The sequence below is a fragment of the Phragmites australis genome, chromosome 13 (assembly GCF_958298935.1).
Source record: "Phragmites australis chromosome 13, lpPhrAust1.1, whole genome shotgun sequence".
Classification (NCBI taxonomy): Eukaryota; Viridiplantae; Streptophyta; class Magnoliopsida; order Poales; family Poaceae; genus Phragmites; species Phragmites australis.
The window spans coordinates 31,260,587-31,329,930 of NC_084933.1; the positions used below are offsets into that span (position 1 = coordinate 31,260,587).

A 69,344-nucleotide genomic window follows, 5' to 3' on the forward strand; every position below is an offset into this window, starting at 1 on the left:
AAGAACTCACTTTTCACCATATAATCTAATGCTGAAAATAATTCTAAAAATTATTTCATCACATAAGAATAATATTAGTGAATTTTTTCAAAGGTTTTCAAATTTATTTAATATGCTAACAATTGCTAGAAGTTATAAAAGTAGATTTTTTTTTAGAATTTTAGTTTATACAGTCTTTTTAGTGAATCTAATTAAAATAAGTTGCACATAAATTATGTAACACATAATTTTTTTTGGGTTTTTAAAGCATCAGAAGACCAATGTTTTAAATAGAGAAGGTAGGAGGGAAAATTGAACGTTAAGTACTGTTCATCGTGGGACACTGTTCATAACGGAGACTTAGCCTAACTCTGCAATGAGAGTGCGGTAAGTTCTGTCTGTACTAATGTGACATATTTACTGCTCTCTAAGAGAATTTAGAAGACGGTAAACGTTTATCATTGTAAATCTTTTCATCCAGAATCTATTTATTTAATTATTTAAATTAAAAAATATAAATAAATAAAAAACTCAGCGACGAGCACCACGGCCTCCCGGACATCGAGAGACCTTCCGCGACGCGCTCGACGGGCTCGCCCGACTGGAGCCACTTCGACGCCGAGCTCGGCCCACTCAATCGGTACACCACTCGTTACGTGCCCATCGCGTTATCTGCTGGTGTGAAGTTATTGGTGTGAAACGTACGTACGTACGTACGTTACGTGCAGGTGCAAATTGGGGCCGGACGGGAGGCTGAACGTGTGGGAGCGGCTCGTGTACCTACCTGTTCGCGATCCTTGACCGGCCGGTCGCCCAAGGACGGCGGCCAGCGTCAGCCTCACCGACCTGGAGGCGTGGCTGCACCACCAGGCGGAGGGAGATGGCGAAGCACGACAGTGACGGCCGGCGACCGCGCCGTACGTCACGCTGCGCGAGTACTTGGGCGTCCATCCCGACCAAGACATGCATGGGTATATCTCTTGACGTGTGCGGTCAGGGCCGGATCGGACTCACCTTCTCCCAAGATACCTACACCCAATATACTGCATTTCGTAAAAAGAATCCATATATAGTTTCATAGGTAAAATACATGTATATACTAACACTCGGGTCAGGTTTGAGTGTAAAATATGAAATTGCCTACGCTGTCCAAAACCGCATCCCTCCAATTTGTTTGCATCGATCTTTTAACATCGATAAAATTTGCTCAATTTTGTCCTAAGGACATCTCAAACATAGATTTGATGTATCTACTCTACCTACTTACAAACTTCATTGTTAATATACGTAGCAACGAAACGTGTTTGAGATACTTAACGGAAAAGTTCAAAAGTATACAATATATCACTAAAGTGTAAAGTTATGGCTATAATTTGCTACGGATGGGGAATAAACCCTCCGTCCCCTACTTTTGGGTAAAAACAAGATACACCCCTTCTTCTCCCTCTATATAAGAGCCTAGGATAGATTCAATTAATCTAAATATCGTAATATTTTTTGATATATTTTGTAGTCGCTAATTGAAAGGAGACATTTTCAAAATTTTCCGAAAGGGCTACGGAATCAACTATTAAACTATCCACTCTTTCTTTCATCCATTGTAGCAGTAAATCAACTTGTATCAATCAGTCTATCTTTTTTATATAATTAGACATAAACATCCTCTTAATAAAGAAGGCGAGACATCCCTTCTTCCATTTGTTTACTCAGTTTCTCTTACTACTCATGTCTTCTGGTCTCCCCTACTCTAGTTCACTCAGTATAAAAGGTATAACACCCGCTACCTATGTGTTGTTCTTTGGAACAACAAAATGTTCAGAAAAGTGAAACATATTGTCGTGCTTTCCGACATGCTGTTTTAAAACAAAGAAGCATCTAACATACACCCAAATTTTGTTCTTAGTTTAGTACCGCTAGTAGACTTTAAAATACGTATTCTGCTAATGTCCAGACGAGCCATAAATTGTTTTGTGTTTCTTCTTGCTGTATCCTATTCAGTGCACTTAGTCTAACTAATGTCCAGAGCCAGACATTGTCTGATTCGTGTTTCACTTCGCTATATCATACAGTGCACTGGTTGAAGGACCAGTACGCTCGTGCGCCTTCCAAAGCATGAAGGACCAGTATAAAGGAAACTGCATGTTCGATAAATATATGAAGTGCAAAAAAACCTGATGGAACATGTACGGTATGGAACTTCTTTCACTAAGAGACCATTGGTATTCAACACAAATCCACTAGTATAATTCTTCTGTGTAAAGCGATACAAGTATCTCTCAGCACTAACACTGCAATAACTTGAGCTCTGACAACTTTAAAGATGAGGTCGATAAAACAACTCATCTGATTTCCCAAGCTTCATACAAGACTCCAGATAAAAAACACGCGAGCAAGTGCGCTAAGAATTTAAGATACAGCAAATATAGTGCAGCGTGTTCTTGGGCAGCAGACGGTCAACAAATGTCCGGTGCATCCGTGTTGTCAGTTTGACTGGTTCATAAAAGACCAACTCGAAGGGCACAAGTCTTGGGGTGTGCTCCCATCCTCATCCTTGATCTGAAGATCAGCATGATGCTTGACAAGCAGTTCAGCAATGTCTTCTCTTTCACAAAGGACAGCATAGTGAAGTGCCGTTTGTCCTTCATTGTCCTGAACATGCCAGAAACAGACGTCCAGTTCAGTTCAATTCAGTAGGCTCATACACTTAAATACCTCAAAAGAGGTACTGTGCTCCACAGCTCTATGATGCTACGGCAGGCTGATCTAACTGACAGCAATCCAGGGTCAGAATGAACATAGTTTGATACCCAACATTTTTCCTATTTAGAGTCGTTTAAGATGCAAACCAGACAAAAACACTTAATTCAGCTATATGACTAGCTCCTATTGCTCCGTAATTACTCATCAAATATATCAGCCATGAATTCTAGAATGTAATAAGCATATAAATAGTTCCAAATTACCTTAGCATTCAGATCTGCATTTGCATTTGCAAGAATTTCAACAGCCTTTAGATGGCCACGGTCAGCAGCCCAGTGCAGCGGAGTTCTCCCTTCACTGTCTGAAACCATCATACACCAAACTAAGTTTGAATGAGTTATGCATATAAAGAGAGCATAAGCATGAGACAGTTCATAGTTTACAAACACAAACCTCTCATGTTGACATCCACACCAGCAACCAGATGCTTTACTATGTCATCAGTTGCTCCTTCCCTCGCTGAAACATGAATGTCACCAAGTTCTCTACATATACAATTAAGTTTGTTCTAATTTTAGATACAGTAGTCACAGGTAAACTATTAGATGGCTGGATAGCTGTACTGCACAAAACAATCAGCAAGCGATTTTACTTCCTACGACTTGTCAGTCAACAAAAGAAAGAGTACTTGAGTCCAAATCCACCAAGGTAAAGTTAACACATGACAACAACTGTAGAAGACATCCATGATGTAAACACACTTACGATTCATTTCCTTGGTCTTCCTCCTCATACATCAAACTGCTAAATACAGGTCCCATCGGCCCCTTAGAACCTGAAGCAGAAGCTATGCTATGTTCATCTTTCCTTTTCTGCAATTATGTCATAAATAAACCAACACAGTGATGAGGATTCCTGTACAAATTGCAGCAAACGTGTGGTCAATAAGGACATACAAAACTTACTGTGCTTGAACCGACAGCCCAGTTTGGGAATAGCTCGTTAACAATTGTGATGTACTCCAGCATGGCTTCTTCTGTAGGCATAGCACCCAACTTATGCCAAGCATTCCTGGGATATTCAGATCATACAAGGATAAATGTTAAACTGGATTGAACTTTCCAAATCAAAAAGCACATGCAGAGAGCAAAAGCTAACAAGAGTACAATGCTACTAATATAAGCTAGCTGCAAATAATAGAAATCTGCGTTCAACTGCTAACATTTGGGAACGGAAAATTTTGGTTAATAACACTACTTCAATTACGGTTTCGGTCCGTGCCACTGCTTATTGACTTATTCGGCTCATGGCACTGACGTCCAGAATTTGTTCCACTCAACCACTACATAGACTGAAATTTAAGCACAGCATAGCTATGCAGAATGATGACCGATCACACTCTTGGAAAAAACACTGAAGGATATCTTCAACATTAAAAATCTAAGAACTGCATAGCCATGCAGCATGATGACTTGTCACACTCTTGGGCACAGCACAAATATTGAATCAAAACTACTTTACCACTTATGTAACGCTAGCACAAATAAACAATGCTGAAACAGGCTCAAGGTAGCATCTGTAACAGAAAGATTAGAATCCATAACACAAATATTGAATCAAAAGTACTCAATCATGCAAGCAATTCACTTCATATGCACCATCAATTTAAGAATTTTAACACTAAAACTCTAGCTAAATAGACGCACCGAATGTACAAGAAATTTGAATCAAGTACCCACATATAGGCAACACTGGCACAAACAAACATAGCATAAACAAGCTCAACCGATAGCATCCATACCAACAGGGCTCAACTCATTTTAGGATACTTCTTAAACCGACGCTTACAATTCACAAGCACAGGCAGATAGCAAAAAAGCTAACAAGAGTAGTATGCTGTTAATACTAGTTGCAAACAGTAAACATATGAGTTCTAGTGCCAATATTTGAAAGAAGTACAAAGCTGAAGGACATGTGCGACATGAAAAATCTAAGCAGTGCATAGCCATGCAGCACGATGACCAGTGACACTCTTGGTCACACAGCACGAACACTGAATCGAAGTAATTTAGTGGTCAGGCAACATTGGCACGAATAAGCAGTGCAGAAACAGGCTCAATCCGTAACAAGTAGGACTAAATTGTGCATGGGATGGAAGCGTCACATGATATTTACTTCTATGTGCCACGAAATTTAAGTCTATCGAACCAAATTTAAGCTAAACAAGTCAACACAACGAATTTACAAGGAATTCGAACTAAAACCGCATAATTCAGCAATACAAGGGATGGAACCTACCACTTGGCACGGGCCTTGAGCTTGAGGGCGGACGGCTGCGGCGCGGTGCAGGGCCCCTCGGTGGCGATCTTGTAGAGCCCGTAGAGCCGCAGCTGCGCCTCTTCGGGGACGCTGGTATCGGAGGCGGCGGAGGCCGCGACGAAGGCGGAAGCGGCGCTGAACTCCTCGTCGAGCTCCGTGCTCTCCACGCCCTCCCAGTCGCTGTCGTCGCTGGACTCGTCGCTGTGGACGTCGCGTGAGGGAGGTTCAGGGGCTCCGGGGGCTGGGGTGGCCGGGCGCGCAGGGGAACGGGAGGAGGCGGCGGTGGGGGAAGCGGGAGGAGAGCGCGTGATGCGGAGGTTGTCCTCCTTGAAGGCGATGACGATAGATATGAGCTTGGCGACCAGGAAGGCGAAGAGGAGGCCGATGGCCGACGCTTGGGCGAGGTCCTGCCAGTCCCCGGCCATGGTGGACACCGGCGTGGTGGTAACCTAGATGCGGCGGTGACTTGGAGTTGGGGGTGGGGAAAGAGGAAGGAGGAGAAAGTTAAAAAAAGGAAAATGGTAAGGACCAAAATGCTAAATGGCTCGTACTTTGTGTTCCTGTACAGAACGTCGGGATTACTGGACTGTAAATAACAACAGTAGAGAACAACACTTAATCTGTTTTTTTTTCCATTACAAGTGACGCGCCTGCACACTCAGACACATCACTATGCGCGTGCACCTCACTCATAATATGTTAAAAACACTTACATATATATAATTGTAGTTATCAGAATTTAAATTTTAATGATGGATATAATCGTACTCTTACGTACATCTCTATCACCATAAGAGGTAGTTCCGTAGACTAACACTTACTAACAGTAGAAAAAATGGAAGATAAGATTTAATTGGACTGTATTTGGTGGTAACAAGTATGCGATACCAATTAAAAAAGATGAAATAAATTTTATAAAACTATAATTATTTATATCATTATAACACAGAATTGCAACTTTAAAGTTTATTTCATAAAACTATAACTATTTTTATCCTTAATAACAAGAAACTACAACTTTTTGATACATGTGTGGTTACTTGTGCGGTTGATGGCTAGAACCACGTCAAAAAATTCTAGCTTCTTAGTACCAAGAATTGAAATAGTTATAGTTTTATAAGATATATTGTAAAATTGTAGATCTGTATTATAATAATATAAATAGTTATAGTTTTATAAATTTACTCAAAAAGATTCGAAGAGGGAGAACCGGAGACAGAGCCAAGCAACTTGGAAGCTGATCGACGGATCAGAGGAGTCCACGTGACTACTCGAGGTACATGTATACCTTGGTCTATCTTTTTCTTAGTTTCTAGTCAACTAGCAGTAATTGCATCTTAGTTCGTCGGTACAGTTCCCCTCTATTTTGCAATTCGCACTGACAACTGTTCTTCTTCTTCTATATTCGTCACCTGGTCCTGGTCTCATTTGGGTGATTTTCTGCAGGCGAGGACTCCGGAGAACTTAGAAAAATCACCGCCTGCTTAAAAGGATTGTTCTTTATACTTACTACATTAAGCTTCACAGTCATCTCTCCTGCGCATGCCCTAGAAGGAAGCTTTGAAGAGACGAACAGGAGAGATATTCTAACTTCCTACAACAACAACAATGCTCATGAAACAAATGCATCTGGCGCTACAACTGCTGCTGCTACACGTGTTGGTTTTAGCCCAAAAACAATATTAGGAAAAGCATGTACCACGAGCCTGATTTCGTACAAGATAGCTTCAAGATTTTTAGGTTGCATTATCGTATTAATTCCGAAGAAAAAGGCATAATCATCTTGTGGAATAGTTTTTGTTTTGTGTGCATTAATTGTTGCTACAAAAAGGGCCTTCCACTGTATTCTATTAAGTTGTTCCAGTTAAGCTGAGGTGATGACGATTATTTATGGACTCAAGGCTGCAATTGAGCTGGGTACAGGAAATATTGTGGTGGAAACTAATGCTTTGATGGTTAAACAGGCGGTACTTGTTAGACTGATCTCTCACTAATTAAGCCCAACGGCTTAATTAGAACCTTGACCCGCGCCCTGATCGGGGGCGTCCAGTCCATTATGGCTGGTGGGCCCCCGTCGCCAGCGCTATAAAAAGAGGTGGGGGCCGGGGCGCTCGGTACGAGGTTCACCGCGCCGCTAGTCACCCCACCGACACCTAAACCCTAACCGATCTAGAGGAGGGGGCGCTGTGCCGACGGGAAGCTCCACCTGGCCCTCTGCGTCACGCCCTGGACTACGTGCGCCTACGTCACCATCGTCGGACGCCGGCGAGCCCTTCTGCCCCGACCGTCGCTGCCCTAGCGCAGAGCTCCACCGACGAAGCAGAGATGGCGGGTTCTAGCAACCTTACTCCAACCACTGGAGTCTCAGGTATGAACCAATCCATCTCCCCCCTCTCTCCCTTCTACTCTCGGTAGTGCGGTCATCAGATTGTTGAAGATGAACATCACATGTTCTAACAATGGCATCAGAGCCCACAACCAAACCCTAACCCTAACAGTTCATCTTCGACTCAGGGGGGGGATCTCTCACCTCTTCTGGCCGTAGATCACCGCCGTGGGCGGCAGAGAACTCGCACCGCCGCTCGACGGCGTGCGGCACAGAGCCGAGCCCCGAGCGCCTCCTCCGCGGGCTCAAGGGGTCAGGCACCACCGTGAAGCCACTCGACGGCGGCGCGCTCACCCCTAGGGGAGCGCGCACGCCGGCGAGGAGCCTCGCGGCGGCACCGTCTCTCCTCTCCGGCGCCGGTCGCCGCGGAGCGCCCCGGCCACCGTGTCGCCGCTCGGTCTCGCGAGAGAGAGAGAGGAGATTGAATAGGTTAGGGTTAGGGCGAGGGGCGCGGCGACGTCGGGTTTTGTTCGGCCGAGATCGCCGCTGCGCCGTCCGATCAAAATGAATGGTTGAGATCGACGCGGGCGGGCGGGGGGGCGCGCTGATGGGCCGAATTGGCGACCCAGGCCCAGGTTGCGGCCTGGGCGCGCGTCGGCCGTCGCGGGCGCGTCCGCCGCGGGCCGCTAGCGGGCCAAATCTCCGGCTGGGCCCAACAGTAACGGGCCGAAAGTGAAATGGATGGGCTGTCAAGGCCGAAATGGCGTTTTCAACAGTATAAAAGTATCTATACTGTTTAGCATTTTCCAGAAAGTATTTAAATTGAATTATTGGTGTGATTTTTATGCAAAAAAAAAAATTATCCAACGATAATTTTGCCCAGAAAATTATAAAGTCTAGAAATAATTCTGGAAAAATAGTATAAAGTATTTAAAATTGTTTTCCGCTGCGTATTTTCATTATTAAATTCAAACCAACGGGAGAATTTAATTCTGGAAATGAAAATGATGATTATTATAATTTTGTTATTATTCTGACCAACGTTGATTAATAGCAATATTATAATAATATTAATGTATAATCTCATGTATTAATTCTATTTTGCCCAACGGTGATATAGAATTAGTGCAGGGAACAGTTGTATGTTTTGATTTTAACCAACGTTGCAATCAAGGCATGCAATTGTGGTGTCATTTCATGTTCTCACATTATTTGAATTGTATTTTCAGGAGGGTACAACTTGATGGGTTGTATCAATGAGATTCCAACTCTGAAAGGTGACAACTATTCAGAGTGGAAAAAGAAGATCGACCTAGCCTTCATCTTGGCTGAGGTTGATTGGGTAGTCACCACACCGTGTCCTACAGATCCTGTGGCACCGGTGAGGGAGACAAACGAGGCTGATGCCGCTTGGGCAACCAGAGATAGGGATTATCAATCCCAAAAGATGGCCTATGACCTTGAGCATAGGAAGTGGGTCACTGCCAACAAGAAATGTTTGGCAGTGATAAAGAACACGATTGAGCCTGCTATTGTGGGTTCGATCTCAGAGTGTGACACTGTCACTGAGTACCTGAACAGAATAAAGAGTCAGTTTACTGGCTCTTCAAAGACTTATGCTACCCAGCTGATAAAGCAGCTGGTAACAGAAAGATACTCAGGTGGAGGCAGTGGCATAAGAGAGCACATACTGAGGATGAGCAACTTGGCATCCAAGCTCAAACCAATGGATCTGGCTCTAAAGGATGAGTTCCTTATCCATTTGATTTTTGCTTCTTTGCCAAAAGAGTTTGATACATTTGTTGTAAACTACAACATACAGCCCGAGAAGTGGGATTTAGAGAAGCTCATTGCTATGTGTGTGCAAGAAGAGGAAAGGATAAAAGCTTCACATGGTGGTTCATCAACTATGTGAAAGAGAATAACAAGAAAAAGAATTTCGATGCCAACTCTCCAAAGGGCAAGGGCAAAGGCCCCATGCAGCATCAACAAAAGAAATTCACAGTGGAGAAAGATCAGTGTCTTCATTGCAAGAAGACGGGGCATTACAAGAAAGACTGTCCCGAATTCTTGAAAATGATAATGGCAAAGAAAGGTGAGAACATTATTACGTTCATAAATGAAATCCTGTATGTGAGTTATTCGAAATCTACATGGTGGATTGACTCAGGAGCAACTGTTCATGTTGCAAACTCATTACAGGGATTCCGTTCGACGAGGACTACGTAAAGAAGCGAAAGACACGTTAAAGTCGCAAATGGAGTCCAAGCAGATGTTGAAGCCATTGGCGACCTTCCTCTGGAGCTTGCTGATGGATTCACATTAATTCTTAGAGATGTGCTTTATGTTCCCTCTTTACAGAGGAATTTGATTAGTGTTTCATGTTTGGACAATGATGGATATGATTGCCATTTTGGAAATGGCAAATGTAAGATAACATTCAATAATGCATGTGTTGGGATTGCTATCTTACAAAATGAGTTATATTTGTTATCACTACGTGATGAAGTAAATGTTATATGTGATAGTGAAAACGTATCCTCGTCTGCGGATGTAAACAGAAAACGAAAGCGAACTCAAGATGCGTCGTCGAAATTATGGCACTGTCGTTTAGGCCATATTTCGAGGGGGAGAATAGAGAGACTAGTAAAGAATGATATTCTTCCTCCATTAGAGTTCGCAGACTTAGAGCAATGCAGAGATTGCATAAAAGGAAAATATGTAAAGAAAATTAAGAAAAATGCCAAACGAAGCACAGGAATATTAGAAATAATCCACACAGACATATGTGGTCCATTTCCTGTGAAAAGTGTGGATGGTTTTGACTCGTTCATAACATTCACAGATGATTACTCCCGTTTTGGCTATATTTATCCAATTAAAGAAAGAACAGAAGCATTGGATAAATTTAAGATATTCAAAGCAGAAGTTGAGAACCAACACAGTTTAAAGATTAAGATAGTCAGATCTGACCGTGGAGGGGAGTACTACGGCCGTCATACCCCGTATGGACAGATTCCTGGACCTTTTGCAAGGTTCTTACAAGAAAATGGAATAGTAGCCCAGTATTCGACACCGGGCGAGCCTCAGCAAAATGGAGTAGCTGAAAGGCGTAACCGTACCCTGATGGATATGGTGCGTAGTATGATGAGTTACTCATCCCTACCATTGGGTCTATGGATAGAAGCATTAAAGACAGCAATCCATATTCTCAATAGAGTACCAAGTAAATCGGTGCCCAAGACACCGTATGAGTTGTGGACAGGGAGAGTACCCTCACTAAAGCATTTACGTGTGTGGGGGAGCCCAGCTGAGGCCAAGGTGTTTAACCCAAACATTGGGAAGCTAGATCCCAAAACAGTTAGTTGCCATTTCATTGGCTATCCTGAAAGATCGAAAGGTTATCGTTTCTACTGCCCTGATAGACATACAAAGTTTGTGGAAACGAGACACGCAATCTTCCTAGAAGATGAGATGATGAGGGGGAGCGTGGTAGCTCGAGAGTTTGACCTTGAGGAGAAGCGGGAATATGTGCCCACTCCGTTGACTCATGAGCCATTCTTCTCACTACCCGTTGTAGCTGCACCGACAGTGGAAGACACTGTGATGCAAGCACCTGTGGTTGTCCCTCCTGTGGCAACAACGAATGAAGATGTGGAACCTGTGCTTCAGGAACCCATGGAAGCTATTGCCACAGATCAAGGGGAGCAACAACAGCCTCAACTTGAAAATGTTCCAAATGTAGAGGCTCCTAGAAGGTCTCAAAGAGTGAGAAGATCAGCTATCCCTGACGATTATAAAGTGTATAACATTGAAGAGTTTCAAATGGAAGGTGATCCTACCTCGTTTGAAGAAGCCATGAGAAGCGAACACTCATCCAAGTGGCTTGAGGCCATGGAAGATGAGATAAGATCAATGAGTGCCAACGAGGTTTGGGACTTAGAGGTAATTCCTAAAGGAGCCAAAACAGTGGGCTGCAAATGGGTCTACAAAATAAAATATGACTCCCAAGGGAATATAGAAAAGTATAAAGCGCGACTTGTGGCAAAAGGCTTTACGCAAAGAGAAGGGATTGATTACAATGAGACCTTTTCTCCAGTCTCATGTAAAGATTCCTTCAGAATCATAATGGCGCTGGTAGCCCACTATGATTTAGACTTGCATCAAATGGATGTAAAGACAGCATTCCTTAACGGGGATTTAGACGAGAGTGTCTATATGGCACAACCGAAAGGCTTTGTCGTAAAAGGAAAAGAACGTCTGGGATGCCGCTTAAAGAAATCCATTTATGGGTTGAAACAGGCTTCAAGGCAGTGGTACTTGAAGTTTGATAAGACAATAAGACAGTTTGGGTTCAAAGAAAATGTAGAGGACAATTGTGTATATTCAAAGTTTAAAAGTGGAAAGTATATCTTTCTGATCTTATATGTGGATGACATCTTGCTTGCGAGTAGTGATGTCAGCCTAATGAAAGAAACAAAGAAGTTCTTGTCCTCGAACTTTGATATGAAAGATCTCGGTGAAGCTGCATATGTTCTGGGAATTGAGATACACCGAGATAGAAGCAAAGGGGTATTAGGACTGTCACAAAAGGCATACATAGAAAAGGTCTTGAAAAAGTTCAGTATGCATAAGTGTAGTGCCTCACCTGCACCCATAGTCAACGGCGATAGATATGGGGATTTTCAATGCCCAAAGAATCAATACGAGATCGATCAAATGAAAGTGGTACCATATGCTTCAGCTGTCGGGAGCTTACAGTATGCGCAAGTTTGTACACGCCCTGACATAGCTTTTGTCACCGGGTTACTTGGCAGATTTCAAAGTAATCCAGGACCAGAACACTGGAAATTGGTAAAGAAGGTCTTGCGTTATTTGCAAGGCACAAAAGGCCTCATGCTAACGTACAGAAAATCAGATTCCTTGCACATAGTAGGGTACTCGGATTCTGATTATGCGGGAGATGATAGAAAGTCCACGTCAGGGTACGTGTTTACTCTCGCAGGAGGAGCAATATCATGGAAAAGCTCCAAACAAACCGTCACTACATCGTCCACAATGTATGCCGAGTTTGTAGCATGTTACGAGGCAACGGGGCAGGTGAACTGGCTAAAGAAGTTCGTACCCGGTTTAAAGGTGGTTGACGACATCTATAGACCACTAAAGTTATACTGCGATAATTATCCGGCAGTACAGTACGCTCACAACAATAAGTCAAGTGGTGCTGCCAAACACATTGACATAAAGTATTACGTTGTGAAGGATAAAGTCCGGGATCAAATCATAAGTCTCGAGCATATAAGTACAGCAAGGATGCTCGCGGATCCGCTAACGAAAGGCTTACCACCCAACGTGTTCAAGGAACATGTAGCCGGCATGGGGTTAAGGGATAGCCTGTGATTCCTGGACTTCTAGGGCCCAAAAGTCAAAGAATCTGTTTCAAAACAGAGACGTGCTTGTAGCTACCAAATCTATCGGCGATTGACCGTGACGATGAAGTATGCTCTATGCAACTATCTGTGATGGAATGGGATAAAAGTAAAAGTTTAAAAGTAAAAGTGTAGAGTGAGATCAAGGGGGAGAATGTTAGACTGATCTCTCACTAATTAAGCCCAACGGCTTAATTAGAACCTTGACCCGCGCCCTGATCAGGGGCGTCCAGCCCATTATGGCTGGTGGGCCCCCGTCGCCAGCGCTATAAAAAGAGGTGGGGGCCGGGGCGCTCGGTACGAGGTTCACCGCGCCGCTAGTCACCCCACCGACACCTAAACCCTAACCGATCTAGAGGAGGGGGCGCTGTGCCGACGGGAAGCTCCACCTGGCCCTCTGCGTCACGCCCTGGACTACGTGCGCCTACGTCACCATCGTCGGACGCCGGCGAGCCCTTCTGCCCCGACCGTCGCTGCCCTAGCGCAGAGCTCCACCGACGAAGCAGAGATGGCGGGTTCTAGCAACCTTACTCCAACCACTGGAGTCTCAGGTATGAACCAATCCATCTCCCCCCTCTCTCCCTTCTACTCTCGGTAGTGCGGTCATCAGATTGTTGAAGATGAACATCACATGTTCTAACAGTACTTTCATCAACATTTGATCGCTCGTCGTCAGGAGGTGTGGTGTGTGAAGTTGAGAGCTTATAGCAAGGACACTTTCTTAATTCTTGTTTTCAATATAATTCTAGAGATTGTAATAAGGAAGCACATGAGTTAGCAGCCTCGGGTGTGTGTCCTGCATAAGCTGAGCCTATTTTGGTCAGTTTACCTGATTGTATTCAGGACTTGTTGCTAGCGATTTAACAATATCGTCGTTAATGGAATTACTGTTCCATCTAAAAAAATTGCTCTAGTATTCCTCTCGTATATAGCTTTGTCTATACTATACTAAGGACAAACGGAACATTCTGCGACCTTTTTGAAATTTTGCTGACATTAACAAAAAATTAAGCTTCTTACGTGATCGGTCCATTTAAAGATGAATTTGCAGCCTCCATAACCTGCCATAAAAAATGCCACGTGTGAAGATATATCTAGTTGCTCATGCATATGTGGCAACAGTTAGTTTAAAAAATATTTCATCTGAAGATCATATGATCTATTAAGCTTAGATAAAAAATAAAAAATCTTACTCGGATCGGCAGTAGTAACAACTCCGGTCTGGCCAAAGTCGCAATCGAATGTATGCTGGCCATTGGATTGAAAGAAAGGTTCATGGCGTACGCCGCGTGGCCATGCACGGTGTCCGGCTCGTAGCAGATGCCGCCTGGCCGAATCGCTCCGCAGCCGATGCCCTCTTGCCCGCACACAAAGTCTATGTTCTCCTGCAGCACCATGTCGTCCGCCGCCACCGGAGCAGTGATGATGCCGACGTGGCGACGTCGTAGACCGGCGTCATGTCGGCGCGAAACAGGCCGAAGTTCCTCTGACACCGGCCCGGGTTTGAGGTACACCTCGAAGAGGGAGAAGATAGACACCTCGAAGTTGCCCACGCCAGACCCGACTACCCGAGGTGCCGGATGGCGTTCTTGTTGTAGCCCCGGTGAGGTCCGCGCCCACGCCGACCTCCCAGTCCTCCCCAGCCGACGGCCACCCGGTCTCAGCCACGACGATGTCAACGTCCCCGATGTCAACGGCCGGCGTCGTGGACGACGGCTCCGGGCTGGTGTACAGAAACATGCTGGACGAGCAGCTCGACGTTGTGCACTCGGAACGTTGCTTCTACTTGTTAGTGGAGCCAGCGGAGTGATGTTTCGAGATGCCGAGAGAGTGACGTGCAGCTCCCAGTTTTAAACAGGGGAAGTTGGACAGCGCACCGATGCTGCGGCCACCATATCAATTCAGGCCATATTGCGTGATGTCTGATGAGCAAGATGACTGTTCTTTTGCTCTTTCAGTTGACATGGATGCTTTTCTTTGGCTTCGGGTTACTTCCTGACTTCCTGCTCTACTGTGTCCATGAACTTGGGTTCTTTTCGTAACCCTTTTTGTTCTTGCTTGCGAACTTTGTCCCTTTCTTCACAAACACTTCCGAGACAAAACTGGCGACTGTAAAAGCTTCAGATTTTTTTTTTACAGTGGGGAGCTGTTTGCACTGCAAATGTAGCATCCCCACACCACACACATTTGGCAGGTAGAATTCTCCAGCCAGCAATTCATAATTTTCAGATGTATGGGGGAAGTCATTAGCGAGCATGGCGGTGTGAAATTATATTATAATACAGAATAAATACATTTAATTATAATGAACATAAGGGCATGTATGTTACAAAGGGATTTCCATCCGTCACATTTTGAACTCCTATGGGACATTGGCATCCGATGACACCCTGAAATCGCTAATAATCACCTGTATTCACACACAAATGAGGGAATTCAGACAACGTGTTGGATGCAAGGTTTACAACTCGACATGCCATCGATTCCCCCCCCCCCCCCCGCCCCCTCATTTAAAGGATCTGCCACTCCTCTTCTCCTGCTTCGCCAGAGCCATCAAGGTTGTCATTGTTGGCCATGCTATCGCCAGAACAACCCAACCCATCATCCTCGTTATACATTTGTTTCGATGGCTGAATTGACTGTACAACAGTAAAGAGTGGTGCTCCATTGGCCTTCTCTACCAACTCAGAGGCTCGAGAACAGAAATCATCAAAGTCATCTGCACAAAAGATGTAAACAGAACATCAAGATTAGAGTAAGCTCAAACAATAACCTAACGAGTGTCTGAGAAACAACGGTTCACCTTTGTCACGGCAGTAAAAACCAATAGCCAGTGATGGATCTATCTGGTCTAGAGCCAAATCTCGGACAATACTGTGCAAGTGCAGATACATAGATAAGGGTTCATCATTTGGACATGCAAAGGAGAAAGGGTACGATGTTCCATTCATCAGACTTTGTTCACAACAGTGCACTCACCTGCAGTGGTATGAGGAAGTGTCCGCCTCCAAGTTATCCGGTGCAATGTTAACTGCCTGACACATAGAGAACATTCCAGTATTATTCCCACTACTATAGCTAAGAAATCGTGCTTCCCAGTCAATGCACTGGTCCATTATCTATGTGCTTTGGTAGTAATAAAAAGCGGCATTCCAAGCAAACAAAAGACTGCAGAAATAAAAGGATGATAAATATACACAAGTACAGTTCTAGTTTCACAAATGGCTCTTGCAGCAGGGCATGCACAAAACAGGTTCACGGGCTTACATGGCTCATGCTAAACAAGATCGATGGAAAGCTTGTCCAATTACATATGACAACTTCGTTTTTTGCAATCCAAATTCCAAACATCGATTGTTTGCTGATTTCACATGATAATCACAAAGTTAAGAGTGCTTTAAAATGCCATGTCATCGGTAATTACCAATTAAGTATAGTTTGGACATGCTTGACCCGAATGTGCAGTTGTCAAGTTCAGGGACCCAATAGACACAACCTTACAATTATAGGGTCCCATAATGCACTTCACTCCAATAGAAATAACCAAATGTTAGTGGCCAATGAATGGCTGCATAATATACATGCCACTATTTTCTTTGAATGGAAGCATGGAGCTCAGTTGTAACATGAAAGATGGCAATTGTATCGGTGTTTTTAGATAAAGATCTAATGGCATTTACATATATGAAAGATCATACTGTGTTCAAATTTTATACTTCTTATGGAGCATATTGCTTACTCACTGAAGTCTGAAGGTAGACAAGTACAGCATTTGTAGAAAACATGTTTGTACATGCTAAACAAATATAAATAAGTATGCAGTATTACCATCTGAACATCATGGGGATCTAGGTAGAGCGCCCTATCATCCTGTACCCCAGCAATGTAAGTTGATGTTCCAGGTTTTCCACCTAAAATTCCCAAGCTTTGAGGAAATGTAAATGTCTCCTTTAGTAATGGGATGTACCTGATAGCAAGTTCCATAACAGGCAACAGTTAGAATAGTACTGGATCACATATCAATCCATCAACAGAAACATCAAGTATTCAAAGGGTGTCTCTATTCACCGCCAAGTCTAGTTGATGGCTGCCATGGATTTTAGATTGGTTTGCCACTTTCAGATAAACATCAGTAGAACTACCCACAAAGTCAGATTATGATCTCACAGTATTTGTTGTGTTTACAAAATAATAGAAAGTGAGTTGCATTGGTCTGCAGGCCCCACTTCACTGTCCTTATAGGTTTTGCAGCACAGGAGTAGTTAAAAGTAACTTCGGATGACCCTTAAGTTCAGATAGCCAAGCATAGATCTGTATGAAGTCCCCCAAAGCATGGAAATTAGTGACTTGCTGATTACCTTGGATTAATTTTGTCAAGGCCAAGAACCAGAGGAACTAACAAAAGAATAGGTGACCATGTTGACTGTCCTTGGTTGAAATCACAGCAAAGCTGAGCAGCAACATCAATGCAAACAACTGGAGCTCCACCTCTTTCACCATCTTCATCACCCGAAACTATATAAAGAGCCATGGGAAAAATCTCCTTCCCATTTACAACTTCAGCTTGCTCTCTATTTGTGCGGATAAGGGTCTGCCATGCCCGGCACATAGCATATGGACCCACCCATGATCCAGCAGCCAGACCATAACTCCTTCCAGCTTGAAGTAAATTGTGAATAGAGAAAGCACAAGCTTCAGAATCACCAAATAGGTGTAAGACCCCTATATATTCTGGGTTGTATGGCTGCATATGAACATTTTGTCATTATAAGCAACACTACATTAAGAATTAAAATAGCTCCATCACCTACTATAACTGAACAGAAATTCCTCATTGTTCTTTGTATAAGGAAACCTCTAAAAAATCAGAATAGTCAAGTCATGTATCTCACCTTCTGTGAGGGCTTTCTCCAAGACCTTCCAAGATGGTGAAAAATGAGCGCCTGCGAAATTTTGTCAGAAGGCCAATACTGTTAGTCTGTTACAACTTACAGTTGCAGCGATCAATAAAGCAATAATTTCAAATATATAAAGGTCACCTGAGCAACCAGCATCTGGCTGCTTCTAACCATGCAGCCCCAATTCACATCACTAGTTAGCTTGGAGTTAGATATTGCATCAAAGCCTGAGACAAAAGAAATCATATCAATATCTCACCATCTGTGTACATGAGATTAGTTTCTACTAAACAAATGGTTCTGCAGAACCCAACCTTTTCGATAAGTGATCCAGATCCTGGAGGAAAAATCTTCTAAAAACGCAGCATGCCCACTGTCGGAATCTGAGTCGCTGGATGACTCCTCAGGCGACACCGTGTAGCATTTGCCAAGGAACCAAACATCACTTGAGGTCAGAACCTTGTTACAGCCCAGAAGACGCCACATCGAGCCGCTGCACACGATTCTCCTCAAAATCCTCGACCAAACATAGGATCCCGAGGTAGTCTTTGGCGACTTCTTCTCGCACGGTAGCGATGAATTCTGCTGCCCTTCAAAGATAGTGAAAGGGGGTGTGAAAACACTAGATAGGATCGAGGTGTTGGACTGTTTCGAGATGCTATCTTCCTTCTGCTCCGAGGTAGAAGAAGAGGCAACAGCAGCTACAGTGTCCCCCTGGCACGAAGAATCAGATGGCGGTGCTGCACCCCTCTCAGGCAAGCTCGTCATCACCTAAGGCCTCATGTGTGCGTAGGGCAACCCAAGATCCTATCAAAGCAACAAATCAGCTCTGAAAATTGCAAGCTTTCACACTGAATTTGAACAGAGATAGTCTAGAAACCACACAGCTCAGATTAACTTTAGCACATCAGCACGTCACGCATCATTCTGAGACATGGCACGCAGGCTATACAAGGCATTATCTACACGTTAACAGGTGCGTAGCTTACAATTGGGGCAATACAGATTACAAGTAACCCAGGGGAGGGGGGGGGGGAGGGAAGCGTCGTGCTTGAGTATATTGGCAAATAGAGCAAAATCGAAGCAATCCAGGTTCCATATCTGTGGAGTAGGGAGTTGGGGCAAGGCACGGTGGGCGATTCTAGGATGAATAAAAAATAGACGCGCATGGGACGATAGAGAAGGAGGGGTTAGCTTACCCGCCGGCGATCCGGGGCACGGAGAGAGGAAGGCGCCGAGGCAGACGGCACAGGGATCGGGCGGCGGTGGCGGGGGACGCGACGGAGATAGTGATGGGTGGGGGGAGGAGGTGGCGTGGCGGAGAGGAGGGGCGAGGAGGGGAGGGGAAGGGCGATGGAGACGTACGGGCGGATCGAGCCGGGGTTGGGGAGGAGGAAGGCAAGTGGTGGGCTCTGTCGTATGGGCCCACGTGTCATGGGCTCATGGAAAAACGTGGGAATTGCCGAGGAATCTTTTTTTGAAGGAAATTTCTGAGGAATCATGAGTCGTGACACTGTTTTACGTGAAATCATTTCAAATCATGCAGCGACAGGAGAAGAGAAAAAGTCGTTGGTGGCTTGCCGATTTTCCTCCTCACCTCGGCAGTATGGGCCTGGGCCGCGCAACTCGTTGGAGAAAAAGCGCAAGCATCGTATCGCATCGAGGACACGCAAAATCAAATGCACAAGCGAACGAATGATTTCTTTCATTTTTTTCTTTTTTCTTTTTGAGGATATATAGAATGGAATGAACAGTGAGTTGCTCACCAGACGATGCTAGTAATCGAGGTTTCCTCGCGTTATTCCCGCCATCTGATCTATACATGCGTTTATATATATAGATGTTGCATCGATCGGGTGCATGCATGAGCATCAGGGCATGTTAAGTCCAGCTCAACCTAGGTGAGCGACAGGAGGCTCCGATCCTCACTGCATCAGAAGAATACTATATGTGCAAGTCATTGCCTGCCTCATTGGTCAAGTATAAACAGATAGACGTGCAAGTCGCAACCAATCGTCACCTTCCCTTTCAATAATTACCGGTGCTATATGTGCGATGCAGACTGGCAGTGGCAGGCATGGAGCTGCCAAGCTGGGGCCAACATGGCCTCCAAAGACTTTCTTTATATATGCCTCATAGCGCGCCATGACTTGTCTGAATTGAGTTGGTAGGGGAGACATTGACAGGGGGAAAGTGTCTTTGAGGCTCTGACTCTCTCTCTCTCTGTCTCTCTGCAAGAGGAGGAAGAAGAAGACGATCGAGGAAGAGAGGAGAGGAGACAAGATGGTGCACGGGAAGCTGGAGGTTCTTCTCATCTGCGCCAAGGGCCTCGAGGACACTGATTTCCTGAGTAAAAGCTCTCTTCCTCTTCAGATCAAAGCTTTCTTACTCTCTTGGTTGGTTGTCGCTTTGCGAGTCGTTAGATCCGCGAGCCGGACAGTAGATGTCATGAACAAATGTGGTGTTCAGTGATCGAGGGTGCATATGACTTCTTACATCATGTTGATCTCTCTAGCCCCATGGTCAACAACGTCTTGCGTTCTATCGTTGTTCGGCTATTACCACATTAGCTCTGTTCATTACCATGCCCATAAGTAAACCAAAAGAACTTCTGAATTTTCATGCACTTTTTTAAAAAAGGGCAAGCATCCCCGGCATCTTTGGAGGCCATGCAGGGACCAGGGATCGATCCCTGGCCGGCTAGCTCCACCCTGAGCTTTGCCAACTGACCTATGGTCAGTTCCTTTGAATTTTCATGCACTTACTATCTGCTTGGAAGCAGATGAATCTGTCACAACAATGGCGTGCGATCTTCTGATGCTAATGTAGTATAGTACTCTCAAGACATTCTTCTTAGCATATTCTCAATCGGTCGATCTTTGTCGTTACTAAAACATATCTTGTTGTTCCATTCTTTCTGTACAATCTCCGATCAGATAACATGGATCCCTATGTGGTCCTTACATGCCGCACCCAAGAGCAGAAAAGCAGCGTGGCGAAAGGTACTTAACCATAGACAAGAATCTCTCTCTCATTAATTTGTATTTAGCAACAGGATCCCAGTTTGATCGTCAATCTTCTACTGATACCAGGAGCAGGAAGCGAACCTGAATGGAACGAGACCTTCGTTTTCACTGTCTCTGACGATACCCCGCAGCTCAATCTCAAGATCATGGACAGCGATCTCACAAACGATGATTTCGTTGGTGAAGCAACGTAAGTATCCAAGAAATACTCTGCAATTTAGTTAGCTGTACAAAATTGGAGAGTAGCTTTTGAAATCTATGTTCTTCCTGCACGAAGTTCAGAAGACCATGCCTCTGTCTGAATTTTCAGTTGGTGATTTGTCGCTCTAAGCCTGACTAGCTTTTGTTCACCTGTATTTCTGAACTTTCAGCGTCCCCCTGGAGCCTGTGTTTCAGGAAGGCAGCCTTCCTCCGACTGTTCACCAGGTCATCAAGGAGGAGATATATTGCGGAGAGATCAAGCTTGCACTCACCTTCACCCCAGCAGTGGTAGCCTTATGACCCTTGCAACATCCGTGCTGCAATAGTTAAGACATGATATCAACCTATATATAGAATGCAATGCTAATATGCTGAGCATTCTTCTCCAGGAAACTCGCCGTCCTGACGAGGAGGAGGGGACTTACAGCAGCTGGAATTGATCTGCCTGCAAAGCGTGCATCGAACAACATGATACTTTACTCAAGAATTACTATGTTATGCAACCCTATTTTGCTTTGTCATGAACTGATTATTTACATGTAACTCCAACCATTGATATAACTGTTTAGAATTGTTGGTTTGTGCACCTCACGGGGCGGCATCGCCTTCAGAATTATCATCATTCAAACAAAATGGAACATAAGTACCTTTAACTCCTCACCTTTTTTTAGTTTCATGGAGATGCTTTAATAGAGTTAAAAACGCTGATTTTTTTTCAAAAGGGTCGAACCGCATACTCCACCACCAAAATCAACAGCATTACAGAGTCTTACAAGTTCAACAGCATGAGATCTAAACTTCTTTAGCTATCATCTGCTCCCCTACACCAAGCTAATATCTATGTAAGGTGTAAGGACAACAAAACCAAACGCAGCAGAGCCTAACAAAAGCAATCAGGTAATGTAATATCACAGACCAAGTTTGAGCGAAATACAGGACCACAAAACAGTAAAAGCATAAGAACTGAGACAACATGATGTCCACAACACTGATGAACTACTGATTCTTAAATTATTCTGTTTTCCTTAGGATTTCCTTGGCCTCCCTCTTGGCTCTGGCTGCTTGCAATCGCCTGTGGTCATTGCATCTTTGTCTCTTATCTTTTCAGATTTACCCTTCTTTTGTTGAGGTTGATCTAAGGCGGAACAGGTGCGACCCTTTTTACCTGTAACATAAGAAGAAAACAGTTAGAAAGATTAAGGTGCAAAACATGTACCTCTATTACAAAAGCTAAGTACAAAATATGATACAAAAGAGTTTCGCATCAATGTTATTAAAATCTGTCATCCAACTTCCATTCAGTGGAATATTGCATTTGCACTTACAAAAAAGGACCAACCTAAGCAATACTTGAGAAGTCTAGGGCAGGCTCTAAAAGTTTTTACTTTATAGATGTACTACACATGACGGGAAACAAGACCGAAATGCAAGAACGTTACCAAGATATGGATTTTCCTTAAGAAACAGGCATTTCATATGGATCAAAGATTTTTTTCAGTAAATATAGCTTGAACTTAAGCACAATGTAACCTATCACATCTTTTGGTCCTTTGAAATAGAACTATTTCCCTGAACTAACCATTTAGAATCTAGGTCAGTAATGATGTTTACAGGATAGTTATTCCTAATTCCTTTGTTAAGGTTAAGGATATGTTTTCTGATTATTTTTCTTTAATATAAAGGATGGATTTGGTGGTGGTAATGGTCGTAGGTTCTACCACCTTCACTTTACAGGGCCATATAGATTGGTTTTTGTGTGTACATGAATGTGGCATGGAGGATGGGTTATATGTACACAATTCTATTCAGGTAGTGTATGATATTAATTTGTATATTTTATGACATGGATTTTCAACATAAATATAATTCCTTCTGTGTGACAAACAAGTTAATCAACCGGTAGTGTAATTGAATTCCTTTATTTGAGATGGCAACATGGCGGGTTGGGTGCGGGTTGAGCAAAAACCTGCCTGACAGTGACCCAAAATAGGAAACACAATCCGTACCCGAAATTCTTATTGGGTGAAATTCTGGATCCGCCCCGAGCTTGAGGACCATCCGAAACCCAATGGACGCCCATCGAGTGTAGACATTGCAGGAAAAAAAACTTGCCGGATCAAGGGGGATAGAGGTGGAGGACGCCAGATTGAGGGGCCACCGCATGGAGAACAGGAGATGGAGGATACATGAAGGAGACATTTGCCAGTGGTGGATCGACCTTCCTGGCGTCTTGGGCGACCTGGATTTAGAGAAGCTGTCCTCACCATACTCCTTGGTGATGCCACTGCTTCCTGCTGTGGCCGCGCCTGGCAACCACTCCTCCTATTTGCACCTTCTAAGAGCCGAAGCAGGAACACCTGCCGCAAGAGGAGATGCCAGCGACAGATGAGATCGAGGTCGAGGACGACGAGGCAACACCGGAAGGGATGGGGATCAAACTCAAGAGTTAAATGTAGTGATCGGTGACGTCCTAAGACATAGGACCATCCGGTGAGGTATAATTATCTCTGAACACAAAGCTTTGGTGCGTACAATTCTTTTAGCACAGGACCATCCGGTGGGTACATTTTTCTTGGGACTTCTCCAATTCAACCAAATTTTATCCTAACTGCGGTGACTTTTTTATGTATTACATTCATGAGATCTATTAAAATATATACTTGACAAACATGTTAGTCCCATTGACTATGTTGTCATTAATTACTAAAATCATAATCATGAACTAATAGGATCATTTTCGCTACATCAAGACCGTATGTTGTCTTTTTTGTAGGGAAAGAAGTGTCGATTGCTGGCTTGCTTTGCTGCGTGATTGAATGATGGGCTAAGGGAGGGGAATAGAGTGGGCCGTTGGGCTAGAAATTGCAAGATGGGCCAGATGGTATGCTTTCTAGGGCACCAGGCACCCGTGGGTTAGAATCGGAACCCGCCCTACCCCGCCTCCTTCTCGGGCACCCAGCTCGCTACCCCTACGATGCGAAACTAGACCCGAACCTGCCCCTACTGGACGCAGAACCTGCAGGGCCCCACCCCTATAGGTTGAATTGCCATCCCTAGGCACGTTGGCTAGTCATAACAAAAGATAAAGATTGGCCTTTGTGTGTCACAATGAGTATGGGATCAAATTTGGCTTCATAGGCCACAATTGAATACACTTGTTTACTTGTTGAAATTGAACTTGTCTGCATGTAACGAGATAGGGAGAGCAAGTTATGGAGATCCTTCAACTTGATGTGGATGGAGTCACTCAACTTCCAAGCCTTCGCATCTTACGCATGCATACACGCATTTGGAAGCATATTTATTAGGATCGATTCAATGGTTCACTGGTTGAACCTGCAATTGCTACTTAGGTATTAGTCTGGTGGATAGGAAGTCAGGAACCATGCAGTAGGCCATGGATTCGAATCCATTTTTAGGATGTTTTAGCTAAAATCGTTCGATTTTAGGCCATTGGTTCGCCATCTCCATGCTACTTAAGTAAGCAATAACCTATATGCGGTAACACAGTTAAACAAAAAACAGAGAAAATGGTAATACGCAGTGTTGAAACTATGCAATCGTAGATTCCACAATACTTATATTTATTGGGCCATGACTTTCCTTGGGCTCCCTCTTGTTCACTTGATAGTCTGTGGGCAAATTAGTTATTATTTACATATTGTCCTCGGTTTGGAACACCTTTTCTTTTTTCAAATTGTGAATCTAAGCTTTTATTTTTGGCTATAACATGAACATTTTTCGTGGCCTGCCTTTTGGTCATCTGGTAGTGCTTCTTGTACTTGTAATATTAATCATTTGAAGCTTATTTTCTTTTGGATCAGATTGCAAACTTGATCTGATAGATGTGCCACCTCTTTTTTATTTTTGCAATGACATGGTGAATTAAAATCCTCAGGTGGAATAAAAGAAAATAGACATTTTCTTCATCGGAAAGGAAAAAGAGAACAAGAAAATATTTTATTGTTACTTGATCTGACTCCAATTGGTGAATTTGCTAGGAGTGAGGACTGCAAGGACAAGCATAGATTGACAAAACTCAAAGTTGCCCCCCTAGGACTTATCGGTAATTGCGAGTAAGCCTCCTTCTCTCCTCCTACTTTATCTAGTCTATTATTTCTTGCTTTTCAAGCCACATCTTCCAATTCATGTCGTCGTTAGGTAGATAACAGTGATTGAGCTATGGCGCTTCATCCCCCACTTGTTCCCAGACACCTCTTCCTCGTCATCTACCTCCTCGTCATCACCACGGAGCACCTTTTGCCCTTGCTCATCTGTTTCCTCCCCCGTGGTCAACGTGAGGCCCAAAGGGGCATTCACAGAGCACAAGGAGCGATCAAGGGGCATAATAGATAACCCCACTAAAACATAAAGATATTACAATAGCAAGTGTTAGCATTATTCATTGATTGCCTAAGTCAATCAAGTACAATATTTCATATATAGAATTAACAGTATATACAGAGAGAGAGATGTGGGGGGTAAAAGGGGCATGTTGTGAAGGCGTTAAGACGAGGTGCTAGACCAACACTTAGATCACTCACCAGACATCGATGCATGATTCCAGCCTCACAATGAACCAAACACAAGGCAATGAGACAAGGCACTGGATTAATACCTCATCGCTAACAAGACATTGATGCGAAAGCCACTACTAACCAAACATACAGTGGTAATATGAGGCACTAGACCAGTGCCTCGTCACTCACTAGCTACAATTACGTGAGTCCAACCTCACTGGTGACAAAACATAGTGTAGCAAAACCTAGTAAATCCCAACTAAATTTGAAGAACGGTAAGGATAGTGATGTGAGTTCAGAGTACATTCATAATGCAATTCCCCAAAGAGTGGCTACTTCCAAACTCCTATCCATACCCAGTGCTGGAGCTACCACTAGGGCAACTTGTGCCATGGCCCTAGTCTTGGCCTAGCTGTACCACACACTAGCTCCTTTTTTATGTAGCCCAGTATAGACAACTCACTAGGCCCATTGAGCAGCCTCAATTGCTAAACAAGCCCAGTTCTACCCGTACCTATGCCCTCCTACTTATGGAGAGACGACCAATAATGCGGTGAGGCTTAGACAATACTTTAGTAACCATATATAGTAAGGATATAGGTATAGCCTCTTCTTTGGTCCCTATTGAAGGGTTCCTATCTTATATATAATTTTCTACACATAACTTTGTGAAGCAGGAGATAATTACATGTGGTCTTTGTCGTGGCTCAATTCCTAGTACTTGGCCTTCATAGAAATTTCTTACTTCCTTTATTATGTAGTTCTAGTCTTAGTTTAAGAAGTCATATATATGGATCTTTACACAATGCAAGACCAACTTTTAGTAGGAGAGTGTAAGGGATCTCAGATCAAACAAAAAAGTAATCTAACCAACCTATATAGTAAAATAATTCCCACACATGCATTTAGAAAATATCTGCAAATACTTACGTTGTGAAGTCGCGCATGCTTCCTCACATTTTTGGTCTTCTGTTCCTTCCCTTTTCAGTCTTTTTGCTAAGCTTGGAAGCTGTGAAGGAAAAAATATTTATTATCATTGAACTAACTATAAATTACAAACAATGAGTATTATAAATGGATTCCACAGACAAGTAGGGCTTAGAATCCATCATCACATCATTCATTACCTTGTCCAAAGATACTTACAAGGTCGCATTTCCTTTGCTAGTTTACTATTTTTTTAAGAAAAATGTGGTACAAGGTTATGAACTAGAGATTGTAATCCATATTTATCTTTTTATCTTAACTATAGATACAAATAAATTTAGCTGCTCTAAAAGGGGTTTGCCATAGTTTTTACCAGATCCAACATTATTCTTCTGAAAGATAACCACGTGTTAACTTTTTAGGTAATACAAAACACATTAGTTACATATTCTATCAAACATGGAAGTAAAGCTGAAGAAGCATATAAAAAGCATATATCTCAATTATATTATTGTGAATGTATGAAGTAACAAAAAAAAGTCTAAGAAAAAGTCCTTCTAAAAAACAACAAAAGAGCTCTAAACAGAAAATGCATAATTTCTTTTTGGAAAATACTATAACAAGTGAAGAATAATTACCATATCTCTACAGTTATCAAAGTAATACATATCAGTTACACTTTCGTTTGGTTCGTAGGAGTCTGCATCTTTTCCAGAGAAGTATTCCTTTGCAGACTCCACTGAGCGATATACCCGTTTATTAACAGGATCCGTGTAGAACTACACACACAATCAAACAAGTGATAAAAAAACTGAAATAAACTCAATATTGTGAATACATAAGTATTGTGCTCCATCTAATTTACTGAGTCCTTTCTTATGCCATCATTGCATTTCCTGAATGTAGTTTCCTTGACCCATCCAGGTGGAAGCTCCTCAATATAGAATTCAAGTTGCGCAATGATCTACATGTAAGGCTCACTGTTAATTCTTAAAAATATTGAAGCGTTTAATATAATAGGCACACAGTGTTATTTAAATATTAGAAACAGTATCAGCATGATCCATACGTTATCTTCACAGCTCGTGTCACACTCTTGATTAGCACTTTTAGAGATCTTGCCCTCATGTAAATAGCGCATCACATTGTTTTCGGATGCAAGTCGCACTGATCTGGAACACAGATGAACATAAAACTGCAAAAGAGAAATAGTATACTCAAGATTATTTGCTCAGACGAGCAAGCTTTTTTTCATCACTTTGTTCTCACATGCATGAACGAGGTGCATTTTGGACAACTAATATATATGAAACTCGATGTAATTTGTACCACATATGTTTTATAAGCAGAATTTTCTATTTCGTGTGCAATGCTCGACTCGCATAGTAGTAACAGAATACAAGATGATTTATTGTTTTGTCATATTATGGGTACTCGCTATCTAGTAATTGTACTAAACTACTACTACGCAAAAAGAGTATATGCAATAACTTGTGTCGCCAATAGCTTGAAAGCAAACACATTCCACAAATTTAAATGGATCAACGTAAACCGGTATCGATTTGTATTTGCGATGTATTCCTGTTCAAATGCATTAACTCATCATTTGCATCCTATCTGAAGAATCACTCATGTCTTCAATCAACATCCCCATCTAATGAACTATATACGGTGACAAAGTTTTCTATTATGTGTGCAACAACTGAATACTGCATAACTTCCATTCCAGGTTTGAATAATAATGCAACAGTTCATGCACAACTAATATAGTCTAGACCCACATTAATCCATCCTAAAACTAACTGCAGTAAATTCCTACCACATCAAGCCACATAATTAAGAGCTTCCAATTAGCTTGCAGCGGCCAAAAATTATACAGCTAACAATGCTAATGTGAAAACAAGGTAGCTGCATTTTTTTTTACCTTGAACATCTTGCTCATGTTCTCCCCTCCGGCTCTGATCTGGATACCCCACCCGGTCTTTCTCCCGAGCCATTCGTACTTGCCCTGCACATGCATTTCACAACGGCGATGTAATTAATAATCACACACCTGAATCTAATCAGCAACGGCAGGACATGACCAACCGAGCTCTTCGATCATGGCGACTCACCTGCAGCGTCGTCTTGTCTTTGAGTGTGGCTTCCGCCTCGACTGCGCGCTGCAACGCTCCGGAGAAGCAGTACTCGAGCACTTGGCTCTTCGTGTTGAACTCGAAACGACCCACGGGGCAGATCGATGTAGGTCTGCATATACGAGCACGAACCAACAAATCAAACGACGAACAAGCCAAAGTTTAGGCGCCAGATCTGTTAATTCACACGCACGTACGTGGAATATATATAATCGTAACGCCTAACGACGCGGGCAACCAGGCTATTGCAAACCACGTAAACATGCCGGCGCCGGCGCCGGCGCCGGCGGGGTGACGAGCAAGCGAGGCGGCGCAGAGCCGCCCCCGCGCACGCACACAGATACAGGCCACCAAACCAAGGACACATGCAGGCACGCACGACGACAGGGCCGGCGGCGAATACGGGAGATCGAGGGCCGACGGGCGGCGTACCTCCATTCGGGTGCCGTCGCGTAGGTGTCGTACCTTCATGTTAAAGCCGTCAGGCAGCCAATCCGGATGTTCTTCGTCGTCGGATCCTCCGCACGCGGCGGCTGCTCGTGCTCGGCAGCAGCGACCGGCTCGTCGTCGTCGGAGAGTAGGATTGAATCCCCCGAACTTATACCACCCATCACCGTCAACCTCTCTCACTCTCTGCGCTCGAATCAGCGGGCTCGGGACGAGCAGAGGGGAGGAGCGAGGAGGAAGGCGAAGCAGCGCTGGCGAGAGAGCGGAAACTGAAACCACAGGCAGCGGGCGCGGCGAGGCGTGGAGGGCGTCTAAGGAGGGGGCCGGGGCAAATGGAGGGAGGTTCCGACGGTCGAGATCATCCGCTGAGCAGAATCGGATGGATGGCGACGTAGCGAAGGCGTGCGGTCGAAATGGAAGACGTCGCTAGAGCCGCATGCATGCATGCAGCACGTCCCATGTACTTACCAATTTTTCTTCTTTCGTGCTATATCCGTATCACTTCAATTCGTAGCATATACAGCTGGCTATGATTATTTAGTGCTACATATATCTCTAAGTTTATGTAAATCCCAAATTACATCTAATTATTTAACGTAGCACAGTTGTGTATGAGTGGTATATATATCTATATGATTTACTGTGGTACTTACATTTTACGTGCAGGGAGTCCCAAATTGCAGCCGATTCCAAGTCATGTCACCACTGCGAGTCTGCAATTCATGCAGCCCGTTTTATTCACTAGTCCAATTCTTCCAATTCTTGAGTGTTAGCACATTTGAGGACCATCGGTCCAATCCAAAATTTGTTCAATTTACCAGATACGTACGTATATTTCTCTTGTAGCCCAGTACAACTAGTTGTTTCTGTAGTTTCGGAAATACGCCTAGTGTCGTATGACACGGTTCCACAGGAAAGTACGCCTTACGGTAACGGAAACGTACTTGAGAACTTCCTGGCACGGCAATCCGGGGCCCGCGTCTCACGTGGCGCGCAGTCGTCGGCACCTCCATCCATCCGCCCATCCGCAGTCGTCGGCTCGGCTCGGCTCGGCTCCAGGGAGGGGAGTGACGTCTCCGCTTCTCCTCTTCCTCCCCACGCGCCGCGCAGATCCCGAGCCGACGCGGAAGCCTTCCTCCCTCCCTCGCGCGCGCCAACGCATCTGACTATTCCAACCCACACCTTCTCCCCGCGATTCGGTCTCGGGCGCTGCTTCTATTACACGGCGGCGAGGAACGCTGCCGCTTCTGCTCGTAACCGTAGCGGTCAGGCGGGAGCGGGAGGGTAGGGTTGGCAATGGCGGTGGCGGGGAGGAACGCGGGCGTCCTCGCGCTCTTCGACGTCGACGGCACCCTCACTGCCCCACGCAAAGTGCTGCGAGTTGCCTTGCTGTCCTGATCTGTTTCGGGTCCCGTGCGCTTTTGCGACTAATCTTCTTCTTGCTGTTCTCTTGGGTAGGTGGTGACGCCGGAGATGCTGGAGTTCATGAAGCAGCTGCGTCAGGTGAGAACTGAGATCCCTCCCCCTCTTCCTGCTGCTGCTGCTGCTGTTCATGGACGCAGAAGAATTACAATTTTGTTTTGATTTTGGAAGCAGCATGTGGCTGTCGGCGTGGTGGGCGGATCCGATCTGATGAAGATTACCGAGCAGCTCGGCAAATCAGGTCCGGAACCTGCAAACTCAAGTCGCATTGCTTGTGATCCCTGCAAGGTTTTATTGGTTTGGTCTTGTTTTTGCAGTTATTACCGATTACGATTTCGTCTTCTCTGAAAATGGCCTGGTTGCACACAAGAACGGCGAGCTAATTGGAACTCAAGTGAGTCTTTGTGTACTTTCCGAACATATGTGCATCGGTCAATGTCTCAAAATTCATTATGAGGTCATCAAGAATTTAGTTTCCAATAAATATTACTAGTAGAGACTATTTGTGTCTTTAGTTGAATGCCTGAATGAGATAACACTGACCAGGCGAAGCAAAATTAAGTCACTGATTGCCTGGTAGTCTACTGTAGTAACAGAATTGTATAGGCTATTTGTATATGCTGCAACCTAATGTTTTGCACTCTGCAGAGTTTGAAATCATTTCTAGGAGAACACAAGCTGAAGGTGAGCCCGTTTGCAGTGTATTCACGTTCTTGCACTGCCTTCATTGATTGAATTTTAGGCCTTGCTGAAGATGATATGTGTTCTTTCCAGGAATTTATTAACTTCACTCTTCACTACATTGCTGACTTGGATATCCCAATTAAAAGGTCAACAAAGAACCCTGCTCAATAATTCTGATTTGCACTATCTCATTAGTCATTACTTCTCACTGTTTGATCAGGGGTACGTTCATAGAATTCCGAAGTGGAATGATCAATGTGTCTCCTATCGGTAGAAACTGTAGTCAAGAAGAACGTGACGAATTTGAGAAGTACGATAAGGTATAATCATCTACTGAATTTTAGTAACCTTTCCTAGTCGGAGGGGGGGGGGGGGGTACGATTCAAATACATGAGATTGAAACGGCTGATTTCTTGTAGGTGCATAACATCCGTCCTAAAATGGTGTCAGTGCTTCGTGACAAGTTTGCACACTTGAACTTGACATTTTCTATTGGAGGGCAGATTAGTTTTGATGTGAGTCTGCTTGACTTGTACACATTTTCCGGAAATAATTGGATCTGTGGTATTTACTACTGCCACACTAAAATTTCAGGTATTTCCCCAAGACTGGGACAAAACTTACTGCTTGAGATATCTTCAGGAATTTCAGGAAATCCATTTCTTTGGGGACAAGACCTACAAGGTGATATATCTGCTTTTTTGGTGTTTTAATCCTATAAAAAAATATTTACTTTGTTTGTGTGGGTACTTTTAATCCTATTAAAAATATTGACTTTGTTTGGTAATTTGTCTGACTAGTTCTTCTTTTCCATTGAACAGGGTGGCAATGATTACGAGATATTTGAATCTGATAGAACAATTGGTCATACAGGTATGCTGATTGTACGACATAATATACTCATGCTTATGGATTTGCAATGTCACCTGACGAAAGTGGACATAGCTTAAGGAGAGATTTTTTAGTGCTTCTTAGTAAATAAAGAGAAATAGGAAAAGGGAGCATCAGTACAAAACCACATGTCAGGACTCAACTGGACATGCTATTCACCTTGGATGTGAATAAGCTTACCAATACTCAAAGCATGCATGATGCAACTAGCACAAAATGATTAGTTATTAATCACTTGTCATTTGGCCTAGTGAATAGTGATAGTTGATATCTGTGCTGCTCAACTGTGTGGCCCCTTTTCCATTACTGACATGCGACTTATGTGAAATTTTGGCCCCAAAGCTTAACCTCACTGATGGAAATGATACCCTTTTCATTATCATAGTAGTTGCATCACAATTGATATTCACTCACTGTTGCTGTCGTTACCATGCTGATTCAATCATTTGTATTTGCAGTTACCAGTCCCGATGACACAGCACAGCAATGCAGATCTCTCTTCATGTCGAAGTGATCTCCAACTTGTTTATTTACTTCAAATTTACAATATTTCCTGATCTAAAATAATGGCCTAAAGATCTTTCATTGAATGCATTTTTTTCATAACGGTTATATGGCACCATTTTTGCTTCCAAGTTCAAACAGAATGTACTGCTCCATTTTCGCGAATTTCAGATCATATGTATACACTTGGTGAAAATATATCAAAGTTGCCTATTTTTACTGTACCATCAACTAGTGGTTCGAGGTCCCAATGCGGGACCCACTATGTGCTGATTGAGATGTATCTTGGACACGGGAGTGATGTAAGAGGATAATTATGCACTGCCGTTGTCTGCTAAATTCACAAGAAATCTTCAAATGCTGTGGCCTGAACCTACCAGCCAGTTCCGGGAGGGGTGCTCGAGGTCGTGAATAGTTGGCCCCTGAGTACCCAGAGTTCCCCGAGGACCCGAGAAGAGAAAAATCCGGGAGAGGGTGCTCGGGGCCATGAACAGTTGGTCCCCGAGTACTCAGAGTTCCTCGAGGACCTGAGAAGCCCTTTACCGGTAGACCCTACAAAGGCTCAGTGGTGAGGTGTCAATCGGTGGGAGGCCCGATGCTGCATTTAAGAGGGAGCGTGGCCGGTCATATCCAACCACTCCCCTCACGCCTGTCGTACTGAGTACGTCAATCCCTGCCACCGTCTGGCAGGAAGGTGTGGGGACATTTAATGCGACAAGTCCCATCGCACGTCACCCTGCGGGGCCCATAAAGGAAACGACTTGGAGATATCGTCACTGTGCTCGAGGCGTATCGCTGCCACCCTGCCGTATCAGATCTGCTCTAACCTAACGGGCATGCGGGGCTATTCGGCGGCTGCCCAGTGGGCCCCCCTGCATCTGCTAAAGCTGGACGTAATGGGTGTCGGGACCGGCCGAAGGCGTATTTTCAACCCCTGTAACATCAAACTGTAGCCCCATGACGATTGCTTTTCATTTATGGCTTTATGGGAACTCGTGCCCCCGTTCTGGCACGCCAAGCCTCCCCCGATAGGATAAAGGGGGGGTGCACTTCGTAGAAAGGGGGGTTCTAGTTTTGGAGAAGTCCAAGCCAAGTAGAAGTTCGGAGAGATCGGCACTTGAAGACCGAAGATCAAGACTTAGACAAAAGCCTTGTAACATAGAGATCCAGATAAAGACATTCCGAGAGCATTAATAAGCAAATCAGACACACAGGAGTAGGTATTACGCTCCGTGCGGCTCGAACCTGTCTAAATTTTTTTGAGCATTTACTACTACTAGCTGACGATCATCCGTCCCGCCTAGATCTCATACATTCGCATTAAATCCACGTACGAGGTAGATCCAGAATCAGCCCTCCGACCGAATCTCAAAGGGGATCCCTCAGGATCCCCACTTGCGGTGTTCATCCAACAAAATTTAAGAAGTGCACACATGCATTCTTCTCTTGAACAAACTGAACCCTATGTTGTACTGAATTCCTCAGAGAACAAGTAAGTATGGCTAACATTTCAGAAAGTATAAACCAACAAGCAAGGCACATCAACTGCTTACCGTAATGTACATCGAGATAACATTTAACTTCAGTCGAGCATATAAAATTCTAAACTCGGTTGGTCATCAGTGACATCATAAACAACCATGCGAAGATGACATACACACTGAAATTGTTTTCCAACATAGTCTAAGTACTTCTACACCGTTAAATATAAAGAACTACACTGACATTGTTTTCCAACAGCCATAGTCTAAGTACTTAACTAAGCCACTAATATTTGGACATGGTTCCTTCCACGAGGGAAAACCGCAGTGTACTGAGGAGTAATCTTCCCCAAAACACATCTATTTGAAGAGTTATCTGTCATGTTATATCAAACTACAGGTAGCCTGATGCAGATGATGTTAAGTTAGACAACTGAACTTCTATTCTGGCTCCCACCTGACTGTGCCAAATGAACCTTTGAGCAAGCTTGAGAAGGATTCGTCACAGTGGCATCTTTCTTGGCGACAGCATGGGGCTCAAAGCCAGGTGGACCAGCCCAACCTTCTAACTGAGAACGATCAAAAGCAACAGGGTTTGACACAAAAGAGCAATCTTTCTCAGCAACTGAACCGACTAATTTAGATCCAGGCAGGCCTTCCTGCTGAGATGTTTGATCAGCAGCAGCAGGTGCAGATTCAGCATCTTGTCCTCGGTACTCGACTGGTGTGGCGTATGCAGACTCAGCATAATAGTATGGCCAATATGATGTCGGAATTCCGTCAGCCATCCTTGAGGGGTCAGGGGAAGTGAAGTGGGAGTAGAAATGCGCCATGTAGCTGCTCATATCTCTCGGGTGAACACCCGCTATTCTAACCTCCAACACATGCCCCTCCAATGGGTAGCCATTCATGTGAGTGATCGCAACAGCAGCAGAGTAAGCATCTGTAAATCTGACAAATCCAAATCCCTTGCTGAAGCCAGTGAATCTGTCCACGATTACTTTCGCTTGAGTGATTTGGCCACATGGCAGGAAAAGTTCAATCAGCTTCTCAGTAGTAACATATGGCGGGAGGTGGCACACATATAGGTTAGTCATGTCAACTTGTCTGTGCTCATTGCTAGGCATCTGTAGGGTTGGAGAATTTGTGGCTGCATCAGATTCTGCAGGAAGCCCTGCTACTCTCACAACCAGGTTGCTTCCTCCAATCTGGTAACCATCCATATGATCGATTGCGGCAGCAGCAGACGAAGGGTTAGCATACCTAACCATGCCATACCCATGAAATTGAAACTTCCTAGCTTGAACAATTTCTCCAAATGGGCAGAAAAGCTCCACGAGCTGATCACCGGTCACAGCTGATGGAATCCTGCCAACATACAGATTAGCCATGTCAATTTCTTTCATGGGCTTGCTACCTGACTGTGAAAACGCATGGTCTGCTGCATTGGTTAGACAAGGCTCTGATCTCTTGACTACTAGCCACTTTCCTTCGATCAGGTACCCGTCCATGTGTTTGATAGCTTCGATTGCTGAATGTACATCTGCATAAGACACAAGACTGTACTCCAGATTCATCACTACTTTGTTGATCTGACCGAAGGGCATGAAAAGGTTAATAAGCTTATCAGCCGTCATGGACCGTGGAAGGTTGGTGATGTATAATCGAGACTTGTTGATTTCTTGAGAGGGATTTGTTACTAAATGCGGTGAACACTGTAAAACTGAGCTGGATGCAGATGCAGAAAGGCCTGCAACTCTGACCAAGATCGTTTCCCCTTCGATCAGTGCTCCATTCATCAATGCAACCGCCTCAGCAGCAGATTGAGAATCATCAAATTTGATGAAGCCATATGCTGTACTGGAATTATTGGTTTTTGCCACCACTCTTGCATGGGTGATCTTACCAAATGGCAGGAAAAGCTCAACCAACTTGTTAGTGTTCATGGATGAGGGGATGTTACAGACATATAGATTAGACATGTCGATTTCCTTAATGGTCCTGTTGTTGGCATGCGATTCCACAAATGAGCTTGATGGTCTTAGAGGTATACCAGATACTGCAACCTCTATCTTCCTTCCCTCAACCAGACGTCCATTCAACTGGATAACAGCATGAGCTGCATCGTGAGGATCAGAGTACTTCACAAAGCCATATCCTTTACTTAAACCTGTGGCATGATCCCTGGCTACCTTTGCACTAGTTACTTGCCCATAAGGTACAAAAAGATCAAGCAGCTTGTCTGTATTCATGAGCAAGGGAAGGTTGCAGACATACAAATTGCTCATGTCCATTTCTTTTGTGGGTTGATGATCAGTCTCTGATACAGCATGTACAGATGCATTGGATCCTAATGATGGAGCATCAGCCACTCTGACCTCTAGCATTCTTCCCTCGACCATACGCCCATTCATGCGTTTAATAGCTTGAGCAGCACAGCGAGGATCAGCATACTTCACAAAGCCATATCCCTTGCTCAAACCAGTGAAACAATCATCCGCTACTCTTGACCTAACAATTCGTCCAAATGGTAGAAATAGCTCGATGAGCTTGTGAGAAGTCATAGAAGGTGGAATATTACCCACAAACAGATTAGTGTCATCCCTTTGTTTCAGCTTGCCACAACCCTCAGGCAAAGAAAGTGAATGCTCTTGTCTCTTACACAGGTACTTGTCCTGGTCATCAAATTGAGCTTTCCTTTTCTCTAACTTAGCAGCAGCAAAACTTTCGGCACTGTACGTGTAGCAAGACACATCAGCAGCAAACTTGACAGAGAATCGTTTCTTGAACGGCTTTGCTTCCTTTTCTTCGGCCATCGGTACCTCCTCCTGTGCATAGTTGCCGCGCCTTAGCGCTCGTTTCAGCTCTTGCTTCAAAGGCTGCACAGAATTGGATTCCTTGTCAACAAATTCATCCTCACCAGCCGTCAGACCATGACATGGCTCCACCTCATACAGCTGCTTCCTGCAAATATTGTGACCATTAGGAACCGGATTGTTGCAAGGCTCTGAATGAGATGAGTCACCCTCGCCGCTGCCTTCATCACTACAAAGCTCTACTTCGAAAGGTTCCTCATCGCTGGCATCCTCATTTTCTGGCAGAGCAGCGCCATCATAAGGTTCCTCTTCACTAGCATCCTCCTGTTTTGGTACTGGATCCTCACAGTGCTCCACATCTTGTGGCTCATCATGATCATCATCATAGAATTCACGTTCATATGGTTCTTCTTCCTCACTGCCTTCCTCATATCCAGCTGCAGCACTCATGCCATCACTCCGATCCTCCTGCAGCTGATCAACCAAGTCACTGTTTCCCATACTTGTGCTGAAAACTGGTTCATAAGGAGAAGACTAGTTAGCCAGAAAAAAATCGAGGATATGTATATCATTGGAGCACAAAACAAGTATCAAGTGAACACGCAGCAGCTAATCCAAAAAAAAAAAAAAAAAAATCGGTGGAATCCAATAGAAACCTCTGAAATCTACTTAAGCTGTCAGCACAACTTGATGCCCTTGCCTACTTAATCATGTCAAGTTGCACAATGTGTTCCTCACAAAATTAAAGATAATGCACATAACCGATTGATCATTTATAGGCATCAGCAAGAGATAGCAATATGTGAGTAACCACTTCCTCCTGTGTTTGCATTGTTTGCCTTGTTACTACTTCATTCATACTGCGATCGGGATGTGCTATTGGCACAATAATCATAATCCGCAGTAGTGTGGCATCTTAGAGCAATTAATCGCACTACTAGGGTGAACCAACAGCTAAATTCCACTTCCCTAGTTGCTTCCTAGTATCAAATCCGCAGTATAATACACAAAGTTAGCCTCTTAATAATGGCCATGGCATGTGCCCTGTGTACTACTTTTCCAAAGGACTTTCGGACTCTTTTATTCAACACAAATGCTAAATAACGCTTCTTAGGAGAAATGCATGTAACAAGTAAAACCCCTTTATCTTCCTACTAAGTGGGGTTCTTTGTACATAAACCTAATCTCCTTACCCTATTAATTTGAGTGGCAGTGCTCATGTCTTTTATTTTTTTTAAAACACCTTGATACCAAAATAAAAAAATCTTCCTAAGAAAATAATCAAAATGATAGGCATGCAAGAACGTAGCCAGGAATCACACTAACAAAAAACGCACACGAACATAGCAGAACAAGCACCAGATCGATTCGATAGCCCAAAGGTTGTTAGTATAATATAGCCCCTTCATGCCAAACTCAAAACCCGACCAGAAAAAAGAGGAAAAATCACGCAGCCAAGAACCCGACCGAAAACCCCATGAAACACGCCAACCAAAGCAGAGCACGCAGATCGTACAACAAACACCCGAATCCTTTCCAACGAGAAGATAACACAAGGAAACCGAGAACAATGTGGGTTTCGGGGACGAGGTAGGGCAGGGAAATATACCTCCGAACGAAAGTGCGAACTTGCGGCAGCGAGCGAGCGAGCGATGCAACCAAGAAGGCACTTTTGTGCGGCGGCGGTTAGAACAAAGGACGAGAGGGTTTTCTGAAGTGCTGTTGTGAAGTAGCAACAAGGAAGGAGGGGGGAGGTTGGGAGAACAGGCAGATGCCGCAACAATGCCAAGAAGGCGGAGGAAGTGGTGGTGGTGGGTGGTTGGGTTCTCTCTGCCATAGAGAGGAAGAAGAGCAGAGGAAGCAGTGCACTAAAATGGCAGGCACTATTGCGTGTAGGCCCTTCGCTAGGTACTGTGCAGGTTGGAGAAGGGAAGGTGCCGGGATTCAGAGATGATTAAATAGTTACTCGGATTGGTCTGTTTCGGGTTTGGCTCGATACGGTATGACTCGGTTACTGTAACAAGTCGTGTTGTGTCAGTCCGTGTGTATCCTCTCGGTTCACAACATAGTTTGTCAGTCACTGTGTCGTGTCAGGTCGGTCCGGATACGATTGCGGCCCGGCGACACGGGCGACCCGACGAGCACGGCAGGCATGACAGGCACGGGTAGTCCGATAAAATAAAAAATAGCTACAAAATTAAAAATATATAAAAATAGATAAAAATATGATAAAATATAGAAAATAGATAAATAAATATCTACAAAATTAAAAAATATAGAAAATAGAAAATAGCTGGACCCATACGTGCCGGGCCGGATCGTGTCTGGCTGGGCCGTACCCGTGCTGGCCTGGGCTGGGCTGTGCCAATGTCGGCCCGACTCAGCCGGCATGCCGTGCCGCGCGCTCGGTTCAGGCACAGCCCATGACCTCGTATCGTGCCAGTCCAGCCCATCTCGACTCGGATCGTGCCGTGTCTAGGCCGTGCCTACAACGTCGTGCCTTAGGTCGGCCCAGTAGACATGACCCATTTGAACATCTTTATCGGGATATGAAATATATGTAGCCGGGGAGCATAGATTGCCTCTTAGCCATTCAGGAAGTGTCAGTACTGGACCTAGAGGATAACATTATGTCTAATCATGTACAAGTGAACAGTTACAACGTATTCAATATGGTTTAATTGATTCGGTTGTTTTGAGACATTGTGGCCTTGATATCTGACTGTGTAAGGATGAGGCTTGCCATTTGAAATTCGAATGCAAAACGCTCGCTCAGCTGCTTCATGTCTGGTGGAGCGTGGAGCTACCTCACCGACGGCGAGAGTCAACAAACCTTGCCGCCTTCTTTCCATCTGGACTTCTGTTCCATCGAGGCATCCGAGGTATCACCCATACCTATTCTTCGTCTAGCTGTGTCTGGTGTTCATGTCAATGAATCATGGTCCCAGTGAGTAGCCATGAACTTGTGTGTGTTTGGTGGCGAAAATTTCGGTCCCAATTTGGGACTTGCGGAGGACGCACCGATGCAAATGGGAAGATGTCATGCTTTGTACCTTGGTTCCGGTCTTCGACAGGGCACCACTTCAAACAAGGACCTTCAGAGAGATGGTAGCAGGTGCATTTTTGGGGGTATTTTTTTCATGTGTGAGCGTGTTTATGTGCTACAAGATCTCTGAGGGAACTTCAGTGATAGATTGTACAGAAGGACAATTCGGTAGATGCCCCGGTTCATGCTCTGTCTCCTCGGCCAGGTACGTTTTGTGTCCAATGTTCATTGTAGTTATGTGAGTTCGGTTAAATGCTATGTAAATGCTTCAGATTTGTTTTTGTTGTCGTGCAGTTTGCTGCAGCGTGGTTCAAGTTCTAGAGCGTCCCATACGTTGCAATTTGGATGATAAAGATAGCTAATTTCTCTAATTTGTACCATCGTTGATCACTAGATGCGTGTAACTGTTTTGGTATTAGTTTTGTTAATCACAGGGTGGTGGAAGGGTCCAATGACCATGGGTCAGTTATTGTGGTCCAAGTGGGGACTAATATGGGGCTAGATGAGTCAGGGTCTGAGGTACAATGTGGAGATGAGTGTTATCGTCAATCCACGAATGAAATGTACTAATCTATTTGAAATACCATTTTAGGGTTTTTTGTTTTGTTCAGTTAATCATTGGATTGAAGAATATACTGTGTAACCGGTGTAATTTTGAATTTTGTGTAGTATTCCACCTGTTGGTATTGTTAACAAAACTGAGATATATAACTTGGGGTTCCAAGAAATTGTAAATGAAGAAACAGATCAGCTAAGTGGAGGAAGGTACATGTTCATTAGAAATTGTAATAGAATAAAACATCTCAAATACATTCCAATGAATATTATCGGTTAATGAGGGGGTTGGGTTACTTTTGCAGGCTAGATGCAATTATACGTTTGATTGGCGGTACGTCAAATCTTGGTGCACCTAAAGTTCAACCTGCTGCCAGTGTTAATTGGTCCTGTGTTCGTGATAATGGTGAAGAAGTTGATTGCATTAGACTGCAGTGCGATCCATGGAAGAAGAGGTGAGGTTGAAGGGTTGTAAATAATGCACCAAGGTTCTGGTACATGATCCATGGTGTACCAGACATTGGTGATTAGTGTACTATGTTGTTTGATCATGTATTATGGTGAATGTTGACATGTGAAGCAAATCGATAACTCATGATGTGCAGGAACCAGACATATGAAGGTCCTGGTGGTCGTGACCGGAATCCTCGGTGTGAAAGTGCAATTCAGAAAGCTCTTATAAAATTTGCTGACAAAAAAGTTTTGAATATATAATATATCCTTCAATTGCCACAGAGTTTGATTCAGTGGAGGAAGGCTATGAGTATTATAACCTATATTCTTGGGAGTGCGATTTTGGGATTCATAGTGGGAAGAAGCGTCATTCGGAGTGCAGTAAGACCAATGGTAAACCTAAAAATGAGAGATATCAGCTATGTAAGAATTCTATTGTTGCTGCAGGGTATGCTTTTTGATATTTCATTCATAATTGTTAATGTACCTTTTTTAATTCATTACGATGCATTAATTACTTTGATTGTTGAGCAGGGGAAGCCAAATGGTGAAGGAAAGGTTGTTTCATACCGTACTGGCTGTAAGGCTATTGTTAGGTTGCATAGGACATATGACCATGACTGTATAGTGGTGGAGGATATTGCAGAACACAACCATCCTTTATCAAATACTTTTGGTGAGAAGAAACAGTGGTCTTCGCATATGCATTTGGACAAGTATACTACAAATCTTGTTCGTATGCTGAGCGAGAATAATATTGGCACCACCAAGTTATATAGCATCCTTGGTACTTTCTTTGGTTCTATGCAAAATGTACCAACAACAAAGAGGGCATTGAAGTCACTCTGCCAGAAAATAAACCATGAAAATGCTGAAGATGATATCAAGAAGACGCTGAAGTTGTTTCGGGAGTTCAGGGAAGATGATCCTGGATTTCTGTGTGATGTGGATCTGGATGAGGAAGGAAGGAGTAGAACCTTGATGTGGACCAATACAAGGAGCATGATGCGGTATGCTCACTTCGGAGATGTTGTTACCTTTGACACAACATACAAAACCAACTTGTATGACATGCCATTTGGTTTATTTGTTGGGGTGAACAATCATTTTCAAAGTGTTCTGTTTGGTGGAGTGCTACTGACAGATGAGACTATCGATGCTTACAAATGGGTATTCAAAGAATTTGTCTCACTCATGGGCTAGTGCTTCAACTCTGTAGGCTGACAGGACGTGTCATTTCATTTTCTGACAGCTGATATGTTTGATGTTCTTATTACAAACCAATGTCGAGCTATGGAAGTTGCTATCATTCACGAATTATGTGATACTTTTCACAGATGGTGTAAGTGGCACGTACTTCATCGAGTGAAAGAGTGTCTTGGTACCAAATACACTCAGAACAAGGAGTTTCGTGACAAATTTCACAAGATGCTAAATGAGATGCTCATTGTGAGTGAATTTGAGATGGCATGGAGTTCACTTCTAGAAGAATATGGGTTGCAGGCAAATACGTTCTTGAAACAAATATTTGAAGTTAGACATATGTGGTGAAGTCATACTTTGCTGGTATATTCTATGCAAGGCAGACTAGTACGCAACAAAGTGAAAGTGCAAACCATATGCTGAAGACAATTGTCTCACCTTCATCCACAATTCGCCACTTTGTTCAGTAGTACTCAAAGTTGCAGTATATTCGTGATGATGAGGAGAACTTTGAGGAGAAAAGAACCAAAATTGTAAGTACATATAACTAAACATATCAGTATATATTTGCTTGCATCTTTTTTTGTTATGTGGCTCACCTCAGTTTTGCCTGGTTTCTTTTTTTTTTGTCAGAACTCGAGGAACATGACCTCTGGTGGCTCATGCAAGCAACATCTATACATTAAAATTATTTAAAATGTTTTGCAAATTGAAGTCTGATTCTAAATCATATTTCACAACAGTGGTAAAACCTAGTGAGGAATATATTACTCAGCACTACGATTATGAGAAAGTGCAGCGTTGGCGTAAGGGCATACCGTGTGAAGGTGGATGGTGAAAATGGTGGCTTTATCTGTGAGTGTGGCCTTTTTGAACATTTTGGGTTACCATGCCAGCACTCACTCAGGTATGCATTGTTCATTTGTCAATATTTAAATGGAATTTAGGTTAAAAATTAAGTTGTGGAATGCTTTGTGATCAGGTGATGATCAGTACTAGTGCGATGGAATTGCCAGTTAGCATGATAATGAAGATCGATGGACAAGGAAAGCCCGCTATGTTATACCTGAGCATTTGGCTGAGTACAGCAAGGAGAACCCAGCCCTTCTAGCCCAGACATATCGGCACTCATCACTGTTGATAAATATATTGGAGTTCTTGCAGATGGGCAATAGCAATACAGAGAGTCATTGTAAGGACCCATCTAAATTAAATTCGAATTAATCATTAGGGACGATCTTTTAACAAGATGAGAGCTAGCATACGCCCGTCTCACGACGCGCCACGTACTAATCCACATCTCATCACAAAGATTGTAACCACCAATGATTAACCCAAATTTAATTTCGGCAATCCCGGTATGTGTGTGTTGGTAACTCCTAGGAAAGTCAGTACCCACACATACCTTTAATAACATGAATATCACAACATCAAGATTAACTAGGACACATAAAATTACAAGTTAGTGCATTAGATAAAACATAGGGTATAATCTATCGTAAACATACATGAAACACAACGGAAAATATCTAAAGAAACAAAATTGGTGACGCTATTTGCTCACAAGGTAACCAACCGGGGTTAGAGTAGTATATTGACCGCTCGCCGCCACACCTCTCTTGGTGGGATAGAGTAGCCGGCACCTAACTTCACCTGAAAAGAAAATAAGTAGCGTGAGTATGATGGTACTCGCAAGACTTAATCCATATGGGATACTTATAAATAACCCTACTCTAAGGATTATGCATTTGGATGTTAGCAAGGAAACGGACACATGGTTAAGTAAATTTATGCAATCGCAACTTTGATTCCAGTGTGTGAGCATCTACACTTAACCAACTACACATATACCATTTTAATATGTAGCCATCAATCTGTACATAAATGTAAGTGGAACCATATGAACATAACTTTAAAAAGGAACCATCTCCCAGCATACCATTCATACCCATATCTCCCACAATCGTGACTCTACGACCGAAACAAATGGACAGAAGCATGCTCATGATCGAGAGCGTGGCAATTCGAATAATTTTTACACCTTGCAGAGGGTACTCCTATATCCGCACAACTCGAGGACCATACGGCTTGTGCCACCCGCTAAAGTGTATACAAGGGGTACCCGTGTCAACCTTTTTCAATAAGCCCTGACCGTTTGATTATGCGTCGATAGGTGCATGGGTCATCCAGAACTACTCTCGAAGCAAACTGGATACCCCAACAGGCCTCATGCCCGACACCATCGATCCGCACAATAAAAAGCCACAGCTACAAAGGTATTCAGCTCACCCATCCCATATTTGGGTATGTGGTAAGTATGGTCAAGTGCTAAGGGCAACTACACCGATGGATGGTGGTGCTTAAACGATGCAAGCAGCCTACGGTGTTCGGGTTCCTCTCCCGACCTACTCAAGGGAACTCCACATCCGGGTAGGAGAAACACCTGTAACACTGCCTACATCTCGCCTCATTCTCACAACTCATCCAACTACATCGCCAACCCAACATTGTCATCATTGTGAAAGTAATTAAATATATAGCTCGCGAACGATGGAACGTTTCACCGCTCGACTTCTACCGAGTACCTATTGCATTGCTAAGCATATCGGACATTTTTTTAAGTTAGACTATTAAGTGACATGAACAACCCAGGTTATAATAGACCAAGAGATAAACAACGTCAAGGGAGGATAGTGCAACAATTAGGATCTACCTGTCTCAACCCAACACTTGACTCATAACAATACGAACATATATAAATTATATGTTATCAAATTATATCATACAAGATTCAAAGTAATAGGTAGAGTATGCTTAGATGCTTACCTTTCTGCTTAGCTTCAAATCAAGATCAACCACAACCCCCCCCCCCCCCCCCGCTACTCTCTGGTTCGACGATCACTAAAGAAAAAAATGCATTGCCATAAGCATATGATGAAATGCCAAAAATTATGCTTTATAATGCATGAAAATATTTTCAATAGTTATAACAAGCCATAAGAAAACTAGAAAAATTGGTTTCACTAATTTTAGACTTGTAAAGAATTAACAGTGAATTGCTGAAGCTTTAACTTAATTAATTTATCTCAGAAAGTTAATTAATTACTTAATGGCTGGGGATATTTTTAATAGGTAGAAGAGATTATTATGAAACCAACAAAATTTGTTTCATAGTTTTTGTAAATATAGAGAATTTATTATGAAATATACAAGCTTTAGTAAAGAAAACAAAAAAAATAGCCTGATGAACAGTAAAATCCGGAGTATCCGGGTTGAACTCGGACACTCCAGGTTCCGGAGTCTTCGGGCCATACTCCGGGCCAAGCTCTCGGTTAGCCTTTCTTTTTTGGAAAAAACCAGAACCTCCGGATTGAGCCGGACACTCCGGGTTGGGCCGGACTATCCGGGTGAGGCTCTGAGCGAGGCTCTCTGCCAAATTTATTCGAATCAACCCAGACACTTCGGGTTGGGCTGAACTATCCAGGTTCTAACCGAGTTGAAACTAACTTGATTTTCCTCGACCGATTCAACTCGCATGTCCAATCGATCCTACATAAATATATATATACACTATACGAAGGGTTCTAGACTCAAATTTCACTCTAATTCCACAAGAACTTTGAGTACAATTCGATGGGTTTTCCCCTATGCCACCCGGACTATCCTGGTGAATCCGGACACTTCGAGTTGGGTCAGAAATGTTGATTTTTGCCGGGTATTTCTCCGGCAACGATTCCAGCAACTTTTGGGGTTTTGGACCTAGAGCATCATATTGTCCTCCTCTACCGCGTAGGACAACCTGCATAAGCCAAAAATGACCGAAACTCACCTATTACCTCCAATGGTGACGGTGGCCACGGTTGAGCTCTTTTGAGCTCGATGCCGGTAAATGCATCCATGGGAATGAAAAGGGGGGATGGGGGTGCTCACCACGTCCTAGCAAGCTTTTGGCTCAATCTTCGAGGTTGGGGAAGGGCCGAAGCTCGAGAATCGGTCGGGGAGGGTGATGGCTGGCTTGAGGAAGAAGAAGACATGGTCGCGGTGCTTGAGCTCGACAGGGAAGGCAACCTCCTGCGGGCTACGGTGGGGGAGCTCACTGGAGACCTCCTCCATGGCCTCCCCTCCTTGCCTCTCCTCCCCTCTCTCTTGGGCTCGGTTGGGGGAACAAGAGAGCGTGAGGGTGAGAGAGAGAGAGAGAGAGAGAGAGTGAGGGAGAGGGTGTGCACGTGAGAGAGTGAGCTAAGGGTGAGGGGCTGCCGTGCAGCCGTGTGGGAGAGGGGAAAAGGTGAAGGGGTGTGGGTCCAGCTAGGTGGGCCCCACATGTTATAGAGGGAAGCTATTTCAGCTGCAATTTCTATCCATTTCTCTCCCCATTTCATTAACCCAACACGATGTGCTCTAATGCTCCAAAAATCTAGGAATTTATGTGCCACAATTACGAAACAAGATGAACCCAATTTAATTTGGATTCACCCAAACACCTATGCGAAACTAAAATAAAACTCAAACGTTGCGTATTTTCAAACCATTTAGCAAAACTTAAGCCACCATATGAACTACCAAGTGCCAAACAAATGCTCATGATTAAACATGATGCTTATGATGCATGTTTATGTCTAATTACATGCTTACATAATTTGGGACATGACAGTCATCGCAGAGCAATGACAATTATAAATAAAGGAAAGGAAGAACTACGTAAGGTGTCTAAGAATAAAGATGGGATGGGGCTCGTAGATTGTATGAGAAATACAGAAAGTGTTGAAGCGCAGGGAGCAGGATGCAGTACAGTTGCAACAGATGATTTTACCCTACGTGTACCAATGGAGAAGCGTGAGAGTGCTCGTGCAACTAATGCAAGGGACATGCCACAATATGAAGTCAAGACAAAGAAAAAGGCAACAACGAGGTTAAGGTTTTGCAAGACCTGCATGTCCGATGACCATACGAATCAGAGGTGTTCTCAACGCGGTCCTGCAACAAAGAAACCTCGTAAGGGTCCAACATGCACTAGGTGTCATGTATATGGTCACCATGTTGACTATTGTACATGCAATGTGCAGCAGCTTGTTATTCTGGCAAATGATGCATTCTAGTTCGATATTTCTAGATGCCAAGAAAGTGTGTACTTGGCGCTACCTCTAGACATGCATTTTGTTGTACATAGAGGCGTGTACTCCTATTTTGCCGATTTATGCAATGTACTGCTGTTTTTGCAATACAACCCTTTGGTGTGTTAATCTAAATTATGAGTGGGAAAATAGTTGTAGTAGGACTTGTAGTGGGTAAGCTTGCAACATCGAAGGCACCAAACAAGCTGCATGGTTTCTTCTCCAGCAATGCAGTACAAGAAGTTGTCTCACATATTTTGGGCTGGTAAAGAATTCTCTCCTTGAGGCTGCAGGACTTAAGGGATTGAAGTGGTTGCAACCTAATATGAGTCACAATAGAAGGTTAGTGCTATGGATATAGAGCAGAATAGATGTTGTAGGAATGCGCATGAAACTAGGAGATGATAGTTTTATAGAGATGACCGAAGCATCAATAGAACGGGTGTTGGGTGTGCGCGTAACAGTATTGGAACTGATGGTTGCTAAAAATAATGTTCCTAAGTCAGTGGTGTCTATAATACGCCGTTGGTTCAATTTGACTAAGGAAGGAGGAATTCCAAGCCTAGAGGATGCTAGGAATGTTTTACTTCATGAGTATGGTGGTGAAATGTCTGATGAGCAGAAGAATGGGTTCATTGTAGCTTTGGTGGCTTTTGTGTGTGGATACATGTTCGGACCGGTTGATAGGACAACTTCCATACCGAAGGACATTTTAGAGTTCATTAGCAACCCAGAGAATGTAAGGAAATGCAATTGAGCTAGTTACATTCTGTGGGTTATTCAGACATCTGCAAACAAGCTGCAGATGGACCTTCGAAAAGCACCATTTTCAGTTAAAATTAGTGGTTGGTTGTTGTACCTTCTGGTTAGATCTCTAAGTTGTCTGAGTAGTTATTAAAATACACAAAGCAATACTTGTATTCTAATATTCTTGTGTTGTCAGCTGTTGTATGTTGACAACCTTGATTTTGGCGAACTTAATATACCATGGTCTTGGACACCATGTGTCCATGTGTACACGAAGGACGAGGTGACACATCTGATAGAGTTGGACCATGATCCTAAAGACAAGACGCGTGAAGAAGTATTCAGATTCAAACATGTCGGTTTAGGCTAACAAAGTCCATAATTGAATTCATCTGTTTGAAATCAATTATTAATTGCCAACTTGTTTCTTAGTAGACACGGAAGGTGGTACCAGGTGATGAGAGAGTAGAGCCTCAAATAGATGCACCATGATGCAACCATGGTCAGGTACGTATGGTCAGTATGAGGTAAGGGTAGGAACATGATAAAACAAACATTATTAGAGGTGCAAATGCTCAAATTGTAGGGAAGTAGACGATGTGGCGAGAAAGCAAATGCTACTTCACAAACAGGCAATACATCTGAAGCACATGATGATGTATATGAGGAAGAGCATGTTACTGCAAGGTACATCCTTGAACAGGGCAACTGCCAAATTTAGAAATAAATTTTCTGGATTGCTAATGAGCATTTTTATTTCCAGGACTGCCAATGAAAAGGGTGGAAATAGCATGTTAATTTTCATCGAATAAGAAATTGCACATCTTCATCAGCAGGTGAAGAGAATGTCTGATTTGGCTCACGAGGAGAACAAGGCAACCTTTGAAAGACAAGCTGAAAAAATTGACCAGTTGGTGTCCGGCTTTGCTACAATATTGGCAGTTCAGAAAGAGTGATTGCTCAATTTTGTAACTAGCAACATTGCCCAAGGTGGTGCAGGTGACCTAGTTCAACTTGAGTATGCTCATGTACCTAAAATTAGTCCACGATGCTAAATAAGGTTTGTTTTGTGTGTTCTAGCAGTTCCTCGACATGCAAGCACCCACCAAGGGTAGCATGGAATTCAAACAGATGCATGTGAACATGTTGCAGCACGTCATGAAAATACAGGAGGGAATGCCGAGACTGATACAGGAGGGAATCCCTCGTTCACCATTTGAGCTGAACCTGCCGAAGATTGAAACAGTCAGCGGCGCATATGAGCGCACTTACCAATTGCTCAGGGGAATAGATGACGGTGACATGCAAAGGTATTTGATCTGCCATAATTTTGTATGCACCAATTGTACTGTTGTACCATTTTGATTAATGTTCTTACAATTTGCAGATATTGGTTTGAGCACAAGGTTCCTACAACATGATAACTGGTGTTGAATTCAATGATCAATTAGGCCCTAGGGGAGACATTAGTCCAATTGTGATATCTATAGCAGTTCACCTGTACCAGTACAATGAAGCAAGCAGGTACAAATTATGCAATTGCGAAGAAAAATATTAGAGACATGTGCTTCCGCCTGAATTCGCGATACGGTAAATGTCACCTTCGAATACCATTTAACTAGGACGGTAAATGACAAGTACTTATTCATTTGTACGGGTTGTAGACTGTCGTTGTGAGGAATGAGAACTATTTAGAATCTGATGAAATCAAGAGCTACTTTGTTGGTACCCACCTGAAAAGCAAAATAGAACACTACCAGCTTGTAAGTTATTTCTATTATTTTGATACAATTTAATGCTGGGATGACATAATTATGTCTCTGTTTACGTCATGGAATCTGAACTGTAACAAGTACTAATACCAGCTAACTCATGTGGTTATTGGAGTCTCTATGTTTGGGACTTAGAAGGCAAGAAAATTCACGTATTTGATCATGTGCTAACAAACGAGAAAGAACAGAATCAATGTGCCTGCCATGATGCTATCATCATGAAATTGAATGAAGCAATGTACATGTGCAAGGAGGAATTTTTCAGTGGTTGGGATGAGCAGTTCAACAACTACCCAGTTAAATATTATGTTAAACTTCATGCTGCAGCTGACACGTGTGTTGTAGATTACCATTAATTTGTTAGGGGTCATGTAATATGTGTTTACTACATAGTCGAATTGCAGTGCCGATTCTGGGGTCTATATGCTACATTACATGAACTAGTTTGATGGTAAGAGGTTGACACATGGTATTAACAAGGTACTTAGCAATTGCCTGAATTATGTACTATCGCTTACTTCAGTGTTCCTACCTTAATTCAATTTTGGGTATTTTTTTTTGTAATAGGCAATTGCAGTAATTCATCGCAAACGACTAATACATTACTTGATGGCCATGTCTAGCAATGAAGCCAAAGTACCAGATTGGTTGTTTGAAAAGGTTGATATCTCAAAGTAGGCGGTATTGATTACATTCGAATTGTACTAAATGTATGATGTGAAACATCCTAAATATTGATCAAGTCTAGTTCCATACAATGGTTAATATGTAAGATATTCAATATTGTAAGTAACAATGACTTCCTATTACATGTATAGTTTGTACACTGGTTGTGAATGTTGTACATGTGTTGATGTTGGAGTGAAATGGGGAAACAAGGTAATTCGTTTAGTGTCAGTACTATCAGTCACTATGCTGCATAGTGGATACATTGGGCATAATATAGTTCAGCAAGGAATAAAATGGCACAGGATGAGGTCAATGATGCCCAGTTAGAGGAAGCAAAAAGATTATCAGAGCCTTTGATTTGCTGCGCAACATGCGACATAACATGCTGGATGCACTAGTGTGTACTTATGTTACAAACCAAAGTGTACCTGCAAAGTTAAGAAGGTGGTTGTGGGCTCTAATGTTCAGAACATCACATCAATACATCCTTCATCTTACAAAACAAAGTCGTAGGCGCACTTAGCTACACAATACAAGCTGGTACCACTAACATAAGATTTTAGATAGCATTGCCGGGAGTGATGCTTCATTTTCAGCAAGGGACAAGGCTTCAACCATGAGTGAGCGCCTTAGGGGTTCAATCCGTGACTGCATACAGATGATAACGCAAAAATAGTTACAAATGATCTCTAGAAACCCCATTATAATTTACACACTAGAGATAAAAAAAAAACCTTATCTATTGGCACTTCCAAGTAGGTGCCATTGTAGTGCCGCACGAAATGAATCATACAAGCTCCACTCTCCTCACTACATCATATGAACAGTACTAATGTTCATTAAATTTGTTAGACACACATGATACAAATAGAGAAGGGCTATTAGGCACATACGATTCGAAAAATTCTTTAGCTATCCTTGGGAATACCATTTCCCATTCATTAGGAATAGACCAACCTTCAAAGAAATTGGAGATGCACTTTGCAAGGGAATCTTTAAGCGTTATGTGGAAGTCATTGTGCAGATGAACACGATCATAGTTCAGACCTGGGTCTAGTACATGTACCTTATATCCCACATGTATGCACACCATGTACTAAATATAAGCAAATGTGTGACTATCTACAACAAAACAAAGACTTTTTAAAAGCAAGATCTACATTAAACTTCAGGCTACAAAATTTTTGAGCTAAGTGAGATATGTTACCATCCGACAATGTGATATGTTATTGTTCAGGTGCACAAACTGATTCAACACGGACTACATATTCTCCATCCTAAAAACGCCAATGGATTGCATCTGTAAAAAAAAAGTACGAATCACATGGAAACTAACTATATTGTAGAACTGTAAGCCAATCATAACTTGTACTAACCGCAAAGTCTATCTCAATGAATTAGCGCCATCGTGCACTGTCAGAACCCAAATGAGGGGTCACATCAAGGTGTTTAAACTGCCTCATTAGAACATCGACAACATCATTGTGAAAGATCATTCTAGTTGTAAAGTTATCCTTAATCTCCGTCCCTATCAAAACAACATAACGAGGGAACCTATGCGCAACCCAAGTGCTGCTTGGAATGCAGAAGTAGACACCAATTAGATTACGCTAAGGCTGTGCTTTCTGCAAAACTTAATAGAACGTAAATAGTTATGCAGGGCAAGATAGTACAATACTAAACAAACCTTGTAAGGGATTCAATTGAGGTATTGGTGCATCATGTATACAGCAAGCTAACAACATCTTTGTCAAGTTCTAGATGGCACTGAGCGGTTGACTAGATTGGTACATCATATGGACCAGGCTGAACGGGCACCTTTTGGTAGTTAGATTTTATGTTCCGGCCATACAAGATGATAGTGGAATCATCAGCATCAACTTCAATCACAGAAATAATGTCAAGAACAACATTCTGAGCATGTTGTTTCATGGAGGACCAAGGCGAGAGCTGGTATGGGGGTGAACTCTTCAGTTGCAACGATCCAGCCTCATCAAATTTACGTATTGGGGACATAACAGACACTTTGGGCAACATTTGAGTCTTTGGTGTAATATGTGCACAACTTGGCCGAGCTCACTGAAAGCAATATCAAATGAAGGAGCATCTGGAGTGGCATCTGTTCCAGTAAAATAGTCATACTACCAGCAACCATGTTGCAGCACACAAAAATAGTTGCTGAAAGAAAGTTCTGAACTTCAACATACCAAGTTTACACTTTAGTTTCTTAGATTCAACGAAGTCTAATCCCCATCCAAAATGTTTGCAAGTGGCTACATTATTACCAATGGAGCTTTCTGCAAGACAGGGGAAGCATAAACAATACAAGTAGCATTGAACACAAAAATACAATTAAATGTACACCTTCATTGCCTGAAAAGTTGGATGATGAACAAGGCCATTACACTGGTTTGGACTGTACAGCTACGTTGAAAGGGTCAAGACAGAAAATATCAATGTTGTTATGGAGGTGAACATGTACTAACACTTCTCTTGTCAAGGTAGCTATGCACCTTCGTTTATTGGAACCGAGGGGACCGGGTTGGGATGTGCAACATGATGGCTATCTCCAACCTGCTTGTGCATCGCTTGCAACACCGTCGGTCCAATTTGATGAACAAGCCAGTTAGCGAAAGACACATTGTGCTTCATCATTGCTGAACACATTAGAGAAATCTCCTTTACTAGCTTTGCATTGTGCAATTTTAGCTGATCCAGTGCATAGCACAAGTGCTAGAAAAAAATTGGAATCCACAAAAGCCAGTATTACTTGTTAATAAGCATTAAGCATACATTTATTATTATGAAGAGATATAGTGAGAAATATTGACCAGGCCTGAATATTTTATCCTTAGGTATAAACTAAAGTTAGCAGCATGATGGAATGCAAATGTCTCAGTAGGTACACCAATCTCAACTAAAAGAGCTACAACAATGGACCTTCTTGGTACAGAAGGAATGTCAACTGATTGCAATATGTGCGTCATGTACGTAGATGTTCCAGGTGGCCACAGCTACAGGAAGGAAGGTGTGAATTAGCGAGATGACCAATGGAAGCATTGAAGATCAAGTTACCGGTTGGGAAATTCTTAAAAGAAACTTACCCCTAAGAAGCATCGGAATCGTTACCATTCCGTTCTGAAATTATGAGAATCATCTTCTGAATTGTGGTCGCATCGAAGTCCCAAATGCGTGGAAGTATGTTGTGTGGTTTGTTCAGGAACCGGATGTCTATATTGTCCAAAAACAGAACCTGCAGGAACATGGAAAGTTACAAAACGTATGAACATAACCAAAAACAACATACATGAAATTTATGAGCATAACCTGCAGAAACAGATAGCAGCCAGTAATACTTGTCACAGGATGGTGCCGGCTAACAGATTCTCGAACTTTCTGAGCTGCATCCAGAACATAGCTATAGACATATCGACACCAGTTGAATCTATCTACCATATCTGCATTCTTAAGAGCACCCCAATAATCAATACTTCCATGATCCCATTTTGCGGATGGAGCTAATAGATGGCCCATCACATATATCACAAAGGTTATCTTGAACTTATCGATCTCCTGCCTACACGACTTGTCGTCAATGTGGTCTTCAAACACAAAATCAAGATACTTGAAACTCCTAGCATTTGGACCAACCAAACCGAGGGTATACTGAAGATATTCTACTGCCTTGGGTGTAATGTCAACGCTAAGAACATCCATCTCTCAATAGGAAATTCCAAATACAGTACCAACATCCTTCTCATGAACAATAATGCGATGATCATCAGACAATATCACCTCAGCTATAGTGGATCTAATCTACTAAGCAACCAGATATTGAGCTTAAGGTTTACCTTGTTAATCGAAGGCAAATCTAAGAGGCCACCGAATCCTATCTCCCTAACAAGCTCCTTCTTGTATTCGAACAGCTTGGATACCACAGGTATACCGTCCTCACCGAGCAACGCGATGTTTCGCTGATGTAACCAGCTCCTTCATCATCGGTGTCCGATGGAGAAGCTGGAGACGCAGACAACGCCCTGGTACTCCACGCGGGCGACGCCGAGAACGACAGATACAACGTCTGGCCGCTGATCGAAGAAAAGACCGACATCCAATAGTCCGGTCTTTTCTAAACCATGCCTCAATGCCCGTGAGGTGGCTAGAGTGGAAAGCAAAGACGGGAAAGGAGATGAATGAATTATGGAGCTGGACTTGACCAGCTGAGACTGCTAATATAGTGAAGCAGTTAGTGGAACACCAAATGTACGTGAAGGTACATGGTGGTACAGCCCGTGGTACAGTACCGGGAACAAATACGATTTTCGGAAGGTGCCGTTGTACCAGTGGCTGAATGACAAAAGTACACACCAATCAATCTCTCACCTTTGACAAAGTGTGGCCATGCGATTTGCGAGCTGTGCACTGCATCATCACTATCCGTTTCACCACTTCTGGAAAATAGCCCATTTTCGTTGTATATGACTTTCAGAATAATTCTCGACGGCAGGCCTCACAGAGGTCATTGATAAATATAATTTATTGAGATATCAGATAAAACTCAAATATAATTAAATAAAACTTATATAAAATTCCAATAAATATGATAGTTTTTCTATCGGATCTACCGATAAACTAGATATATCATGTATACTATGCAAAAAAATCCCTGCTTGTACCATGCCTATACCATGTTCTCGACTTTCTTTTGCTCGCTGCAAATGGCTATGCATTTTTTCATGTAATAAATAATATATTGGTAGCCTATGTAGGTTTTGCAATTATAATAAAAATATTTAACATCTCTTTATTCAGTGTCACTTTGCTAATTCATTATGACAAATAGTCAGAATAGCTCTAGTATTAACAAAACTAGAGATACACATCATATTATGAATAGTTGTCTAGTGACTTAGGAGAAGAAGAAAAAAAGAATCTTACTGGGTGGCTGCTCTTTTTTAAGCAATTTGATCATGCTATAATGATATTTTCTTTGATAAAAAAATAATTTTTTATATAGATACTTTCCAGAGTAATTACAGACTGAGGTTACGAAGATTCATACAGCCAAAAAGAGAGATAAAATATAACTATGGTGTGCCAAATATTAGAGACGGTAACTATAGAATTCTATATGAAGAATAGGTGGCGCTTTAGTACTTAGATTATATGAATGGTGATTTATATTTATGTGATCTTTTATATTTTTATTTTATTTCAATGTCAGCTATAAACACATGGAAAACACAGTTAGCATGTATCTTCTCATCACATAAGAAATACGTATGAGCGATATGACTATTATAATCTATCACTAATATAGTCATTAGTAACGAGTTACATCCGTAATAATACATTTGAGATTACGGATATATTATTTGTTACTAATAACGGTTATTGCCATCATTTATATCACCTGTCACGTGACGATTATTACCTATCACTTAAGTATGGCCAGCGGTGGCGACATTGGCGCCGGCGGGACGCAAACACGAGGGGCTCGAGCCCCAGGTTCTTCGAGGCGCTGCACGTGGGCGCTCGCTTCCATGCGACGGCTAACGAGAAGGCGAACGAGAAGGCGTACCGCCGAGCCATGAAGCACCCCTGCCTCGCCGCCGCGGCCGTCCTTGGCGAGGTCCGGCCCTTGAGCCCTGACAGCCGTGGCAATATCCGTGAGAACCAACTGGCAGCGACCTCGACACCCTCCAGGGGTAAACAGCGGCCCGTGCTTCCAGGTTCTCCACAACGACGACGCCATAGACAACCATGACTTGAAGCTATAAGTTTGTTGTGCTCCAATCATACTCAATTTAAATCACACGGCCTCGCAATGAAAAGAAAACGTAAACTGGTTTAAAGTTACACTGAAATCCAAATCCCCTGCCATATGTAAAAGATATTTCTAATAGAATATAAATGCCAAAATGATCGAGGGTACCGTGTACATTGTGAGAAAACAAGTTAAAATATATCTTATTTTATATGTGATGAGTGATTGATAAGGTTATTGATTTAGTTTGTCGAGTTTCGGATTGCTTGGGTTGTGTAGAGAGTCCGCACATTTTATCGGAGAGTCCATACTTTTGCGAAGAGTCCACAAAATTCTTCACATAGTTCATAGTTTTGAAGTGAAATATTTTCTCGGGGAGTCCGCATTTTTACGGAGTGTCCATTCTTTTTTCGGAGAGTCCGCAATTGAGCAAAATTTGAATTTCAATTGGAATGTGATCTGAGTTGATTTGAGTTTTTAATTGAGCATTTTAATTATGAACTAACTGTAGATGTAGTTGAAGATATATGTTTGCTTGTATCATGGTGTGCAGGTGATGAATGCAATTTATTGGTTGACGGCGAGGCAGATAATCAAGGAGGCCAGACAGAGTCAAGGGTGATCCTAACGGTACACATGGAGGTAAAACAAAGCTTGGAAGATGGATGAAGACGGTGTGTTGACAAAGTCAAGTGAAAACGATACCGGTGCAAGTGACAAGGCGGCCCGAGGGATCGAAAGTGGAAGAGACTTACCGGCGGTTAAGATCGCAAGACGAAGTACACACATTGATATTAGAGCACTTGCTTAATGTATAAGCAAGTGGTGTGTCACGCTATGAGAACTATGCATAGGGTTTCACAGTTTGGTCTTAAAATCGTGGGAGGACTAGAGGAGTATGTGACACCATCGCGAAGTTTGTGTCGAGGAGAAGCTAAGTCGTAAAGTTGCAGCGACCGTTCGAAGAATGGAAAAGAACATGAACCAAAATATACTCGATGGTAGGTAGGAGTATACTACATGAGAGGGATATTTTAGAGGAAAAAAAACTAAAAAACTTAATGGTCAAGTTTTTTAGCCTATAAATAGAGGGTAGGGCTAGAGGGAGTAAGGAACCAGCCATTTGAGATTTTTATGCCATCCATATGAGGGTATTGTACTAGGGTTTTAAAGGAGTGAATGATGAGTGCTTAGACTATATAATAAGTGAGAGTTTTAAGAGAAAAATATTTATAATCCGTCTAAAATAAGATTGACCTCTTTAAATAATAAAATTTATTTTGTTACATATGTTTGAGTAATGACCACTTAAAGTATGATTGATCTCTTCTTCACCCGGTGTTCATCTTTTAGGATGAGTTATGCAATTGGTTTACTGTGGAACATAGTGTTCGATTCTAACCATGAGACCCACCTTTTGTTGAATCTTCAAGTTTAGTTTTTGATCTTTCTCAGAATCTTCGGACTCTCCGGTCTAATCTTTGAACTTTTCGGAAACTCCGGACTCTCTGATCCCATCTCCAGAGTCTTCAGACTTTCTGGATAGGAGTAGTTTTTCCGTTGCATATTTATGTTACATTTTGTTGTAATTCTCTTTTAGAGGTGTATTAGATGATCGAATAGAAAAAGGTCTCACAAGAAATTACTGAGACATCCATTTATCCTTTTAATCATCACTCTCGATCCTAACCATCGCTAGTTTATTAGGGGCAGAAGAAAAGTGGAGGCATGTGCCTCACTAGATTTGTTGTATTTCTCGAGAATGCATCTTCTCTTCTCGACTTCTAGTCCTGATCTTCTCCGTGCTTCCTTTAGCGGCATGTGCTTCAGATGGCTGAGGACTACAGTGGCCACTCTTTTCGGGTGTGGCACCAACTAGAAGAGCCTAAACTTGAGTCGACGATCTTTATACTTTGTAAGTTGCTGTCTGAGAAAGTTTACAAGGAGGCATGCCAGCCTAGCAGTGGCCGTGGGCAGGGTGGCTAGGCAGTTGGGCGTGATGGTGGAAGATCAACGGTGGACGGTGCCAGCGACAGGAAAGGTTGTAGGATCGATTATGCCTAAAATACTCGGTTAGAGGGGGGTAAAAGATCGCTAAAGCTAATTTCAAAATTTAAATCACCATAACAAAAAAATTCAATTTACTCGTTCTGGACAGATTGCTATCACGTTACTAAAAGTGATGTCCATAAAGATCCATCTGTTGAATTGCCCTAAAAAAATTTAGTGTGGAAACTAAACATTCATACGAAACTCTCTGTTAAGAATCAGATAATTAGATCTCTGGATCTTAATATATAAAATTTGCAAGCAGATCATAACAAATTGTGGCGAAAATAGATAAAATCTAAGTATCGTAAGAATTATGAAAATTTGATCAATCAAAATTTTCAAATAATTACGTTGATGCTCTAGGATGGTTATGTATGAATCAAACCAATGCAAATCGTGCCCCTTAAAAGATTAATCTAAAATCAACACAAAACGAAGAACGTGAAAATCACAGAGAAAACTTATGAAATTTGTTCTTTATTGCATGGACGTGTTACAGGATGCATCTCTAAAGGATCCCAAAAGTTTTTCCTCAAAACCCTAGATCAAAACCTATCACTACATGAAAAATAAATAAAAGATACATAAAATGAGCGATGGGTTATGACCCATCACTGATGATAAAAATGACGAATTATAGTTGAGATCTGTTACTTATAACTTATTATAAGTGACGGGTCATCCTAAGTCAGTCATACGTAACAGGTCGTAGTTATAACATGTCACCTATTACGACTCATAAGTGACGGATCATCCTTGCCAGTAATTAGTGACGCGTCAAGTTATGATCCGTCACCCATGACTTGATCAATACATAGAGCTATCATTTTATGTATTGTGTGTATATATACTCCTAGGTATTCATATATTTAGATTTATGTAGATATATATAGACAATATTTATGGTTATTTTTATAGATGTACACAATTGATATATAGAGAAATCATTTCATATGGTGCAAAAGTGCATGTACTTCTGATTTATACCATGTGTGTATATATATGTATAGTAGTCTGAATATATACTCATATATATATATATATATATATATATATGTGTGTGTGTGTGTATTCTATATTATTTTTCTCTATTTATCAGGGGTGTTTATATATAATATACAGTCTCGGGATATATATATATATATATATATATATATATGATGCTAAAAAAATTATTTTTCTCTTATTTTTTCTCATCTCGGCAGCATTAGAATAGGAATTATTGTACAATTTTGCTCAAGTTTGATGTAATAGGTGGCATCTATGGACACAAACGCGCATTCCGAAAACGGTGCAGAAACATCCGGGGGTCCAAACCCGACGAAGTCAGGAAGAAACTGATGTAACTTTTTCTGTAAATGTTCGTAGAGTCAAGAAAAGGTCATCGATGACGGTTCATAATTGTGATCCATCCATCACCTATAACTTGCATAAGTGACGCGTCACAATTATAACCCGTCATATATGAGCTTTGGTAGCGAATATTAAAATAATAGCATATCCGATTTCTATCACAAACATGTGATAGCTGAGGTGATAAGAAAGTCGCGTGCGAAGCCTGCACGGGTTCATGTCCCATTGCATTCTTTTAGAGATAACTACTCTCTCTCTCTCTCTCTCTCTATATATATATATATATATATATATAGGACACCTATTCTATACTCCTAGGAGTATGTACTCCCACATGCAATATACCGCCTAAACAAACACTTTATACTCTTTTATCATTTTTAGTATACTCTAATACTAATTCTAAGATACTCCAATATGAGTTGTATGAAAAAAAAAATTCAATGTTAGCCTTTTATTTTTGCTATATACTCTTTTTTATACATAAAAGAAGTATATACGCAAATTATGATAAAAATCATGGAATTTCATAAAAAATTTTGTGGGATTTCTATTGTAGTATCTTATAATTACTAATGAAGTATATTTAATATATATATATATATATATATATTCGTGTGGTTCTGCCATTCTGGAATTCCTTTTTTTCCATTTTGATATGGATAATGAATGGATAATTTGGTTGAGCTTCCGATGCTTGCAATACATTGAGGCATAGGAGCGTAAGTTCCCGAGCACGTCAATATGTGTTTCAGAGAACATGGGTTCCCCGAGCTCTATTTGTCCATTGTGTTTGTAGTGAATTTGATTGATCTCTGGTCACAAGCTAAAACCAAACCGTGGAAACAAACACGCAGGAAGAGTCTGGAAGCGTAAGATGAGTTACCAAGGCTTAAAATCACATTTGGTTCGTAATCTTTCAGTAAAATTATCATTTTGCATCCATCAGTGAGACAAGATACGCCAAACGTCCCCATTTAGGCATGACCGACCAAAAGACAATGGTGACACTTTTTTTCTCTTTTTCTGAACGCAAATTGCAGGATGGTGACACGCAAATTACCCGTAGTATACTTAATATGATAATGCGATTAAAACGCTAGGTATTTCAAGACATTCATCCATGTGTACTCTCTCTCTCTCTCTCTAATATGCATGTTTACAGTTCACAAGGGGTGCTCCCTGCCAAAAACACTGCAGTTCTTCTAGAAAAAAAAAATGGCTGCCTGAAGAACTGGAGTTACAACATACCCCGAAATGGCAGAAGCATCCAGACGTACATGTACATGGAACAATTAGCACGGCAGAGCAATAAACAATCATCTAAAATACATCATGCACCAGCTTGTGCTGCAACAACACAATGATCCAACAAAATACAGTCGAAATGCAAGTCTAGATACAGTCTAATATGCATAATTCATAAAATCCGGATGATGAAATAAAATCAGTCTTGCTAGGTTGATCAGCTGGTTCAGCACGTCAAAGATCCATCCAAACCTAAGTCCACAGAAGAGCCTTGGCCACACTAATCTTCCTGTCTCATCATCCTCACGAGCTAACCATGTTGAACTGGAACCTAGAAAGCTGCTGCGGGATGGTGGAGATGACAGGCCCGTATCGCTGCATCAACACATAGAAAAAGAAGTTTCAGAAACAATTTTAAAAAAAAATCTTGAAAGCACAATGTAATAACAAAGATAACACCGTAGATGATAAGGCCATACAAAGAAGGGAAACCATGCACAAAAGTGATGATAGACGAGGCTCGCTAGAAAGGAATTGGTCTCAATACCCCCAAAAAAACTGCAGGTTTCAACTATTATCCTATCAATAATGCCTTCTTATAGATAATTGGTTAGGTAGCAAGTAAACCCACGCTGCTGGCACCAAAGAGCACTGTAGATTAAAGAAGTTCTCTATAGGATGGCAAGCAAAGAGATGCAGAAAGGAACAAAGCTACGCAGGTAAAATGAGAATACCTCCCTGTGGAATACAATTTCAAAACTATAGTCACTGGCCTTACTAGAACAATAGAACATACATCACATTACAATTGATGGATGGGTAAAATGTGCCCAGAATTTAACCATGGGACTAGAATGCTACTTTACCTGAACATTATCATAGAGTTCAAACAGTGGAACAGCAAGCAGCTTCAAGTTCCTTGGGACAGCAAAATATTCTCTTTCAGATAGGTGAACAATGAAAAGCTTCTTGCACTCCTGTTCATCAAATTGGTCATTCATTATTTGATCCCAACAATAAAGGTACAAAATGCTCCCAAAACAAGAATGTACCTTAGGCTTGGTGATATGTGGAGGGCAGTAAGGATACATCACAGTCTCAAAGTTCGGCCTCCACCACACAGCAACACACTCTCCAACCTGGAAGTGACAAGTAAGCCTGTTATACCTTCTGAAAAAGTTATTCTGCACTAGATCAACCTTTTGAAGGAATCCTATAATATTATTAACAGCATGCAGAAAACGAAATAATACCCAAAATTTTACTGTGTGAAGATACTGAATAAGAGAGCATATGTGTGATTAAGTACATGCTGATCCCTTGATTTCATCTTCTGATGAGAGTTCATCATCAAGCATAGCAGATCTACCTACATACATCTACATGAATATTTCTATGTGAAGTAGACATGAAAAAGGATAGCGGGACACTGATCAGGAGGGTATGCCAGTTCATGTGGTTAATCTTGAAGCTTGTGGCAATGATTTTTCTGCAAATAACCCATGCCACTGTTTCAATTTAGGTATACCGTAACATAGAACACAATAATCTATAGATTGGTTATTAGTATGCCTCAAACAACAAAATGGCAACAGCAAGCATGGTAAATAGCGGGTTAAGGAAATCAGGAAGCCTGAAACTACAGTTCATTCCCCCCCCCCCCCCTCTCTCTTTAGATTAACATAAAGCGTGTGGAAGTTAGCAATCCACGTGCCAAAACCATAACTTATGCATCAGTCCCCTTATACAGTTATTACTTTTATTTTGTTACTATTACTAGTACCTTTATTATCATTATTGTTTTCAAATCATCTTTTTAGTTAGATCTTGTGGGTTTCATCTCTAGCCTACCCCAACTTGCTTAGGACAAAGGCTGTTGTTGTTGTTGTTGTTAGATTAACATAAAAGCACCGTGTACAAATCAGAAATGGCTGGATGCAAAGGCTGGAGAGAATTCAACACTACCATGCAGCACATAACCTTCAGGCATCAGTACAGCATGATCGAAACTAGAAAATTGTCAGATACAACTAAATTCCAACAGAGTGCGATATGTCATGACCATAGACTAATAGTTAATAATCTCTCTAGAACTCATTACCTGCCAGTTAGGCGGAAAGGAAGGCGAGTTCACTGCAAGTTTGCTGCACAACTTTCTCTTCAGACCCTCAATTTCTGCAAATTCCATTCACAACATTCAATAACCAAATAGATAAGATTATCATTATAATGGATCTCACAGAAGTTGAGCAACCAAAACTCACCATTTTCTCCAGGCTTCAACCGGCCACCAGGAAGCTTGCAAAATGTATTTCCAATTTGCAGGAGCAGTATGTGGGGGTGGTTGTGCTCTTGCACCTATATAGGATAGTGCCAAGAGAAGATTTTAGTTAGTTTTTCAAGTTACAAAGTTCAAACCCTAATTGTCAAAATTGATTGAGTTTACCAACAATTTGATGTTCCAAGCACAAAAAGTAATGTATATGGCAATAATCGTGGAATGAAAAGAGAAACATACCAAAAGGATTGCTTCGACACTTGTGCGCATTCCTTCTTTCATGTAGCTGTCATTCACAGAAGTAATAAGTGATTAACATGCAGTGCATTGGATAGAATAAATTTAGAAGAACATATCTAGCAAAGGAGCCTAACTTTTTGGAAGATACTTAATAGAAACAAGTAGAATATAGAAAATAATCTTTGCTGTCAAAACACACGGCATGGGCAACCAACAATAGTAGAAAACTTTGAAGTACAATACCAAACGATTGCAGTTAACTGAATGAGAAAACCAAAATTTTCTAGTCTTTTCCTTTGTGGTATATTTTGACCTGATCACTTCCTGCACCATTGTCCCCACGTATACCATTATATGGTAAAACTATCTGTGACGTGCTCCAGTAATTAAGATTTGCCTTGTAATGATAGAAAGATTCAGCCCAAAACCACCACAAAAACTTGAACTATTCACCTGATTTTAGATATTTCTGTCAGTGCAGTTCCCCTGCTGCAGACTATGAAAACACCCATCCAGTGATGAACTGATGACTACTCAAATTTCATCAGAACGACCGAAAAGCCATCTACACAAAGCAAAAGCATTATAACATCTCTGGATCTGCTGTTATTTAAACAGCAGTGCAACACCCTCCGTCCCACCTCCCAATATATTCTCCACTCAACTAAAAACATTAACCCTCATTTAGAACACAAGATCAAAAATCAACAAAATACAAACTGAATACTAGGTTTTCGTGAATAGTCATGACGCAAATTTTGCAGCATACATGCACGTTAGGCTATAAATCCCAGCTGATAAGATATATATTTGCAAAGTAATTTGCAGAAATCGCCTGGGGAACAATCCAACAATGTCGCTGCGAACAGTAGACTCAGCAATGTTGCCTACCCGGCGCCAACTCGAAACTAAACCAAGGAGTTTTGTGATCTGAGCACTAGGGTTTGGGGTTTCCGGCGAGAATACGAAATCTAGGGTTTGGGTCAGGGCGGGGGCGGGGGCGGGGGGCGAACACGGTCGGAGACACTTACTTGACCTTCATGCGGGCAAGGCGGTCGGCGACGGAGGTGTCCTTCTCCATCTTGGGCTCCTTGGTGCCGAACGTGTAGTTGGCGAGCGGGTACACGTTCACCACCGGCGACGAAGAGCTCACCATCTTCTCCTCCTGCTACTCCTCAGCGTCGGCGAGCTCCCTCCTTCCTTCTCGGGTGCGGCGGCCGGCGAGGTGGCGGCGGAGAAGAGGCTGCTGGGCTGCTGGCCCTTTGGGTCGGCCCAGGTTAGGGAGAGGAGTGGCGAAGGGTCTCGGTCACAACTGGACACGGTCGCGTTCCGGTTCGGCCGGTTCGGGGTTTTAGGGATGGACCGGATGGTGCGGGATACGGGAGCTCTTAATGCTAGCCGTCCGATCCATCTTGAACCTCTTTCATGCTAGATTAGTGTAAAAAAACTCGTATTTTTTCTAAACGTGTATGGATTTTACTGTGTTCGATTACGAAATCAGATCAAATACAAAACATATGCGAATCCAAATCAGATATCTTGACAATTCGATCGGATGGGATATCCAAAGGTAGTCTCCAAGGTGCTAGCACTGCTCTGCTACATGGATGAATATCTCAAAGAAGAAATGCAGCTGAGAATAGTAGCATGTAGAATCGAATCTGGATGCTCACAAGTCATCAACAGTAACCAAGTACGAACTTGTACTCTTGGGGACTTATGTCGCCCCAATTCAGTATGACATAGCCCAATTTGCCAGTGCACCACAACAAAATTCACACCCTATCACAGCGCACACCTTCAGAGATGTAGCATGTGAGCACTGAAAACTTCATTTAGTTTCAGGCTTCCAGGTAAAGTATTAAAATCTGGCAGAAGGAAACCAAAAGAATCAGCTTATTCGACAACAAAATCAAGGTAATCATATACAGTAGCTGTGTTCATGTTAACGCCACCATCTCATCATCTGATTGAATTACACTCGCCGTGGCCTCTCGGCAGATCCGAGGCCAACATGAATCCTGCACCCGCCAAGCAGTGCCCTCCAGACTTCAGAATTAGGTTGACAAGGCATGCCCTGCAGCACGGTCACTGCTTCGTCGACATGGCCGTTGTGGGAGAGCAAATCGATCAGGCAACCGTAGTGCTGCAGTGAGGGCCGAATGCCATAGTCCCTCTGCATCATGTCAAATACCCTGCGCCCTTCGTCAACAAGAGAGCCGTACCTGCATGCCAGCAGGACGCCCATGAAGGTGAAATGGTTGGGCCGGAAATCTTGTTTCCTCATGAGATCAAACAGCCTGAAGGCGTCATCTGCTCTGCTATGCACAGCGAGTGCTCTGATCATAACGTTCCAGGAGAATACATCCTTCCTGTCCATCTTGAAGAAGACAACCAATGCACGGGCAATATCGCCGCACATGGCATACATTTCAACCAAGGCTGTCCCAACCTCAGCATGGACCTGGAGCGCCGGAATCACCAGGTTGGCATGGATCCATCTGCCCAGCCTCAGCTTTCTCAAGTTCTCACAAGCCGATAGAACCGAGACAACAGTGAAGCTGTCAGGGATGAATCCTTCAAGCAGCATCCTGGGAAACAACTGGAGGGCCTGCCGGAATCTCCCATGCCGAGTGTAACTCGAGAGGATGCAGTTCCACGACACCAGGTTCCTTTCAGGCATCCGGTTGAACAGGCTCCTCATGCCGACGAAATCCCCTGCATCGGATAGTGCCCTGAGCATCGTTGTCCATGACACGATGTTCTTCACTGCCATTGTCGCAAACAGCTCCTTTGCTGCCACAATGTCCGACACCTTGACATAGGCAGCGAGCATCGAATTCCATGACACGACGTCCTTATCCACCATTGCATCGAACAACTCCTGCGCCGACTTGACGTCTCCAACCTTGATGTACTCCGACATCATCCTGTTCGACAAGCCCACGGACTTGACATGAAAGCCGTCGAACACCCTCCTCGCGTCGCCCAGCGAGCCACGGGCGACGTAGAACGCGAGCAGCGAGCTGCCGACGGCTGGCACGGCATCAACCCCCTCCTTCAGCACCTGACAGTGCACCTCCTCGCCGCGCCGCCACATCCTCAGCCTAGCGCACGCGTCCACGACGTACGGGTAGGTGAAGCTGTCGGGGGCGAGGCCCCGACGCGGCATTTCGCCGAACAGCTCAAGGGCGCGCTCGTGGGGCCCGTGGTAGGCGCATCCCCGGATCATGGCATTGTAGAGCACGACGTCGGGGACCTCGGTCTCCCGGAACGAGGAGAATAGAAGGTCCGCGTGGGCCATGTCGCCGAGCTCGGTGGCGCGGCGGACGAGGAGGGCGGGGAGGCGGTGGAGGGAGGAGGACGTGAGGAGCAGGCCATGGATCTGGTCGAGCTGCTTGCGGGAGCAGTCCTTGAGGAGGTGCGGGAGGAGAGCTGGGAGTTGGAGGCTCATAGGCAGGCCGAGGCCGCCGCCGGCTAAGAAGGCCGGCCCGGGGTTGACTGTCGGGCGAGGGTGCGATCACCGGCTTCAGGGATGGGGGTGGTCAGTGAGTGAATCATTAGGCCATCTCACACCATTTTTGCTTCGTTTAGTTTTCTTCTTTATTTTCCTCATTGTTACTATTTTTTTATCTTTAACCGTTTCTTTTCGAATTGAAAGATAGAATACTAAGGGAAAAGAACCTTAAGAATTCTTTCATGAAAGAAACTATAAAACGAGACCATTAGAACGCTAAAGAAAAAAAAAATCACGAAGGGAATATAACTTGCGAATTCGTTGGAGATGGTCTTAGACCGTGCTTTTCCTTCTTTGCATGTGATCCTCAAGATTCGTGTTGGCGTTTGGACGATTTCGAATGATCTCACTAGTAGTGGTGGTTGATTTTGATGAAACAAAGATGTTAGAGGAGTTTGATTTTTTTCTTTCCCTTTGTCTTGATTTGGGTGTGTATTTCTAGGCTCCCTATACGGATGATGAACAAAGTATCTGGAGTGGCTATTGGTGAACAAAGCGTTCAAATTGGGAGGTTTCTTTGGGTGAAGGTGAAGGTAAAACTGAACATTGGTAAGCCTCTTATTCGTGAAAGATTGATTGTCGACACTTTTTTTACGAAGATTAGCTCATAATAGTCTGGCTCTGAGGGTTAATTTGGATATAGTGAATGTTAGCTTCTCTTCACCATGAGGATTGCGTTTTTTCCCTTTTCCTGGCACGCTGTTGCTTCTTTCATTAGATTTTTTCCCCTTTATTGGTTATAAGATGTCTGATTCTCTCATTGGATCAACAGGAATGACCGGATGGCCTCTTTCCTGTGAGTTCTTCTACAGGTGCGTTGCTGTCACACATTCTGGTGCTCCTGAGTCCTGAAGGATTCTCCATTGAGTTTTGTTAAGGATTCTCCATTAATAACACATAAGCAGGAACTTACAGTGGCGAAGCTAGAACCGAAACAAGGGGAGTGCGCCACTTAGCCTGACTGAATATTGGTCTGCTCGTGCTTCACGCTGGGCTGTGGGGGTGCAGGACTTTGGGCTGTGGGGGTGTATATGTGGTAAATATGTGATGGTTAGCACTGAAATTTGTTTTTGTTGTGGGTGCATTTGCACCCCCACAGCCCATTGAATTTTGTTAAGGACTCCCTTTTCCCCTCTTGTGATTTACTGGTACAAGAAGCCAAAGTTCCATTGTGAAAATACGTTGGATTTCTGTTGAGTACCAACATGCACTTGAGCTTCTTAGAAAGGCCCCAATTTTACGGCTGTTGGTCGTCCCAATTTGATGCGGAAGGCCAGCTTAATTGCTGAACCCCCATTGGTGCTCTTTCTTCTTCGCATTCTTGTCCACGGCGGCGTCGCGGCAAGGTTGCTCAAGTTGATGGCGGTGGCTCGGCCGGCGGTCGCGGGATGCCAGAGGCAGCGACGCACATGGGGTCGACAGTGACGGCTCCGGTGCCGCGGCTGGCGCGATTAATGATTGGTTGTGCCAAGGGGCTGACGGCGCTCGCCGGTGGCAGCGCGACCTCGTCGGCCTGGAATTTTTACAGATTAGACCCTATTTTAGATCGCGATAATAACCGCGATCCGTTATTTTTAGTCCTCCTTCAGCCTTCTCAGATCGTTCTCCCCTGCTCTGGACGATCCGCCGACACCGTCGATGCAGTCCTCCTCGCCGGCGCCGCCACGGACCGTCGACGTCGACTGCGACACCGCCCCCTGGGCGGAGGCCACGTCCTCGGCCGCCCTCCGGCACTACCGCTCCCTGCCCAAGAAGGGCAAGCCGCAGGGGCGGGAGTCCACGGTCCTCGCCGCTTTCCTCCTCACCACGCCGCAGGAACCCCAAAGCCCCACTGTCCTCTCCATGGGCACGGGAACCAAGTGCCTCGGCGCCGCGCGCCTCGGTCTCAGCGGGGACCTCGTCCAGGACGCCCACGCTGAGGTCATCGCGCGCCGCGCGCTGCTCCACCTTATCTACTCCGAGATCGGCCGCAACGCCCCGCCGGATTGGTTGGTTGCTTCCGGGGATGGTGGAAGATGGAGACTGAGAGATGGGCATTGTCTTCATCTGTACATCACACAACTCCCATGTATGTACCGTGCCAACAAGTCCTTTTGGTTTGAATTCCGATTGCTTGTTCTAGAGCATGCTATGTAGAATGCTAAGCTACTAATAGCAACATTTTGCATTGTTCTGACTAATTGATCAACAGGTTTGCATTTTTTATGGTAAATTGTTACTTCTGTTGCTGCACTTGTTCAGTCTGGTCTGGTCTCGTGTGGTGATGTCCTGAAGTAAGCTAGTTAGTAGTTATATAACATAGTTTGACAGTTACAGTTGATATGTTTGCTTGATTTGGTGAATTGATGCAGGTGGAGTCATGCCGGTACCACCGTCACAGTCGGAGTTGCGGAGGGAACCGTTGGATAGTGTGAATGGATGCAGTGGTATGCCTCTATCTTAATATTGGTGTTCTGCATGATAGTAATTTGAAGTTTTGAGCTGGTAATTTTCATGTACCATGACCTGGTCACCTGTTAGATTTGATAAAGTCCCTGGCTTGGTCCGGGGCCTGGTACAAATGTTATCTTGAGTCTTGACAAAGAGACAATTAGTTTGTGAATTCTTTAGTTTACCTACCAGATGGGC

The 69,344-nt window shown here is 43.1% G+C and overlaps 9 protein-coding genes and 1 long non-coding RNA gene across 12 annotated transcripts in view; 4 read left to right on the top strand and 6 right to left on the bottom strand.

The window, feature by feature from the left end:
- Positions 1-2,151: 2,151 nt before the first annotated feature.
- On the bottom strand, positions 2,152-5,541 carry LOC133889162 (acyl-CoA-binding domain-containing protein 4-like). The gene is made up of 6 exons (XM_062329632.1): positions 4,978-5,541; positions 3,645-3,750; positions 3,445-3,551; positions 3,133-3,224; positions 2,943-3,040; positions 2,152-2,628 (listed from the first exon to the last, which is right to left on the bottom strand). The coding sequence occupies exons 1-6, from the start codon at positions 5,421-5,423 to the stop codon at positions 2,461-2,463; spliced, it is 1,017 nt and encodes a 338-aa protein (XP_062185616.1). The 5' UTR covers positions 5,424-5,541; the 3' UTR covers positions 2,152-2,460.
- Positions 5,542-7,069: 1,528 nt separating this feature from the next.
- LOC133889632 (uncharacterized) lies at positions 7,070-9,233 on the top strand (the record flags this gene model as incomplete). The annotated part of the gene is made up of 2 exons (XM_062330079.1): positions 7,070-7,366; positions 8,554-9,233. Coding segments are annotated over exons 1-2 (723 nt in total), but the record flags the coding sequence as incomplete, so codon positions are not given.
- Positions 9,234-14,999: 5,766 nt separating this feature from the next.
- Positions 15,000-19,037, bottom strand: LOC133888659 (cysteine protease ATG4B-like). Its single transcript, XM_062328984.1, has 9 exons — positions 18,851-19,037; positions 17,966-18,458; positions 17,793-17,878; positions 17,646-17,696; positions 17,112-17,497; positions 16,582-16,720; positions 15,733-15,788; positions 15,557-15,627; positions 15,000-15,472 (listed from the first exon to the last, which is right to left on the bottom strand). Exons 2-9 carry the CDS (start codon positions 18,417-18,419, stop codon positions 15,264-15,266), a joined length of 1,452 nt encoding a protein of 483 aa, XP_062184968.1. The 5' UTR covers positions 18,420-18,458; positions 18,851-19,037; the 3' UTR covers positions 15,000-15,263.
- A 755-nt stretch (positions 19,038-19,792) lies between these two features.
- On the top strand, positions 19,793-21,464 carry LOC133887717 (16 kDa phloem protein 2-like). Of its 2 annotated transcripts, none has more exons than XM_062327685.1 (5): positions 19,793-20,001; positions 20,588-20,653; positions 20,744-20,867; positions 21,049-21,166; positions 21,268-21,464. In XM_062327685.1, exons 1-5 carry the CDS (start codon positions 19,935-19,937, stop codon positions 21,316-21,318), a joined length of 426 nt encoding a protein of 141 aa, XP_062183669.1. In that variant the 5' UTR covers positions 19,793-19,934; the 3' UTR covers positions 21,319-21,464. The 2 variants fall into 2 exon arrangements, with proteins under 2 accessions (XP_062183669.1, XP_062183670.1); XM_062327686.1 differs by having other exon boundaries at positions 21,049-21,163.
- Positions 21,465-21,638: 174 nt separating this feature from the next.
- On the bottom strand, positions 21,639-29,184 carry LOC133887719 (uncharacterized). The gene is made up of 7 exons (XR_009903641.1): positions 28,893-29,184; positions 28,440-28,572; positions 28,250-28,333; positions 27,395-27,497; positions 26,964-27,289; positions 26,329-26,407; positions 21,639-22,043 (listed from the first exon to the last, which is right to left on the bottom strand). It is a non-coding gene; the product is annotated as an uncharacterized LOC133887719 (long non-coding RNA).
- A 759-nt stretch (positions 29,185-29,943) lies between these two features.
- LOC133889140 (phosphomannomutase-like) lies at positions 29,944-32,632 on the top strand. The gene is made up of 11 exons (XM_062329610.1): positions 29,944-30,278; positions 30,366-30,410; positions 30,504-30,570; positions 30,647-30,723; positions 30,978-31,013; positions 31,104-31,159; positions 31,234-31,333; positions 31,433-31,528; positions 31,608-31,697; positions 31,835-31,886; positions 32,363-32,632. The coding sequence occupies exons 1-11, from the start codon at positions 30,204-30,206 to the stop codon at positions 32,416-32,418; spliced, it is 750 nt and encodes a 249-aa protein (XP_062185594.1). The 5' UTR covers positions 29,944-30,203; the 3' UTR covers positions 32,419-32,632.
- A 1,682-nt stretch (positions 32,633-34,314) lies between these two features.
- On the bottom strand, positions 34,315-38,609 carry LOC133889151 (uncharacterized). The gene is made up of 2 exons (XM_062329621.1): positions 38,315-38,609; positions 34,315-37,220 (listed from the first exon to the last, which is right to left on the bottom strand). The coding sequence occupies exon 2, from the start codon at positions 37,204-37,206 to the stop codon at positions 34,315-34,317; it is 2,892 nt and encodes a 963-aa protein (XP_062185605.1). The 5' UTR covers positions 37,207-37,220; positions 38,315-38,609.
- Positions 38,610-60,504: 21,895 nt separating this feature from the next.
- On the bottom strand, positions 60,505-64,531 carry LOC133889030 (pre-mRNA cleavage factor Im 25 kDa subunit 2). The gene is made up of 7 exons (XM_062329466.1): positions 64,231-64,531; positions 63,200-63,245; positions 62,946-63,039; positions 62,783-62,856; positions 61,734-61,820; positions 61,548-61,658; positions 60,505-61,056 (listed from the first exon to the last, which is right to left on the bottom strand). Exons 1-7 carry the CDS (start codon positions 64,353-64,355, stop codon positions 60,985-60,987), a joined length of 609 nt encoding a protein of 202 aa, XP_062185450.1. The 5' UTR covers positions 64,356-64,531; the 3' UTR covers positions 60,505-60,984.
- Positions 64,532-65,174: 643 nt separating this feature from the next.
- LOC133889633 (pentatricopeptide repeat-containing protein At3g29230-like) lies at positions 65,175-66,653 on the bottom strand. Its single transcript, XM_062330080.1, has one exon. It carries the CDS (start codon positions 66,651-66,653, stop codon positions 65,175-65,177), a length of 1,479 nt encoding a protein of 492 aa, XP_062186064.1.
- A 1,358-nt stretch (positions 66,654-68,011) lies between these two features.
- Positions 68,012-69,344, top strand: part of LOC133889807 (tRNA-specific adenosine deaminase TAD1) — a 3,710-nt gene continuing 2,377 nt past the window's right edge. For both annotated transcript variants that reach the window (XR_009903934.1, XM_062330282.1), the window contains exons 1-2: positions 68,012-68,784; positions 69,068-69,142. Coding sequence is in view for 1 of the 2 variants with exons in the window: in XM_062330282.1 (XP_062186266.1) it covers positions 68,355-68,784; positions 69,068-69,142 (505 nt within the window). In the remaining variant the exon portion in view is untranslated. The remainder of the gene's footprint in view (positions 68,785-69,067; positions 69,143-69,344) is intronic.

Bases quoted from the DNA above. Each gene is read 5' to 3' on its own strand.
- LOC133889162 (XM_062329632.1), bottom strand. From the start codon at position 5,423: ATGGCCGGGGACTGGCAGGACCTCGCCCAAGCGTCGGCCATCGGCCTC. The intron at 3,751-4,977 runs GTAGGTTCCATC...TGAATATCCCAG, and splicing joins CTCAAGGCCCGTGCCAAGTG to GAATGCTTGGCATAAGTTGG. The intron at 2,629-2,942 runs GTAATTTGGAAC...TGGCATGTTCAG, and splicing joins ATGCAGATCTGAATGCTAAG to GACAATGAAGGACAAACGGC.
- LOC133888659 (XM_062328984.1), bottom strand. From the start codon at position 18,419: ATGACGAGCTTGCCTGAGAGGGGTGCAGCACCGCCATCTGATTCTTCG. The intron at 17,697-17,792 runs GTGACCTTTATA...AAAATTTCGCAG, and splicing joins GCCAGATGCTGGTTGCTCAG to GCGCTCATTTTTCACCATCT. The intron at 15,473-15,556 runs GTGAACCGTTGT...TCTTTTGTGCAG, and splicing joins TTTTTACTGCCGTGACAAAG to ATGACTTTGATGATTTCTGT.
- LOC133887717 (XM_062327685.1), top strand. From the start codon at position 19,935: ATGGTGCACGGGAAGCTGGAGGTTCTTCTCATCTGCGCCAAGGGCCTC. The intron at 20,868-21,048 runs GTAAGTATCCAA...CTGAACTTTCAG, and splicing joins GATTTCGTTGGTGAAGCAAC to CGTCCCCCTGGAGCCTGTGT. The intron at 21,167-21,267 runs GTAGCCTTATGA...ATTCTTCTCCAG, and splicing joins TCACCTTCACCCCAGCAGTG to GAAACTCGCCGTCCTGACGA.
- LOC133889140 (XM_062329610.1), top strand. From the start codon at position 30,204: ATGGCGGTGGCGGGGAGGAACGCGGGCGTCCTCGCGCTCTTCGACGTC. The intron at 30,279-30,365 runs GTGCTGCGAGTT...TCTCTTGGGTAG, and splicing joins CCCTCACTGCCCCACGCAAA to GTGGTGACGCCGGAGATGCT. The intron at 31,334-31,432 runs GTATAATCATCT...GATTTCTTGTAG, and splicing joins AATTTGAGAAGTACGATAAG to GTGCATAACATCCGTCCTAA.
- LOC133889151 (XM_062329621.1), bottom strand. From the start codon at position 37,206: ATGGGAAACAGTGACTTGGTTGATCAGCTGCAGGAGGATCGGAGTGAT.
- LOC133889030 (XM_062329466.1), bottom strand. From the start codon at position 64,355: ATGGTGAGCTCTTCGTCGCCGGTGGTGAACGTGTACCCGCTCGCCAAC. The intron at 63,246-64,230 runs GTAAGTGTCTCC...TGTGAATGACAG, and splicing joins CTTGCCCGCATGAAGGTCAA to CTACATGAAAGAAGGAATGC. The intron at 63,040-63,199 runs GTATGTTTCTCT...TATCCTATATAG, and splicing joins GTGTCGAAGCAATCCTTTTG to GTGCAAGAGCACAACCACCC.
- LOC133889633 (XM_062330080.1), bottom strand. From the start codon at position 66,653: ATGAGCCTCCAACTCCCAGCTCTCCTCCCGCACCTCCTCAAGGACTGC.